We start from the raw sequence: 60,000 nt of genomic DNA on the forward strand, positions 1-60,000 counted from the left end.
ACACACATGCAGTCAAACACGAAGGCATACAATATCTGCGCGCACACACACACACACACACACACATACCTGCACATACATACACACGTGCAACCAAAGAAAGACAGTTAGAAGATTTGATAGACACACATACACACAGGTGAGAGAGAGACAGATGTAACACTAACGCACACATTTGTCAGTTAAACACCAGCTTATAATATACTGTAGCCATCCCCACTGGCATGAATACTGCAACCATTAAAGACATACTGTACACCTTCTCCTTTGGCACCATCTCTCTGGAACCATAAGTTTTACTGAAGGGCGGTTATGCACCCTGACCTCAGACTCAGACATTATTGCAGTATAGTGCATTTTAAAACCATTTCGAGGCACAACCCACACAGGGGTCAGAGACTGGCCAGACAGGTTTTAAAGTATACAGTTGCAAAGCTGGCATATGTGTCACTGTGTCCAATGCAAACGGCATGGACTTATAAACGGGTGCTTCAGACAGAACTGCATTACATTATGATACTTGTTTAGACGACAATGGATGGTTTACATTACAACTTACTTATCATGTTTTGTCTAGTAAGACATTAAAGATAATCAGTTATAATCAAATGATGTGCAGGTCGTATGGGCTTTGAAATGTTCTTTTTTTTTCCCCCTCACGTTTGGTGTCAGATGTTACAAATGGTTTTAACAGCTCTTTACAGAGTCACACACTTGAGGAGTTTGTTTCCAAACCATTTGCATTCAAAAGCTGTGAACTCTTTTTCTGAGCTTATAAAAGCTGAGAAGGGGGGTCTCTCGTCCCTGACCCCGTAGGTGGGGTGGGGGTACCCAGGACTGCCCTTCCCTCCACAGATAAGCCCCATCCTGAGCGGGGAGCACCGCTCATCTGGTTCACATTTTCTCTGCTTTGTCTAATGAAACCTGACCATTTTTAAAAGATCCTGAGTTATGGGGCCATCAATAAGGACCATATTCCCTTTGAAGTGGTGCGGGGCTGGTGGAAAGTGGTAAGATGTCACGTGTTAGAGTTATTACCTGATTCCTTAAAGCTAATCTACTGTGCTTGACATGGCCAGGTTTTTAAGGGCTTCTGCCGCTTTATTAAGTCTGACAGCCAGCCAAGCGGCCGGGCCTTTTTTGGTTTCGTCCGAGTGTCAGTTCCCTTTTGCGTCTTGCTTAGTTTCACTGCATTTCTCCCCCCACGAGACATCCCACCCTTCCAACACCTTGCTGCCAGTGAAAAATGCCCCCCCCCCCCTTTCACCCCCCCCCACTCCCCCCCCACACACACACCAAAAAGGAAAAAAAAAAAAAACGTTCCACGGTACTTGTGTATAATCTTACCGGCTGTTTGAATAGACTGTTGTTGAGTCATTTACAGGTGCCCGTAAAAGAGTGGGAGTGTGGTCTTCCGCTCCAAGCTAGTAATCCTTCCTTTAGCATAACAAGTCCCTATGGCTTTTTTGTTTTTGGGAATAATTGCCGTGAGTCTTCCGCATGGCATCGCAGCAGGTTGGAGGAGCTCAACAGGAGACAGGAGTTGAAGACATCTGTTCCGCTGGGCGAGCAGAGTTCTCTTTCCATGAGCTCACCCACCCCTCATTGCATCCATAGACAACGTGTTGTTTTTGCATTAGTCCAAGAGACAACAATCTTGATTGCGTATGATCTCAATAGAAGTGACGCTAAACGAAATAACCGTTTGAAGACAACACAAATCGTTGAACAAATAGAAATACCTTGAACCAGAATCCATTCCTCTCTTTCACTGAACCTGTAAGAAACATGATTAGGCTGTTGCTTGTTTACTTACGGATTAGATTGTGTATTAAAGTGTACGGATTTCTAATTTCACGTTTCTGCACAAATCATGATGTGTTGTGGCATGAGTGAATGTTGTGAACCCTGCAACACCTGACCTGCCTTTCACCTGGGGCTGGGTCGACCCGATTAAGATCTGCACTAGACATCACCTTCCTGACAGTTCAACATGACGAAGGGAAGAGGCCTCTCTCTCCATGGCTACGGCACCTCCCAGCTGTTTTGGATAATGAACAGACTGTAGTCATGCAATGGTGAGCATCGAAAATGCCAACATTTCCATTATGGCACACCAGGGGAGACAGGAAGAACTCTCTCAGGCACTCTTCTATCACGGCATATGCCTAGTCACATGACCTGAAGGACCAACAGCTCACTGACATTCAGATGAAGATTACATGCTGGTGAGACAAGTTATGAGTGATGTTGTCTGTGCAGTGAGCTTTGTAAACAGGGCTTGCCCATGGCATATTTGCAGTTGTCTAGGGAGCAATATGCCGGAGGGATGCAGTAGGAGGTTTTTTTTTCCAGATGTGCACCCTTTCACAACAGCTATTGGCTGTTAGTGTGACTTCTCCTCCGCTGCAGATGTGCTGTGTGCAGCCTCTCTGCTGTTCTACCTCTTCTCTGAAGGGTGTAACAATCAGACTTATATATAAATATGACTATTACTTAAAATTGGGTATTTCTTTGATCTGGCTGTATATTGATATGTCCCGGTCAGAATAATAAGAGAAAGCAAGGCAAGCAGAAAACGTCAGTCGAGTTTCAACATATATTTTGCACACACTCATTCAAACACTTTTGTACAACTCATAGTCCAAAAAGTTCTTAATTGTTCTTAATTCCATACGCGACACGTCACCTCGGATCTGCACACTCCCAGCGCGCACGCCTGTTCAGCCGGTAGGCCGAATATGCGCATCCGTGACGCAACTTTAGATGCTCCCAAACGAAAAAGGTAATCCACAAATCCCAAGAGTGAAAGCAGATGAATCCAGACACCCGTCTTAATTATCCATCCGAAGAAATAGCAAACATAACTCACGACGAGCCTTTAGAAGGAAACAGAAAAGATGACTCCGGGTCACGAACTGATCAGTCTCACCGGCGCAACGTAGACTAGCGACAGCAGTTGTTGTTCAGCTTCCAAATAGTCCTCGAGTCCGGTGAACGTTGGTCTTTAGCTACTTCCACCACTAGCTTTCTGTGCACATACCGACGCGAAATCGTCAGGTCTCCAATGGTCTCCCTGTACGTGATAAGCGCCCCGTTTCTCCCTCGCTTCTGGCATTTTAAAGTCTTTCAAATTTGGCGCATCAGCTGATTGGAACGTCAGCTGACAGCTTTGGCAATCAGCTGACTAGTTTGCCCAGCTGATCAATTTCCCCGCCCACATACCATAATGAAAACGTGCATACACATAAATAAGATACAATACAGGTCAACAGGGACATAAACAGAATGGAAACAAAAAAGATAGGAAATGCACTTAGGCTACCAGTATTTATTTTCACTGTATAACCGAACCTAGTGACTCCTATATGCTAAATTATGTGGCAGTGTCACATAGACCCCCCCTCCAGCCGGAGGCTACTAAATTAAGACACCATTAAATATATTCACTTTAACCACATTTCTCTGTCCGTGGGGTGCTCCATCCTACCCTGTAGTTAGTACCCTGATATTTCTTTAATTGCTGGTCCTTCCCACTTGTAGGCACTAGCTTAATGTACACTGTTTTTGATATTGGAGATAGGAATGACCTGACACAGCCTAAGTTACCCTTGTGAAAGGACGTCTCTTTCCTGCGGGAAATTCAAAACTTAGCACGTCTGGCCTGGTGCACTCCCACCTACCATTAGACATCCTTCACCCATTTCTCTTTGCTCTCCACTGGTTTGAAGGCATGTGGCTCTGAGGATAGTCTGTAGATGAGCCTCTCCTGGTGACGTTTGAGGTATCTGCCCCCACCAAATACACCGGGATCTGGCCAGGTGTCCACCTGGGCCTTTTACCTCTCATGAAGTCCCCATCCCTCATCTTCACTGGAGTTTTGCCACCTGAGCTCTGAAGTAACCGGGACGGCACGATGTTGTTGGCCTTCTGGTCATGGCAGGTTCTGCAGGTCCTTGTGTATTCCGCAACATCGTGACGGATGTCTGGCCACCAGGCAACCTTTAAGACCCGCAACAGCGTCTTCAGCCGCCCAAGATGTCCACCGCACGGCTTGGTGTGAAAGTAACACAGGAATTTTTGGACCAATGACTGCGGGACAACCACCTGGGACCTCTCACCTCCGTCTCGAGCCGGGACTATTCGGAACAAGACCCCCTGTTGCACCTCAAAACTGATGTAGTTGTGAGTAGACGATGACTGCAGGCTGGACCCTCTCAGTTCACCCACTCTTGGATCCTCGTCTTGAGCCTGGGCCACTTCAGCCAAGGTGGTGGGCATGTCAGGCGGTTCTTTGGAGATCACAGCCTGGCCTGCCTTGACCCTGGTTGGAACTTCACCTTGGGGCATGTGTTTCTTCCCCTCTGTTTCCCCCAATTCCCTGGAGGTGATAGAGGGCAGATCTCTCTGGAGAGGTTGAAGATATTCAGGGCAGTCTGTATTAAAGATGGCCACAGGGTCTGATGGGCCATTCGAGCAGCAGGGAGGTGCACCAGCTAGACTCAGGTTAACTAAAGCTGTTGGGCTTATCTCAGGGGTGACAGATGTTATTTTTTGTGCTATGGGAGAGCTCAGAGTTAGCTTGTGAACTTGCTTTTGCCATTGCTCATCTCTTCTTAGGAGGCAGTTAAATATCTCCCTGTTTAGTTCTTCTATGTTTGCCATTAAATCTTTTTCTAGCTTGACTAACCTCATATCGACATACTCCCTGAAGAACACTTCTCTATTCACAGAACTCACAACAGAGTCTCTAAAATCAGTCTCTATGTTGAGCACTTGTTCTTTCATAGCAGCCACACCTTCTATTAACTCATTATAGTCTGTTTGTGTAGCCTGGTTTACATTCTCCCCTTGGTTCCTTAAAGACTTAGACTGACCCCCACCATCATCATCATCATAATTATTGTAAGTGGCACTCTTGTCTTCCGTGGCCACTATAACGTGGTTCAGGCGACTAGCAAATAAGTTTGACTCGACGTTCCAAAAAATATCCAAACTCAAAAATCCTTTTCACTGTTTAATAAATAATGATTCAAAATACAAAACGAAATCTTCACAATCTTGCTGCAATAAACTAATAAACTCAGTCTCTTTCTTCGTCGGTCAGAAAACTGTATTGCCTCTTGGCCTGACCGCATTACACTGAACTAAGCACACGTTTGCGTGCGTCACATGACCCACATGGCAGAACGCATCGCTCCTCCCCCATACAGATCAACACATACGCATGGCAAACCAAAAAACAAATAATAATAATTTGCAACATACATTAAACTCAAATTGGCTCTTACATATCCAGCCCCTAATTGTTTATGCTGTGGGCGGAACAATTACCAAATTATTACTTACTAAGAGCCATCAAATCATACAATCTTTCATGTACACTAACATTGTACATATTACACACACATCAACACTATGAGAGTCCAGTTCAACAGTCCTTGAGTCCTTTTATCCTGACTCTTGTATCAGGCACAGCTTACTCACAGGTCTGTCCAGTTGGTTGGTCTTCGTTTGTACAACAGCTCGCCTTACCGCACCTTTGGCATCTGGGTGAGTCTTCGTGATGCGTCCCATTATCCACGAATTACGCGGAGCGGTCTGGTCTGCTATTAAGACGACGTCTCCCACTTGAAAGTTCCTTCTCGGTCTTGACCACTTCTGCCGACTTTGAAGCAACGGTAGGTACTCCTTGAGCCACCTGGCCCAAAACAGGTCTGCAATATATTGCACCTGCCGCCATCGTCGTCGAGCATATTGGTCATTCTTTGAGAAGAGTCCAGGCGGGATACTTGGTTGCGCCTTTAACAACAGCAGATGATTGGGTGTTAAGACATCTAAATCATTGGGATCGTCCGATGCCGGTGTGAGAGGCCTGTTGTTAATGATGGACTCCACCTCACACATGACAGTTAGCAGTCCTTCATCATCCAAAGTCTGCAGTCTGACAATTGAGTTCAAGATCTTCCGGACTGTACGGATCTGTCTTTCCCATACACCGCCGTGATGAGAGGCTGCAGGGGCATTGAAGATCCATTTCACTCCTTTCTCCATCATTGCATTAGTGATTCTTGTCTGATTCAATTCTTCCAGTGCCTCACGTAACTCCCTTTCTGCACCAACGAAATTTGTCCCATTGTCTGAGCGCATGATTTTGGCTTGTCCTCTTCTGCATGTAAACCGTCGGAGCGCATTTATGCAGGAGTCGGTGTCCAGACTATGGGCAATCTCAATGTGGACGGCTCTTATGTTAAGGCAGGTAAAAAGCACGCCATACCTTTTAACACGGCCTCGCCCTCTCTTGACCTCGAAAGGCCCAAAGAAGTCAACTCCTGTGTTTGTAAAAGGAGGCTGATCTGACGTGATACGATCCAATGGCAGATCAGCCATCTTTTGTTCTCCCAACCTGCTTTTGAGTCTTCTGCAGACTGTGCACTTAGAAATGATGCCTCTGATTGCTGAGCTTACTTGAGGTATCCAATACTTAGTGCGCAGCCTGGATAGCATGTAGTTGCGTCCACAATGACCTATTTCCTTATGGATGTGTTGCAAGATAAGAGCAGCAACAGTTGACCCCTTAAAAAGAATTGCAGGGTGTTTCGTCTCCTCTGGCATGGACAATCTGGAGAGTCGTCCACCAACCCTGACAATTCCATCCTTGAGAAATGGATCCAATTTGTAGATGGAGCTGGTCTTTCGAACATTTCCACCTGTTTGAAGAGCCAAGATCTCCTCTGGGTAAGTCTGTAGCTGACTAACACAAATTATCTCCATTTCAGCCTCTTCCAGATCTTCTATGGTGAGCACTGTAGGTTTCAGAGTCGTCTTAAACTTATCCATGTGTGCTGTTGTCAGCAACTCCTGTTGTTTAGAACAGCTTTCCAACACTCTGATTTCGTCCTTAAACACTCTTCTTTCCTTTCTCAATAGAAGCAGCATTTCTTTCAGCTTCAAAAGCCAAGCCACTGCTCTTTTCAGCCGCGTCCAATCTGAGTAGTGGGATATGAGCGTATCCAAGGACCACGTCTTTTCCTGAACAACCTCTTCAACTCTTACTGCACAAGACTTGACCTCAGGATCCTCTAAGGCTATGTCTGTTAAGTAAGGTACTTTGGGCCAATCCTCTTCAGACTTCAGAAGGAAGCTCGGGCCTTGCAACCAAGTCTCGCTTTCCACAAACTCCCTCACCTTCAGTCCCCTTGAGGCTTGATCCGCCGGATTTTCTGCTGACTTCACATAGCGCCATTGAGAATGACAACAGTGATCCCTTATCGCATTGACTCTGTTTGCGACAAAAGTCTTGAAGCGACTGTGTTCATTTCCAATATATCTCAAAACTGTGGTGCTGTCCGTCCAAAAGATGGAGTCTTGGAGGGACACCTGCAGTTCTCGTTGTAACATTTGATCCATTCTTACAGCCACCACGGCGGCTGTTAGCTCCAGCCGTGGGATTGTAACATGTTTCAAAGGTGCTACTCTGGCCTTTCCTAGCAACAGAGTGCAGCTCTTCTCTCCCTTTTCGTTCGTCAGGAGCAAGTAGGTGGCAGTACCATAGCCATTTTCCGATGCATCAGCAAAGTGGTGCAATTGTGCTGAATGCAAAGGTCCAAATTTCATCGGCTTCACACACCTGCTTACTGTGTATCCCTCTAGCAGCTTTAGCTCTGACAACCATTCTTGCCATCTCCGTGCATGTTGATCGCTGATTTCTTGATCCCAGCCATACTTCTGATCACACAGAGCCCTCAGAATTTGCTTCGCTGGCAGAATAGCTGGCGCCAAAAATCCAAGTGGGTCGTATAGTGCATTAACAACGGACAGGATCCCACGCCTTGTCATGGGCTTCTCAGGAATGTTCAGCTGGAACTTGAAACTGTCTGTGTTTGTGCACCATTGTACACCCAGGGCACGCTCTAGGGGAAGAATGTCGTGACTTAAGTCCAAGTCTTTGACCTCTGTGGCTCGCTCTTCTTCTGGGATGGTCAACAGAACAGCCTTGCTTGAGCTAACCCATTTCGTCAGTTGGAAGCCTCCCTTAGCACAAAGTGCTTTTAGATCCCGCACAAGATTGACTGCCTGAGTCTCCGATGAGACGGACTTTAGACAGTCATCCACATAAAAATTGTGGAGAACTGTGTTCACTGCTTCCTGGTTAGCTGTTTCCCTATTATCTTCGGCTGTTTTCCTCAAGGCATAGGACGAGCAACTTGGTGAAGACGTAGCACCAAAAAGGTGAACAGTCATTCTGAATTCCTTAATCTCTTCATCCAGGTTGCCCTCCGGCCACCACAAGAAGCGAAGAAGATCTGCATCTTCCTCTGGGACTTTGACTTGATAAAACATGGCCTTGACATCTGCCATCAACGCCACTGGTTCTTGCCTAAACCTAGTCAAGACACCAACAAGCGTGTTGGTAAGGTTTGGACCCTGCAACAGCTGTTCATTTAGAGAGACTCCTCTGTAAGAAGCTGTGCAGTCAAAGACTACGCGAATCTTCTTTTTCTTGGGGTGGTACACTCCATGGTGAGGAATGTACCACACCCTACCATCCTCACGCAATAGTTGCTCCGTGGGGACCTTGACTGCATAACCGTTCTCAATTACATCATCCATAAACGCCTTGTAGTCCTCACAGAAGCTTGCATGTCTTTTCAATTTCCTTTTCAGGCTGGTGACTCGCTGTTCTGCGATACAGCGATTGTTCGGCATCTTCATTGTCTCATCTTTCAATGGCAAACTAATGCAGTAATGGCCATTCAACAATTTAGCTGAATTGGCCACCATAGACATGAATTTGAGATCCTCCTGTGACATTTCTTCTTTTTCTTCACAGTCACGCTCCGGGAAGTCTGCATTGTACTGTTGTCGTAACAGTTCCTCTATCTCCATGACTGACAGACGGTTGACTGTGTGGCTTTGACAGTCACCTTGTTTTAGTGGTCCATTTACCACCCAACCCAAGGCAGTTCTCACCGCATAGGGTCCATCCCCTTCGCTGTGTATCACTTGCCAAGGCTCCATCGCCCTTGGGACATTGGTGCCTATAAGCAGCCCAACTTCAGCGTCAATGCAAGGTAAGGACACATCTTTCAGGTAAGGCCATATTGCTATGTCCTCCTGTTTGGGAATGTTCTCCTTCTGTACTGGAATAAAGCTATGGGTGAATACTCTGGGCAAGTCAATGTAGGTATCCTCATCCACACCACAGACTTCCAAGTCTGTCAGGACAGATGTCTTCAAAACTTTACTATCATCTGCTCTACTACAGCCCATGGTGTTAAGAAGAATCTGAGTTCGCCTGCCCTTAATGTTCAGCTTTGCTACGAGGTCATTAGTGCAAAAGCTTGCTGTGCTGCCTGGATCTATAAACGCATATGTTTCCACATATCGATCACTCCTCTTTGATTTAATTTTGACAGGTAAGACAGCCAGTGCACATTTTCCTCCGGCCCCAATGTAAGCACATGCTTCCTGCTTCAGAGCAACACAGGCGCTGGAGGTTTCTTTGACATCAGAGTTATCTCCTTTCTTGTCACCAGCAGCCACACTGCCTTTTCTGTCAAAGTGCAAAATATCTGGATGTCTCAGAGAACATGTTTGACACTTTGCTCTCTTTTTGCAGTCCTTGCTGAGGTGTCCCGGCGAAAGACATCCGAAACACAAGCCTTTAGATTTCAAGAAATCCAGTCTTTCTTTGTGAGGTAGTTCTTTAATCTTTCTACACTCAAGGAAAGTGTGTGCGTTTTGACAGTAAGCACAAGGTTTCTGCAAAGTGACAGCAGGAGCTTTCTTGATTGTCACGTCTTGTTCCTTTTCTTCTTGTGTAGCCACAACACCTGTGGCAAAGCTGCTGCTTCTCTTTTGGCTGCTTCTCATAGCTTTCTTGTCCCTTGTAAACTTGTCCTTTCCTTCTTTGCTCCCGTGAGACTCTGACATGCTTCCAAACAAGGGGTCCATTACAATTCTGGCCTGTCGCTCAATGTACTCGACCAGTTCAGAGAACCTTGCACGCCCTCTCCCCTTCTCTTGTATTTCAAAAGCAGTCACTCTCCATTTCTCACGCAGTCTATAAGGAAGCTTTGAAAGAACAGTCCGCATATTAGTAGGGTTGTCCATTTCTTCCATGAAATCTAAATCACCCATGGTGTTCTTGCAGCCAGTAAGGAACAACGCATACGCATTAAGAGCTTTGCCATCCTCCATTTTGATGTTGGGCCAATTCAAAGCCTTTTCCATGTAAGCGTTTGCAATCTTTAGTTCATTGCCATAATGCTTCTGCAATAACCTTCTAGCTTCTTTGTAGCCTCTTTCAGACGGCATATGCTCACAACTCCGGACCAGTTCCTGCGATTCACCACTGGTATACTGCTCCAGATAGTAAAACATATCCTGGTAAGTATCAGCCTTGCTAACTACAGCATGTTCAAATGCTCTGATGAACGATTTGTAGGTGAGAGGATCACCTTTGAACACTGGAACCTCTTTACGTGGCAGACTAGTTAAATTATGCTGCTTAACCAGCATCTCTGTGATGACACTTTGTTTCTGCAACACTTGATGGAGGTCTCTCTCATCATTGTCTTTTTGTTTTGCAGGTTGTCTCTGCTTGTTCCACGTCGGCTGATGTGACTCAAGTCTGGAACTCTGCAATCCTTGTCCTATCAATGAGTGCATGGTGTTTGTTTGGCCCTTTAACTTTTCCCTAGCAGACCACTTTGACGCGTAACTGTTCATTCCATTCTCCTCATACATCTCTAACACCTTCAATTTCGCAGTGGATTCTGCTAGTGCTGCATCAACTTCCAACTTCTCTCTTTTAGCCTTGAACTTAGCTTCTTCAAGATCAAGAGCTTGTCTTTGTTCTAATGCAGCTGCTCGAGCAATGAGTGCTGCACGTTCAGCTTCCTCTTTAGCGCGCACAGTGGATAGAGAGCTTCGGGAGGATCTTCCTGACCTCACTGAAACAGCAGATCCATTTCTAATTTTAGGTCTACAATCCACCAAATTAACTTGTGAAACGCTATCACCTACATCGACATCCTCTGGTTCTTGCAGGACATCTGAATGCGTACTTGGAGCTTCTTCATTACTTTCAAGCTGACGACTGATCCATTCTGAATAATTTTCCCCAAATTCTTTTGCTGATGTTATTTTAGTAGTAAACCATTCTTGATCTAATTTTCTTTCCTCTTCATCCATCAACGGTATTATGGAGCCATTAAGTTCCAAAATATCTTTATGTAGATTCCACATGTCACTCTGCAAAAGTGCACTCTTTGTTCTACCAACTGCACCTTTTATCACTCGGTCATCATTTTTCATATGCTCCTCGATTTCTTTCATTTTAACAGTGAGCTGGGCGAATTTCCCTTTCCTTGTTCCCATTAGCCTATGCAGTTTTTCTTGTAATGCCTTTTCAGTGGGCTTTGGCGCCCTCTTGAGGCTACCATCGTCGGGTGTTAATTCGTTTCCAGAAAGTTCTTCCATCTTCATTAATCAATGCACTCAATTCACTAGCAAATGTCCAAAATCGTTTTTCTTCAACAACAACTGCTAATGTCCTTACACTTCTTTACAGTGCAGAGATTCCCAAAACGTGTGATGGTTCAAAACAGACTTCAATTAAACACCGCGATCTTTACTGCATGACTCTGCATTTTCCTTTAGGTAGCTAGCATGGAACAGTTTCGTTTTTAGCTCACCGTTTCTGCCGACGTCTTTCAAGCTTTCACGGCAAGCACACTCGTCGGGCTTCCACATCCTATCCACACTCGTAACATAGGTTTACTTCGTGTCTTCTTAAATCCAAGCAAAGTTTTCTGACTAATGTAAGTGGCACTCTTGTCTTCCGTGGCCACTATAACGTGGTTCAGGCGACTAGCAAATAAGTTTGACTCGACGTTCCAAAAAATATCCAAACTCAAAAATCCTTTTCACTGTTTAATAAATAATGATTCAAAATACAAAACGAAATCTTCACAATCTTGCTGCAATAAACTAATAAACTCAGTCTCTTTCTTCGTCGGTCAGAAAACTGTATTGCCTCTTGGCCTGACCGCATTACACTGAACTAAGCACACGTTTGCGTGCGTCACATGACCCACATGGCAGAACGCATCGCTCCTCCCCCATACAGATCAACACATACGCATGGCAAACCAAAAAACAAATAATAATAATTTGCAACATACATTAAACTCAAATTGGCTCTTACAATTATCATCATCACCAGCACCAACAACATAGCCTTCATTAGCGTTATTGTCATCATTGTCATCATAACTGTATAATGTATACAATAAAGATGTTGTCATTGACTGTTGCTTTGCCATACTCTCAGTAGTTATTTTTTCACAGTGACAAAATCAATACAGATCAATCCCCGTACTGGCCACCATCTGTAACAATCAGACTTATATATAAATATGACTATTACTTAAAATTGGGTATTTCTTTGATCTGGCTGTATATTGATATGTCCCGGTCAGAATAATAAGAGAAAGCAAGGCAAGCAGAAAACGTCAGTCGAGTTTCAACATATATTTTGCACACACTCATTCAAACACTTTTGTACAACTCATAGTCCAAAAAGTTCTTAATTGTTCTTAATTCCATACGCGACACGTCACCTCGGATCTGCACACTCCCAGCGCGCACGCCTGTTCAGCCGGTAGGCCGAATATGCGCATCCGTGACGCAACTTTAGATGCTCCCAAACGAAAAAGGTAATCCACAAATCCCAAGAGTGAAAGCAGATGAATCCAGACACCCGTCTTAATTATCCATCCGAAGAAATAGCAAACATAACTCACGACGAGCCTTTAGAAGGAAACAGAAAAGATGACTCCGGGTCACGAACTGATCAGTCTCACCGGCGCAACGTAGACTAGCGACAGCAGTTGTTGTTCAGCTTCCAAATAGTCCTCGAGTCCGGTGAACGGTGGTCTTTAGCTACTTCCACCACTAGCTTTCTGTGCACATACCGACGCGAAATCGTCAGGTCTCCAATGGTCTCCCTGTACGTGATAAGCGCCCCGTTTCTCCCTCGCTTCTGGCATTTTAAAGTCTTTCAAATTTGGCGCATCAGCTGATTGGAACGTCAGCTGACAGCTTTGGCAATCAGCTGACTAGTTTGCCCAGCTGATCAATTTCCCCGCCCACATACCATAATGAAAACGTGCATACACATAAATAAGATACAATACAGGTCAACAGGGACATAAACAGAATGGAAACAAAAAAGATAGGAAATGCACTTAGGCTACCAGTATTTATTTTCACTGTATAACCGAACCTAGTGACTCCTATATGCTAAATTATGTGGCAGTGTCACAAGGGTATTCTAGCAAGTGACAGTGAATGTCTAACTAATCAGGGCCACGTTTCCCAGATTCGTTAAGAACTAAGAACTTCTTACAAGCGCTCTAAGAACGTTCTAAGAAGAAGTTCCTAGCACTTAAGAGCTTCTTAACGAATCTGGGAAATGTGGCCCTGATCTATTCTATGCAGTGTAGAGGTTGATCTGGGAGGAGTGGCCTGCATCTTCATTAAAAGAATATTTCGGTATTTTACACTTTAAGCCAATTTTCTGTATTGCCTAGCATGCAAACGATTGTTTGACACCAACATTTCGACGATTGAGCCTGTGTCTGCAATTTGGCAGCTTTAGAATCTTCTCTGCATGGCTTTAACATTGCTCCCTATGTGCATAAACTATTCTGTCCTTAAAACACCCCTAAACGTTCGTTTTTAAACATGTGCAACTCACCGAATGGTTACTGGTCTTCAACGATATTCTGTAGCAAGTTTAGCAGCGAAATTCAACTTCTGTTGTGTTATATTAGGCATTTTGTAAATCCCATTGGTTTCTGTAGTAAGACTCATTGCTCGTTGATATTACTCCGCCACCGTCTAGTGGTCTGGAGTGTGTAATCTTCAGATTCAAATACAGAGCGGAAGTTTATACACGGTTGTAGGGTGATCTGAAAAAGTAGTTCCAGGATTTACAAAATGCCTAATATAACACAACAGAAATTGAATTTCGCTGCGAAACTTGCTACAGAATATCGTTGAAGACCAGTAACCATTCGGTGAGTTGCACATTTTTTAAAACGAACGTTTAGGGGTGTTTTAAGGACAGAATAGTTTATGCACATAGGGAGCAATGTTAAAGCCATGCAGAGAAGATTCTAAAGCTGCCAAATTGCAGACACAGGCTCGATCGTCGAAATGTTGGTGTCAAACAATCGTTTGCATGCTAGGCAATACAGAAAACGGGCTTAAAGTGTAAAATACCGAAATATTCCTTTAACAAGTAGGGTAGGGGTAACATACACTTGTCATCAGACCATTGCACATAGGATGTGGCTATTAAGTTTCTTTCAAATCAACCATGACAATGATGACCGGTTTGATATTTAATATTCTTCTGCTCACTTGTGGAAAGTGGAAAGTTTACAGCAAAAATGATGATGCCTGTTGTTGTAGCTAACATTATATTACATTAAGTTCCTATCAGACTAACAATGCTTGTTGTTTGTGAAAGATGGTGACTAATAATATGACTTCATCCAATATACGGCAATAAAAAAAGATTTATGAGTCCGTGCTCACGTTGTGCAAGTTGGGATCGTGAATCAAACAGTGTTATCCATTTTGTTTAGCAGCATTAGCGCTTAATGCGTCTCAACTAATTGTTGATTTCTTTCTATATCAGTGACATCATGACTCTTAAAATATATTTTTTTCTTTTTTGGTGGGGAGGATCAGCAAAGCAAAATCTTGCCAAGGGCTCTGACACACTCTGGGCTAGCCCTGCACACAACCCAAACACACACACACACACACACACACACACACACACACACACACACACACCCACACACATTATCTTCACGGTTCCTGTGCTCCTTTTGCTTCCTATATGCACTCAGTCACTGAAAGCACCAACATCCATCAACATCAGTGAGACCCAGCTACAGCTACTACACAGTTCACAGTCCACATATGAAGCCATATGTAACTGTCAGTTCTGTGAACCATGCACCCACACACACACATACACCCACACACACACACACACACACACCTGTCTCCCATGCTCCATGAAAGAGGTGTTGTGATGTAACCATCACACCTTGGAAGACGGTTGGTTATCAAAGCATGCTTTGTGTGGCGGATTAGCGGCCGGGCTAGCTCGCTGCACGGGACTGATCCCGGTTGGCTTCGGGGGGCCTCCGTTGCCAAACACAACCCCCGCTCGGCCCCGTCACCTCTTCACCCCCGGCCGCCGACACCGACACCCAACCCCGGCGGAGACGCGAGACACAAACCGGGCCTTGGCAGGATCTCGCCGTCGCGCCGCTCTCTTCCTCCGGGAGGAAGAACGGTGTTTCGTGACCGAGCACAAAAGGCGACTGTGGGATATGATCTCCCGCTTGTCTGAATGTTCGCCTCTATCGCCGACGCTCGTCACGGCTAAACCGAGAGGGCTCGGGGCGGTGGGGGGGGGGTTCGGGTAAGCTGCTCTACCGACTGAAGTGACATAGGATACAAATCGCTCCCGCAGGAGATGCTGGCGTGATCATCATCCAGCATTGCTTACCAGCTTCAGCCCAGCCAGCATTGAGGGACACGACGGCAGACCTTCAGAAAACACGTCAGCCGCAAGTGTTCATGTTTCACAAGATCGACACGAGTGCCAGAATATCTCCTCTCTCCTATTCTCCCAGACTCTTGTCTCCAGTCCTTCCCATCAATGGCGTGACATTCAGGAACAATGCACTCCACAAATCAAACCTTTCGAGACGTAATCAGCTTTCTTGTTGGCTTGTTGGTTGTTTTGGGATGGGTCCATATAATCTACTCGACTGGAAAACACCATCTGATGCTATTTCAGATTTTTTTTGTAGCCGCAGCAACATGGGTATTCTGAAATCATTTTCTCTCTAAAAGACTGCACTTCAAAGTGTAATTGATTTATAGCTTTAAGTAGAAGGTCTCTCCAGTCAAATGGCTCCAGCTGTGGTATCAGTCAGTATGTTTCCACAACATTAACACATGTTTCTTTGTATTCATACACGGGTGAAGGTAAAGGCTTGAAGCATGTCTTTGACAATGACTGCGCTTAATGGTATTGTTACAAATTCATAATGTGGCTGTATAACAAGTGACACTATCTGCAAAGGGTATTAGCCTGATGCTATCTCATGTGCTGTCATGAGGCTGTGCATTGCAAGCCGCCTGCTTTAGCGCTGATGGTGTGACTCCTGGACAGTCCCCTGCAGAATGGTGTCATGGTGCCTCCCCCACCTCTGCTTCAGATTCCACCCCTGCAGGGTCTTTGGTATTATTTGCCCTAAAATGGTGCCTTCCAGGCAGCGCTGCCTTCAAGGCACTGCTCCCCTCAGTTTAGGGGTAGGATGAGCATTGAGGGGGTTAGGGTTAGGAATAGGGTAAAGGTAGTGCCTTTTAGGCTGTGCTGCCTGGAAGGTGCCGTTGGGGGCAAAAAACACCATTGAGCAGGCTGATGTCTGGGAGGAGGAGGAGGAGGAGGAGAGGTGAGTGTGCAGTGAAGGCTGATTACAAGGCAGGGTGCAAGGCTCGCAGCAACCAGTTCACACCGAACAGACGTGCCGGAGCCGGCCAGGGATGAATGGGATGTCAGCGGGTTCCCTCCCCTCTCCGCCTTCCCCTCCACCCTCCTTCTTCACCCCCCACCACCCCCAATCCTCAGCCTGCTCTCCCTGCCACCTTGGCTGCCTGATGAAGGATGGTGCTGGAGGCAACCGGCAGAGTGGAGAGGTCCTTTATCAATGGCTTCATCCAGCAGTGGCAGCTGTTGGGTATAGCTTTGGCCCCAGCGGTTTTTAACAGACAGCGGCTCACCTGACACGAGCAAAGGTTAACGCGGGGCCATGTGTCAGGGCCTGTGACGCTGGCGAGGTGATGACTGACAGTGGAGAGGTCTGGCCTCGTGGAGCGTCTGATGTGGCGGTGGGCGGGGGGGCCGAGGGGATGGGTCAGATTACGGAGCGAGAGACGCCCTTCTCTTAATTCGAAGGTCATTTGTCTTCACTGCTCCTATCAAAGCGTTAGTCTCTCGCCTCTCTTGTCACCCTCTCGTCTCTCCTCACATTTTATTGTGACACATGTTGAGAGGCAGTCACTCCGATCCCAAACATCTTTGTTTTATACAGTGCCTCATTTTTTTTGATCGCACAACATATTGTAACATAAATTTAATATTTATTACCTGTTGCTTGAAAAGATGTGAAAAGATTTGACACATTTGGGATGATTGGACTCTTGTTGTGACCACCCTGTAGCACGCAACCTCAAAAACAAAGCCTCAAAAACATGTCCGCCCACTCGCACAAAGAAAAGAAAAAAAAAACAATTCTCATACAACATCAACTCCGTGCTCTTAAATCTCACAATGGATGTCTCGTGTTATTGCCAGTTTTGTATGCACAACAGCATGCTCTTTTGATTTAAACCTGAAGCAGATGTGTGCTGAGCTGCGTTCCTGTTCCTGCAGGAGGAGGAGGAGTGTAGAGGGAGGTGGTGTGTGTGTGTGTGTGTGTGTGTGTGTGTGTGTGTGGAGAGGGGATGCTGACATGCAAGCTAGACACGAGGGCCAAGTCTGTCCGATCCCCTCCCAACCATTCAGAGGGCTCTCCTGGCCCCCTCGGAGTTGCTCACGGGCTGTTTGCTTATGTTAGATCCACGGCATTAGCATGGTGTTTCCTTGTTTATGTTTGCAATTGAACCATTAGATTTCTTCCTCTCACTCAAAACAAATGCTGGAAAGAGGAGGCCGTGGACTGGGGAAACTGCATTAGGGATGCTGCGGTCTTTCTCACTCGCCATGATTTTAGGACATGTATGAGCTGAGAGGTTGAATGAGTTCAACATATTGACTTGCGCACACGCCAACAACAAAAAAATTAAAAAAAACAACCAACCAGAAAAGCCCACAGCCGCAAGGGAGAAGAAGGAAATGACTTTTAGTGTGCTACCTTTGCCCCGACGCCATAACTCACAGCATTTGCGTCCATTATGACTTTTTCATACGTCCCTTTAAAAAAAAAAAAAAAAAAAAAAACGTTGCTGTTTCCAATTAGTGATTCAGCTAATGCCGTCGTTAATAACTTGAGCCCAGCCCTGCGGACATATCTTCCTGCTGACTGAGCCAGCCCAGATTAATGGTGCCGGCACCACGCTAAATGATGGGAAGTGGGCTTGTGAGGCAAACGCTTGCTGACTCTAATCTAAGGAATGCTGACTCCCTCCAAGGTCAGTAATTGGGCTCCCCCCCCCTCCTCCGCCCTCTCCGCCCACTACCCCTCTCTATCTGCCCCGAGAAGCAGGCCCGAACCTGCGCTGGAGCCTTTGAAATCCATCTCCCTCCGGGCTAGCCGAAAACATGCCGTCTTCACCAACCAAAAAGGGCTGTTTCCTTGCTGCCCCAGAGACATAGCCATCTTGTGTGCTAGTTCTGTTGTCAGTGTTGTTGGTGCATAACTGATTTATGTCTTCATTTTTCAAGCAGAAATATTATGACATTCAAACGTGATGTGAATGTGTTTGTTTGAGCCTCTGCAAGATGATACGGCCTGTAGAGCTGTAGTTCTGCTTTGTGAGAGCACACTGCTAGATCTCAAAGAAATGTCATGCATTTTCAACAGTGTAACGTTAGTGATTGACGGCTTGCATTGTGGTGAAACAGTACAAAGCTAACCCAGTTCATCGTAACCTAGGTTAAAATGCTTTGGCTTATATAATATCCCTGGTTGAAAGGCTTTGGCTTATCATATCTCAGGTTAAAATGTTTTGGGTTATCATAGCCCAGTTTAAAATGCTTTGGCATAACTAGAGTGTCAGCTGTGTTGAGTATGAAGTGCTCTCCAGTGCTGTGATTCCTTATTGATAACCACTTCCACACAGAAGAGGAACAACATTAGCAGTAAAGACACTAAAAACCCCATGATGAAGCAAGCTTACCAGATGAAACACTGCTTCTCTGGTGGTCTGCCTGTACAGGTTGGATTCAGCAAGATCACTTCTGGCAGCTGAACAGCATCAATGCTTCTACTGTGCACGAGAGATTGACGACCATAGCGATGGCATATATTTCCAGATATCCACATATCAAACTACCAAAGACGTCAAAATGGCTCAACGCAGAATTATTCTTAAATATGAAAAACAAAGGAACAAAGGGAAGACTCCAAACACATAAATTCCACGACATGACAAGACAAGACTCCGGTGAATGTCATTTCGCTAAAGGCTACATCAGGGAAAAGTATATTTCACAAAACCCATCAATCTGTTATTACATGTCTATAGCTTGGGCTATATGTTATATCTGAACCTGGTTGCTACAAGTCATTGTCAAATGCCTATAAATTATCTATCTATAATTCATGTCTATAAATTATCTTTGTTTTTGTTACAGAGCGAGGCTCTGTAATAGTATTGCATACTTTCTGGAGAGAAAGTGCCTAACTGCTGGTAATGAATAACAAACGAACTACAGCCATTAAGGGTGGACCTTAGGATGATAGAGGACCCCAAGCCGGACGTAACTGCATGTATAGCAAACCATTCCCAGATCTATTCTGCTCCTTATTATGGAAAATGTGCATTAGTGGGCTTTTCCGCTGACAGCTGTGTCCAGAATGCAAACCTGACGCGCGGTAATGAGCAGAGCACTGTGTGACTCTGACTGGAGCCATACTGTGTCCCAAGCCTTTCCCAAATGTCTCCAACTCCCCATTCCTAATCCCCTCAAAGTTCCCAGCTGAAAGGAGGAAAGTGGAGAGGAGGGGTGGGAGGAGGAGGAGGAGGAGGAGGGCGTTAGAGAGGACAAGAGAGGAGAAAAAGCTTGGCGTGTTAAACAGCTTACTGCAATTAAAATTTATTTAGGGCTTATAAGGAATCCTTTCACTGGCGAATGCATCAGACATAAATGACATGGTCTCAGGTGGAAGTGGCGTTTTTCGGCACGTCTCTCTCCCTGGTGAAAGGGCTCTCCTCCTCCCTATAATTACCTGCACCCACCTCTGGCCGCGCTGCACTACACCACACCGCACCGTGCCACCGAGAGAGAGACCCACCCCATGTTGGGCATGCACGGAAACTCGGCTGCACTTGTAATCATGCCATTAAAACAAGTGCCGGCGGCGGGGCCGGGTGATGCAATGTTCTGTTGGCATACCTGGCTTCAGCCCGGGGGACCAAACTTGGCAGCCGCTCAGGAAGTGATGCAGGGGTGTGAATTAGAATAATTTGCACGTAGGTAATCAGATGTTCCCACAGTGATGTTTACAGATGCGCGAGGGCGTCAGTCGCATTTTGGATTTTACCATGATGTGCTTGGAAATGTTATTTCAAATTGAATATCACCTGCAGTGCAGGTGAAAGTACACTGGGCCTGGATGTGAATGAATAAACGCCAACAGTGAAAAGTGATTTCTTGATGATAGAACAGTTAATCACAGTGGTACACTCTTAGAAAAAACAAATGCTATATAGAACCCAAAAATGGTTCTATTGCATGCTTCATATATGGCACCACTAAATGGTTCTTTAAACCATTTTGAAGGATTCGTCAAAGGAACCCTAAGGGTACTTTAAAGCCTGCATGGTTCCATATAGCACCCCAAGAACCCTTTTCTGTAGCAAACTCAATGAGAGCCCTTATTGCCCCAGTTCCTTTCAAAACAGTCCAGGACTCAGGCAGGCCAGACTCGTCTATGAACTTCTCTTGCCTCAAACCTTTGGGGAAAACACAGGTGAGCTTGAGCTAATGCTTCCACGGTGAACTCCTGTTTTATGAGTTCCCTTGTGAAAATGCCATTTTGCATCATGCCATTGTTCCTGGCTGGGAGAGCGGAATTCCACACGGCCGAGACAAAAGGTGCCTTTCTCCTCTGTCCACATCTGTCCACGGTCACCTCCGTAATTGCCGGGGTTAGTCTCTGGTAATTGACAGCATAAATATTAAACTGTCAAAACCCAATCGCTGGTGACACGTCCTGGCATGAGTCACTGCCAGCGGAGCTCGGAGAGAAAGAGACGAAGAAGAAAAAAAAATAACCTCCCTCCTGTCTCGCTCCGCTCCGTCAGCAGGGTTATAGGCTGTGAGCGCACACAGCGCTGTGTGTGTGTGTGTGTGTGATTCAGACCAGCAACACCACCATCTCGCTCTCTCTCTCTCTCTCTCTCTCTCTCTCTCTCTCTCTCTCTCTTGCATGTGCAATTTGTTTTCTGCGGTCAAGCGACGTGTTCTTTTTTGTGTCGTTTTCATTTATAGTTTTGTTTTATTGTTTTGCTACGTGGTTCATCTGTCTCTTCTCCGCAAACGGGCGCTCAGTTGTGGTACGCTGGGACATATCCGCGTCCAAAAAAAAAAAGGGTTCCCTCAGCCTTCATCAAGGACAAGCTCGAGAGCGGCCCGAACCCAAAGCGCTTGTTTCAGACAATAAAGGGAGGTTTTGCTCTCCTTGTCATTTTCCCCCTGGGTTTTTTTGGAAACCGAAACTGAGTCCCCGAACCCAAAAAAACTGGGTGACTGAGCGCAGAACGCACCCCGGCAGCTTCCCCCGCCGCGGCTAACTTTCAGCGTGCCTTTGTTCTTTCAATCGCTTGAGCCAAGTGTTGAAAAGCAGAGGGCATGAGCAGCCTTTCTAGTCACACAGAAGCATTTTCTTTTCCCCTCACTTCAGCGTACACACACACACACACACACTTTAGGGAGGAAAAAAAGAGACGCGAGGTAGATGAGGACAGAAAAAAAGGGCTTCTCCATCCTTAATCGTTTTCCACAAAGCAAATACAAAATGTCCAGAGAAAAAAAGGGGCGCAAATCTCTCATCGACGAGCTTTTAGGGGGTGGTAATACTTACAGCAGGGAGAATGGTTACAGTTGCGATTGGCAAAGAACCTAAATAAACTGCGCCGGGATGACTGAGAGCTACGCAAACAAAGGATTAGGTGGGAAGATGAAAAGAAAGGAGGTGGTGTGTGTGTGTGTGTGTGTGTGTGTGTGTGTGTGTGTGTGTGTGTATGTTGGGGGGGGGGGCTGACGAAGGGGAAACTCATTCATCTGTGACACGAAAGCTCCTGTACGCGGCGCGCGTTCCGCCGGGCCCCGTGACACGGGCCACTCTGGGTGCTTGGCCTGGTGTAACCTATATCATTAGCCTCCGCGTGAACGCCGCCGCGGGACCGCCCGCCCGCCGCCGTCACATGATCGCATGTGATGTTTTTGGCCCACCAGTACACTGGAGGTGGGAACAGTTGTCATGTATTTTTTTTCGGGGGGGGGGGGGGGGGGGGGATTGGGGTTTATTGTACCACAGGGCAGGAGTAGAAGTGATATTCCTGCTAAAGGAGAGAGACCTGATGAATGTCCCACTGGGAGTGGACGAGGGAAGGGGGAGAGGTGATATCACGAAATGTAGACAAACAAGTGCCCATTCTTGGTGAATAATAGTGTTTGGAAGTGTAAGGCAGGCTTACCTACTGTATGTTTGTAAACAAACACAACGCTGTGTCTCGGCGCGCGAGAGTTACCGTGACATAGCAAGCGTCTCAACCGAGCAACCCTCTTGTCCGACTGAAAAAAAGAGGGGCATCGCACACACAAAAACACAGCGGACCCCCGACGGCGTCTGTTGCTACTCAACGGAGGGTTGGCATCCTGGGATCCGAGTCAGCGGTGCGCTGGCTTTAGGACCCCTGGCTGTTCTCTGGGCTGCCCGTGCCCTGCCTGCTGGGTCCTGTGACAGTGAGACCTGACAGCTCGGGGGCCAGGTCCGGGACGCGCTGTCATGGCGACACAATGGGGGCCCCCGCTGGTGCACCCGGGCCATCAACAACACCCAACTCCCCGCTGGCGGATTAGAAGGGCCCACATAACAAAGGGTCGTCCTACAAAGAGCCCGTGTTAAATTGGGCATTAAATTTAACATTCGGTCACAGGGTCATAAGTATTCAACGGGAGTTCATGAAAAATATATATGCGAGGGGTACACGGACAAAGAGGCGTGTGTGGGGTGGGGAGGGGGGTGAGGAATATTCCTTTGGGCCGCTGGAGTGGAAACTTGAGATTGACTGGGCCGCTCTCACCCCAAAATATCCGTAACAGTGCTTGTGGTTTGGTGCATTCCAGTGGCGAGGTCTCTGTGTCAAACCATTTCATCAGTGTATTCACAGAAAAGAGACAGAGGGAGAAGAAGACAAAATACAGAGCAGTCTTAATGAACTAACTGCTTTTTAAATTGTTTTAAAAAAAAAAAGAAAAAAGAGAAAAAAAAGCTCTCTCTTCATTAGAAGAGCAGATTACTTGAGTTAATTTGGCCCCTCGCCCACTATACAAGGGTCTAATTAAACCTGCGCAAATGGCAGACATATCCAGGGACAAGTGCCTTACTGAACACAGACATTCTCTGATCAAGTGCGGGCTTGGCTGGAGCTGCCATTGGAAGACCCCCAGACAGACTCCCTTTCACCCTCTCTCTGTTCACACTGAATGCTGGACAGGCCCCTCCGATCAAGGCCTGGACAGCAGGTAGATGGAGGAGACAAAAATGCAAATATAATCCGTTAGCCGCCCAAATTTGGGACTCATTACGGCACATCGTATTTCAGTTGTGGTCAGTCTGGTCAGCCCCCGGCAGGCATCGCTGCCTCTGCCTTCCGTATTCCTCGAGAGCTCCCTGACCGCTCCGCGGACAAGTTGTTTTCGCTCGCTGTCAAGCCCAGGGTCCGCAACCACATTAGAATAACACCGCAAGCTGGCGCTGACGCGGCGGAGCGGTTCGTCAGGTTGGGAGCGCGCGTCCAAAGACAATCTGACAATCCGCACGAGGCTCAGTAGCGCTGAGCTTTGGGCAAGGACTCAAGCCCGTGAACAAGTGGCAAGCACAAAGATGAAGAGGAAGCACCACAAAACGATTCACACAAAGAGGAGCAGCAGCTGATGGTGTTAACGGTACATTCATGCCAACAACAACCCCCCCTTAAAGAGAAAGTCTCCCGAATAGAGCAATGTGGTCTTGATTTGCTCGCGATACATTGCTGGTGATGACTGATTTACTGGTGATGCAATACCACATCTTACACTCAGCACACAGCTTAGGTGGTCCCTCTAACTTTAAGACTGCCGCTGAAAGAATGTATATACATTAAGAGTGTCTAGCCACCTGCGTGTATTCCCAAACAGCATGCTGTTCCATGCTGTTTCTCCTCACGAGCGTTTTTTTTTTCAACTCAATGTGTCTCTCCCATACACAATGTTTTCAAACATAATTCAAATGATGACGCAAGTCGTGTAAATACATTACATCATATAAGGTCTACAGTGACTCAGTCGACGTTTCAATCAGTTCTTTATGTCGCTTTTGGGAGGGCCGAGATAAATGTGTGGTGGAAATGTTGAAGTTTAAGGGGACGTTTGTGTTTTTCATGTCAAAAAGCACTAGTGTAGACTCACCCCGGGACCCACAAGCACTCCCACACGCCTTCAGTGCTAATTTGCCCGTGTCGTATGATTATATTCAAGCCAACGAGACAATGGGAGGCAACATATATTTTCTGTAAAAAACGCTCGTCATGACAGTGGAGCAAACCATGCAACAACAGCACTTCTCTCCAGAATGACGCGCACATAACTCAACTTATAAATACCGCAAAAACCCATTCATCCATTCAAACAGAGACTCTTCAAGTAGATTTGTGTGATCTGTCCGCCCCAGTGTAAACACATGTCATTGGCTCTCTTCCTAACAATGGAGTACTTGTTGTGGCCTCCCGCATCTCTATCCTGTAGTTTCCTCTCCCCTGACTCACCCTCAGTTCATCTCACCTCTGCTGAAAAGTCAGGAAAATTATAATGTCTGCATCAGTCACCTCAGACACACACTTTTGTCCCGCCATGACTAAATACCTCACTACATAGGCATAAGAACACTATATGTGTGTATGTGTGTACTGTATGTTGGGGTATGCTTGTGAGGATGTGTGTGTGTGTGTGTGTGTGCACATGCACTTGTGAGTGTGTGTGTGTGTGTGTGTGTGTGTGATGGTGTAGGCTTGTGTGTGTGTGTGTGTGTCTGTGTGCGTCTGTGTGTGTGAGAGTGAGTGAGTGTGTGTGTCTTGAGGCATTTCCCTACACAAAAAAGTAAGAAAAGTACACCAGCCCTGCGAGCATGTCTGATGGTGAAATTAGGTGTGCCGCCACTTCGAAATGCTCAAAAACACGCACATTTGTTTCGGACACGCCTAAACGAAACAGCGGCGCCAAGTTTTGCCAGTGTTTTGACAACGGCATCATGTCAGTGATAATTGGGCCTTAAGGATATTTTTGACAGCATTACACAAACGCATAAAATGAGAAAATATGGTTGAAGAATGAGGTATTATGAAGAATGAGGTATTATGAGCAAAATTAATAGTGAAAGTAATGACAGGCACTGAGTGAGCGAGGCGAGCACAGATTTAGTCATATTTTTTTGTGTGTGCCCATGTAGTGTTAGTATTTAACATCTTGTTTGGATATGTGAGGGGATGGAATAAGTTATTCACACTTCGACTGGCAGCACTTGAAATAGTCTTGGGGTTCTGCAGCGCTCGATATCCAAATGCAGTGGGTTGTTGGAAAGTAAAAGAGCTCTCCCTTGAGGCTGTTTGCTTATGCATGAGGCGGTTGAACGAGACAGAGAACACAGGAGGAATACAGGGTGCCTATGAATGATGTATGTCGATTGTGAAGCGGAATAATGTTGAGCAAACACTGTGAAAAACAAGTTGTGTCAGCTGATATCATACTATAGACCTTTTAAATTGAACGTCCACCCTTTGCATCTACAAAGCACTTCTACCAGTACAGTACATGTGCTGGTTCTCTGGACGGGATCTGAGAGGGGAAACTCTTTGGGAAACCATGTTCAAATAAAAGTCCTCATAAAACCCAGACACCCAAAAGTACCCAAAAATGAGGCAAAAAGGCCAATCTCACACAATTGTGCAGTTAATTTCATTACTCTTAACCAAAGGTCATGTCATGAAGACGAGCAATGGGTTCAGATCTAAAACCTATTGTGCCCTGGGATACCATCCCATAATGAACTAAACATTGATGGGCAGTCTATGTTTCACACGACCAGATGCCCAGGACAGCCTTGCTTAATGATTGACCCAATCTATTTCTTTATCTTTCCAGTCCGTGTGTACAGCACCTTCTGTCAGCTGGAGTGGAGGTCTGATAGAGAAGCACCTGTCTCCTTCCCAGCGATTGCTTCTGAAATGTGTTTATTGTGCCTGTGTGTGAGTGTGTGGGGGGCGAATGGGGAGGGGGGGGGCTAAGCAGTTTCTAGGAATCAAGTTGGCAGCGCTGTGTGTGTTTGTGGGAAGGCCGTCAGCACTCCGGGCTTCCTCAGCAGAATCGCAGGCTTAATCTGACACTTTTACCACTAACGGGCAATACCTGCAACTGTGTTTACATCACACAGTTACACGACTGGTGGCCTGGCTCTCGGCATCGGCAACTGGCTCAGAATCATCAACACATGGGTTGGTGTGTGTGTGTGGGGGGGGGGGGGGGGTGAGGGGGTGTTGAGTGTGTGTGTGTGTGTGTGGGGGCGGGGGTGGTACGAGTACAAGTAGTTCGCTTGTCGAGGTGAATAATGGCTGATAGTTGCCTAGTAGCGTTTGTTTACATCGCTCAGTGTCAGTGCTAGAGGTTTGTTGATGTTTTAAAGGCCCAAGTGTCAAAATTAGATTTAGGGTGAGGAGACGCTGTAAGGCGAGACGTAAACCTCACTGTGCGTAATGAACAGAAAAATTGTTTGTTTAAAGTTACATTCCAGCATTCGTGATCAGGGCTGAACAAAAACACATGGCAGTAAAGGAGGAAATACTATCACAACTAGCGTCAGAAGGCAAACGATCCTATGGGCCTTAAGGTTTGAATTTGAAGGATGTTTTGATGACTCTTGCAATTCTCTGTTCTTTTCTTTCGCTAAGATAATGAACTATGAAACAACCTGTAAAGTTTGACTTCTTGTGTTTTTATTATTTCACTGCTTTTATAGATTCCAATTTCTTACATTATTTTATGGCAAGTATTGCTGAAATTATGAGGGTGTGTGTGAAGTGTGATTTATTTTTCCATGGAAGGCTTTAACATTCCTCTTCGATTTCTTGTATCCCCTCCAAAAAAACCCTGGCCATACTTTAAGTGCAAAGGGTTGCGAGTTTACTCTCTCCCCAGGGGGTCGTGTTTGGGATTAACAATGTTTGTTTTCATGTTGTTGTGTTTTCATTCCCCGCCATTATGTCCGAGCGAGCGCCTCACCTGACTGTGAACGCGAGCCGAGCCGTCGCCGTAAACGCTCGGGCTTTATCAGCGCCGTCCGAGCGCTTGCCAGTGGTGATTTCATCACAAATAGCCTTTAATGAGCTATGACCTCAGGCCATTTATAGGCCGTAAAGAACACGTCGAATGAGCTTTTAGTGCGCCAGAGAGAGAGGTCACTCCAGAAATGACAGAAAAGCCTGGTCATTAGGCTTGTTTTCAGACTGCGCTCTCCTCCTGCCTCTCGCACACAAGGGGCGCATTCAGCAGGGCCCAGGGTGGGGACGCGTCACTGTAATCAAGGCTGAAGTAGCCGAGCCCTCCAGGGACCCCGAGGTCTGACGGCACACACAAACACACACACACACACACACACACACACACACACACACATGCATGCATGCACGCCTGCAGCACACACACACACACACATATATATATATATATGTATGCAGGCAAAGGCACACACATGAACACACACACGTGCACACACATACACATACTGTATGTATGCAGGCAAAAAGCACACACACACAAGTACACACACCCAGACGTGCTCACTCTCACCTTCTCCCTAATTCTAATGCCCTTCACCTCCGTCAACATGCTTTGACATGCTCTGGCTTTCCACCCCTATGCATTGGGAAAATGCGCCACAAACATATTCTGGATCCGACCTACTGAAAAAAGGCAAACGTGATTTAAACAATCCTATGGCCTTGTCAGTCTCTAGCGCTGTATGTGAATTTAGAAACAGGAATCGTATTTCTTCGTGGCTCATGTGGTGGAGGTCACTATTTTAGCTGTCAAGGGGAAGAGCTAAGGAGTTAATTTGTATATTTATCAGATGCCTGTGCTGTCAGCTCGAGGGTATTATCTTATTGCTGTGCTTTCAGCCACTGTGAAACGGCACAAATACCAGCTCATCCAAAAGCAAATCACTCTATGTACTGTATTGTTGAGGCATTTGACATACTTCTCTGGAATTGCCCGTAAGGTAAAAAGCATTTGTCTGACCCGGACAGTTTGTATGTTTTTTCCCCCTTCTAATGTTGGTTAACCATCACTCATGTGACGCTGTCGGGGATGTGCAATGTAATAAGCTGATCTGGCATGAGTCAGGAGAACAGTCGTCATGCCACAGCAGAGGGACTCAGCCCTGTGGGGAAAGGCTGATTTGCATTTCACATTGTATTATTCAAACGCCAATACTGGTTGTGCTCTTCAGTTTCCCATGGGAAAATATAAGGGAAGATAATCATTCAAAAGCCAACCACAAAATGCTATAATGCCTCAACAATAGCAGTAATTTGATAGGAGTTAATATGAGTGATTGTGCAATCTTAACGCTAAAGGAAAGAGATTATTATGCAAATGTGGTTATGAGCATGATAATAAAACCAGAAAATACCAAAAACCCATATCGTGTTACACTGCACTCTGTGAGGCCATTAAATCACCTGCAAGTCAATACCTGACTCGAGACTTCTGATTGTGTCAGCAGACCTGATCATCCCGTCTTAGAAAACGAAAACTCCCACCATATCTGTTTCAACGAGTCACTACACCAGCTGATCCTAATTAGCCCAACACTTCAGCCAGGTAGACCGCCCCAATATCACCCATGGTAAGTGCACAGGCAGGCTTTTTTTCTGTGGTGTGACAGCAACCCTGTTTATGTTGTGGTGTTTCATAGCTGCAGTGAGGGGTGGTCTATGATGAGGTGGATATGAAAGAACCCAACCCTATAGTGGGCTATGATGAGGTGGATATGAAGGAACCCAACCCTGTAGTGGGCTATGAAGGAATAGATTTGAAGGAACCCAACCCTACAGTGGGCTATGACGAGGTGGATATGAAGGAACCCAACCCTGGTGGACTATGAAGGAATGGATATGAATGAACCCAACCCTGGTAGACTATGACGAGATGGATATGAAGGAACCCAACCCTGGTGGACTATGAAGGAATGGATATGAAGGAACCCAACCCTGGTGGACTATGACGAGATGGATATGAAGGAACCCAACCCTGTAGTGGGCTATGACGAGATGGATATGAAAGAATCTAACCCTGAAATGGATGGAGGAGGGTGGAGGGAGGGTGGCTGTATAGTGAGAAGGTGTAGAAGGTCTGTCACTGCCTGATGTGACTTGAACATAGATTTGCGTCGTGCATGGGTCGTACATGAGATGTGCATCATATATTTTTTCTCTTAGTATGTATGGACACCGTCTTCCTGTACCCGCATGTTTACATTGTGACACTTTGACATTTGACTGACATCAGGCGGTGACGAGGGCAGGTGAGGCTTGTGTTGTGGCTCTGATTCTTGGCTCTGCAGCAGCTTTGGTGGTCCCCTCGTAGAGCCCCATTCCAGCTATGGACTGAGGCTAGGCATCCTCAGTCAGGCGTGCACAAACAAAACAGAAACATAAAATGTGCTCCTGCCTCAGAGCCAAACGACACTTTCACGGTGCACAACGAGTCAAGGTACAAACAAAAGCCCTTCGAATCCCCCCTAACCCGATTTGTGGAGTCCCTAGAGTGCAGGATAGTGGGAGGTGCACCCCCCCTCTCCTCCTTCCAACTCTATCTCTCCTCGACCCGGTGTAGGGGAAAACAGGCAGTAATGACTCTTGTTTGGTTACAGGCCTTGAGATGTTTATAGGTTTTTCCGCGGGGGCTGGAGGAGAGAATGCGCCACAATGGGCTTGAGAGTCGAAGCAGCCTCGACCCAAGGAAAAAAAAAAAAAGGCCTTTATGGATGTGCCAAATATGAATCACTGTAGAGCCGGATGCCAGACTGCTCTTTCCTGTGTTGCTAGGAGAGCCCCTCACAGTACTGCAGCAGAGGAGGAGGAGGAGGAGAAGGAGAAGGAGGAGGAGGAGGAGGAAGAGGGGGAGGCAGAAGGGGGTTAAGTGCTGCGGAGAAGGAGAGGCTGTAAAGGCCCCCACGTTAGATATGACTCGATGCACCCATTCCCGTGTACGGCCTGGGTGGTCCGCTGCACTCCTGATTTTTATACAGCCACCTATTAGCGCCATTGGCCAGTGATTTATGCAGCTGTCAACTTGGACTTCATCAGCTCCATCCACCCCAGTGAATTGTGGGTACCCAGGCCCTGCGCCTGAACAGTGTGTGTGTGTGTGTGTGTGTGTGTTTTCTGTGTGTATCTGTGTGTGTGTGTGTGTGTGTGTGTGTGCAGTGGGTTGTGTGGAGGGTAAAATAAACTGTCCTCGGAGGAAGGGGTGGGGGGGTGGGTTGGAGAGAGACGAGACAGAAAAAAAAATATAACAGTAGAAGGAAAACACTCCATGCATACCACCCGTCTCGCAAAGACTCCCCCCAATGAATTATTTCCTACCCCCAAGTGTCTGGTTTGCTGGACATAAAGCCAAGTGGAGAGAGGGGTTTATACAAGGTGCTTTTGGAGGGAGGAAGAAGAATTTGAAACTGAAAAGGGTTTGTTTTTTTGTGTGTGGAGAAGAGGGAAGTTGTGTGTGTGTGTGTGTGTGTGTGTGTGTGTGGCGTGGGGTGCAAAGGACCTGAGATCCAGAGGGATGCAGATTGTTTACCCGAAGTGAAACAGCTGAGGTGCTTTCTCTCTCTTTTCTCTCTCTCTCTCTCTCTCTCTCTCTCTCTCTCTCTCATGGCTAGACTCTCGGGGTTAAAGAATTTCCACCTGCACTAAATTTAGCTCATCAGAAGGAAAAAAGTGAAAGTATTTCATCTCCTTTAAGACAAAAAAAAAAAAAGAAAGTTTAACAGGACAGCCCACTTTGCTGAAACCCGGGCAAGATTTATGTGCTCAAAAAGTGCTATAAATATCACACTTTTATAGTTGCCACATTGTTCCTTGGACAATGCTATGCCCAGATGTAGAGAAAGGCCAAGGGGTCATGCTTATTAACTTGCTCATTTTCCCAGCCTTGCTCATGCATGGCAGCAGGAATAGTGGTCCTGCAAATATGGTCAATTGTCTCCAAATTTCGGAGCAATTTTCCATACGCTTCATTTGGACTGTTGTTGTTGCAGCGCAACCCCTTTGACGCGGAGGGCGCTGCAAAATGCTTCTCACACACACACACACACACACACACACACACACACACACACACACACTCCCTCGCTCTCTCTCTCCTCTCTCTCTCTCCCTCTCTCTCTCTCACACACACACCCACACACACACAACACAAACTCCCTCTCTCTCTCTCACACAGACACACACACTCCCTCACTCTCTCTCTCTCTCCCTCTTCTCTCACACACACATACACACACACACACACACACACACACACACACACACACACAACACACACAGCAATCATTTCCCCCAACGAGCGTGTGGTTAGAGCGTTAACTTTGTGATCTGACTACGCTCGACGCTGCCTCATTACAGTAACGGGAACGTCTACAGCTCATAAACGTAACGGGGGTGAGGATGGGGGGGGAGGGTTAGACTTTGGACTTATGAATGATGCCGTTCCGGGGCTTCCATACAGAGCCCCCTCTCCCACACACTTAGGGCTCAATTAAAACATGCAAACATTACAGGAAGCCTAAGTGGCCCTCCAGTGCTCATTAAGGGGGAAGGTGTCGTGAGCGGTACGGGGCTGCGAGCTAATTGGCTGGCGGCTGGAGCAGAGGATCAGCAGGTCACGGTGGCACACCTGGAGAGAGTGCTGATTAGGAGAGAGAGAGAGAGAGAGCGAGAGAGAGAGAGAGAGAGAGTAGGAGAGAGTGGAAGTAAATGACATAGAAAAAGCAAAGATGAAGGGGAGGAAAGGAGGCAGAGAGGGAAGAAATGAGAAGAAAAAAGGGGAGAAAAAAGAAGGAAAGAAAGAAAGAAAGTGAGTGGGAGAGAGAGAGAGAGAGAAAGGGAGAGAGCAAGGGGGAGACGTCCAAATGTTGATTAATGTGCGTCCCGTCAGAAGTGCGAGCCCTCCTGCCAGTGGGCTGCAGTGAAAACCTCAGCTTTCTCAAGGCTGCTGCCCATAAATGTGGCGCTCATTTGCACCAGGCAATGTGGCCCTTTGAACGGGAGGCCCCTGCCTCTATTTATGTCCATATACATGTGAGCCAATACTGGGGTGATGTAACGGCCAGCAGTTTACACTGGGCTTTAGTGTGTATGTGTTTGGTAGTGTGTATGCGCTTGTGTGTTTGTGCGTGTGTGTGTGTGTGTGTGTGTGTGTGTGTTTGTGTGTGTATGTACATGTACTGTATGTGCACATTTGTATGTGTGTGTGTGTGTGTGTGTGTGTGTACAGTGCATGCAAGTTTGTGTGTGTGTGTGTCTTGTGTGTGTATGTATGCAACCGATTTACAAACTGACGCATCTGACATAAACCATTGTTGCACACCATGGGAAAACCCCCTTTTCCGCGCCGGCCAAATGCATCAAAATGATGTCAGGGTTTTACGTCTACGCCGGTGTGCGTCTGTTCGGCACCCACGTCTTGTGCACAACGTTTCCCCAATTACCCTCGGGGTCTGTGATGTGGCCTGGAGCAGCGCAAACGTTTGGTAAACGTTCTGTGTGGGGTTTCGAGTCCGTGTGGCGGCCGTGCCGCCAGGCCTGAAAACGCTGGCGTGTGTGCAGGGTGTGACGAATAGGGGAGCCGCTCTCGAGAAAGTAATGCGGCGCGGTTAATTTACGGCGGGTCGCGAGCAAAGGTCACACTTTTTGATTTGGAAAAAAAAGGAGAAGAAGAGAAGGAGGAGGAGGAGGAGGAGGAGGAAGAAGGGAAAAAAACAACGCATCATTGAGGTCACAGTCGAGCTTTCCAGATGCTAGCGAGTGTGATCAAAAAGTTCATAATTAGAACCATATAATTTGGAGACATTATGATATTAAAGATGGCAGCTTGGTTTCCCAAGCAAAACTAACTTCATGAGTGGCTGACCATAATTTAAGGTTGTGTTGTGTGCTTGCCCGGGGAAGGGGGAGTCTGGAAGGCCGAAAAATGAAGTGCGCGCACACACACACACACACACACGCACATACATACACACACACACACACACACACTCACACACACACACACACACACACACACACACACAGATTTAACGAAGAAATTGTTGGTAGCTGTTAGAGCTTCAGTTTCAAAAAGGCTTTGAACACCAGTGCGAGGAGATGAGAGGCCCAGAGAGGAGTGTCAAAATCAGTTTGTCACAAGCAAGAGGTTCCGGAGACACAAGTAAAGGCACTGCTATAGGCGGCACCAGGAATGCCACTGTATGCTCAGAGAGAGGGGGGGTGAGGTTATAGCAGCCTACACGTTAGTTTAGCAAAATTGCATGTCGGTGTCGTTCTAAAATAGACAAGAAAGACGAATAGAACCCGAAAGTCTGTGGGTAACAAGATCCTTAGAAATTGCCACCCTATTTTCTTGTAGGTTTTGTCTCTTTGCTGTGTATGAAGTTAACCCATGGCCCAGATAAACGAATCCAGAATCCGATAGAAAATTCTTCCAATGGAGTATATTATTCATCGTACATACATTCAGTATTTCGTCTGATTTATGACCTTGGGTTTCATTTGGTACTGTGCTGTCGTATTTGCTAATATAGAGTTGAGCCAGGACATCTCATTCTGAAGGAATGATAGTTGAGTATGGCCTAATTACTAAATTGGTAAAAGCATCGACTATTAGTGGGAAACATATTTGGCATTTATAACACATCTCTTGGCGATACGTATCACTGAAGTCACTGCCACTGAGGCTAGTCTAATGAAGTACATATTTAATTGATGAACAATAAATCACTTTTTGGTTTGAGCCTTCTCTTTTCTAATATCCGTTGATTAAAAATCAAAATCCCAGAGAAACAGATAAACAAACATAGGATACTCATTTGGGGCATTACTGAGTAGTACTGAAAGGCCATATGGCTATTCAACTGCTCCCAGTGATGGCGGGGTGAAGTTGACTATTGGGTGTGATGCTGCCTTTCCATTACTACTTGTGTGTATCTTTATATTCGGTTGTCGGACTGCTGGGACTGTCAGTTACTGTCTAGGGGAAACTGTATGTTAGACCTTATGCATAAGTTTGCATTTTGCATTTTCATAATACACTTATCTTCAATTTGTATAACTATTCTTGCACTGCTCATCACCTTATATCTTCTATCTATCTAACTATCTATCTGTCTGTCTGTCGGTCTGTCTATCTATTTCTCTATCTGTGATGAATATGTTCTCTATATTCTGATTGTATTAGAATATCAATACGGAAGTGAATGGTTCAGTTGAATAGCCCTTGTGTGGTGTGTGTGTGTAAGCTCCCAACAGTTTCTATATAAAAGTTAAACTAAAACTCCAGCGTTGCTCCATGTCATGACAGTATCCATCTGTCTATCTATCTGAAGTACATGTACTGTAACAGTCTGACACCCCGGCAGTACTGTCCTTTGTGGTGCGTTTGTCTGTGCACGAGGCAAAGTTTGTTTAGTTCACCGGCCCATTTTGACCCCTGATGGCCCGGTGCCCAGTCAGACATATGGAGAGGACCCATCCAGCCGGGGGAGATTCCTGCACGGCAGATTCATAGAGCTCTCTCCAGCTCTCTGGTACATTTCAAGGCCGGGGGTCGTCGGAAAAAGTGGTCTCCCCGCGGTATGTGCACTGTCTCTCTCCTCAGTTTGCACTCTCTTACTCCATTGACTTATTTAATAACCCCTTGTGTAAATATGTTTTTCTTTCCCACACTTCTGAGCTTCTGTGCTCCCCGCGCCCTCTTGTGGTCACACTATAGGACACATTGGATTATAGCTGTACTAGCTCTGTGTGAATGGAAATTCCTTCACTTTTAAAATTGTAAATGCTCAAATCGTCAAATGAGACATATTACGCATGTATACTGGATTTTAAATCTCAAATTGGATCATGTTACACATGTGAATATACAAAGACAAACTAGCATTCATCTTCAGCATACATTGTGATGTAAAACGGAACACACAAATAATTATATACCATAACGACAAGTGTTGAAGATCATTTTTGTATGTTGTGTTACCTATATAAATAAAGTTAACAAGACTGGAAAATTCCTCCAAAAGGTTCGTGCGCGCAAGGAAAACTAATTTCACAGAGAAGAGCATTACAGGTTACCTGAGGTGCACTGCCCTCTAGTGTTTGTAAATGAAAATGTCCTTTTCCCTGTGCCCTAAACAAACATGTTGAGCCCCTAGAAACTGAACCGTACTCTCCTCATGAAAGACATGCGGTTATAGAAAGCGTAAATTATTACAGCACCTCATTTTCGCAGCAGTGGCGTGAGCTATACCGGTCCTACACACGGAAGAGAAAGAAAACCTCAGTTCGTTTTTTTAATTGGTGCTGAAAATTCCACTTCTACCGAGAAACTGATGGCCTCTCTCTCACTTTAATTACCAGCCATCTATAGCGGAGCCAAATGTTAAGTTTTTATTGGCTAGCACTCAGATTCTGGGCAGGCGGCCCACTCTGCATTTGGGAGGCAGAAAATCCACTTAATTGTCCTCAGTTAGTCAAGCAAATTGCATTTTCTATCAGGAGACAAAGGCCTTTATTATGCTGCATAAGTGACAGAGAAAATATTGCTTCAGGGCATGAGATAAATGGGTGAGACTTCATGTCCAAGTCAAGAAAGACCCATTTTCCATCTTAAAACCCAATTTAGGCTTTGGATTCGAAACCTCACTCCAACGATCCGTGGACATGTGCCACCACATCCCCTACAACAGTTAATTCAAGTTGGATTGTTGTGCATAACCCAAAAAACATTTCATGAACATAAGGTTTCAGTGGTATTTTGAGTAGGCCTATAACCCATATTTCACAAGCACCTAAGGAGTGTCTTCAGGAAAATTCAGGTCAACAGAAAACAATGCTTTACCATTCCCAAAATCATTGACTAACTGAAAAGATCAGTAAACGAGAACTCTCTTCACACACGCATGCGTTAGGCTACCTTAATAATGTATGCAAATAATTAACACAATAGTGGTTATGAGATGCATTTCTCAGCTACAATCAAGAATGAAGAACATCGAGGTGATAATGCTACCTGCAAGGCCTACATAGGCTACTTCGTGCGGGAGCCAGTCAATGTCATGTGCAATGCAGTCTGAACTCAGTCCCGTTACTGTTCAATCTACCGGCAGAATGAGATTCGCAAATGGTGTGAAACCAGCTGACCTGCTAGAATGCGTTGGGTAGACCAATGAGAAACGACCTCAGTTATTGACAATGTTGTATGAACAAGCTGAGCATCACACCTCAGTGGGTTGTGAAAAGGATCGACGGTCAAAGCTGAATAGTCAGTTTCTGTTATCTCAATTAGTTGTCAGTTGGACATGAACTTGAAGTGGCAGTCACTGACTGTCAGTGATCTAAGCTTCAGAGAAAAACGTATACTGAGATCAGCTTAGGCCTAGGCCTACTGTAAAATCTTGTATGCTTTGGGCAGAATCTGATAAGGATTTGATAAGGATTTTCTTTGTCTTCTTACACTCCGAGGAAGTCGTAGCTAAACTACATTTCTTTATACCTCCAACCTACAAATGTTCTTTTTAAAAAAAAAAATAAAAAAAAATCTATATTATTTTTTAAATGACATTGATGATTGGTTTGGTGATTGAGGCATAAACAGACCTCATTAAGCAGGAAGTTAATGAGTAAGCATACCTTCACAACAGACAATCAGTAAGTTAATCATGTGATACACTGTGTCTGCCCATGTGTTCTCATACGTATGTGTCCACAATACAGCACTACATGACAGGGGGTGCCTCTCATAATGCCTCCTCGATCCTCGATGCTCGATCCTCGAGGGGCGTTCCCACTGATCTATAACTAACACTGGATAGACTATCCCATTGTTTCCCCCCCATCATTCTTTATGTAGATCAGTGAGGATCGAGGCATCGAGGAGCGAGGGAGGACGTATAAACGCTGCATGAGAGGCACCCATAGAAACATTTTCTTTTCCCTCACACAACACAACCACATAGTTGTAGTTATCCTGATCCTGATCCTCAGGCTGTATTGCCTTCCATCCTCATCTAGCTAGAGCTGATTCGGTAGATTCAATATGACTGACTTTAAAGGTCTAGCTTTTTTCCTTCTTCCACTGATCACGTGTTCAGCAGACTTTCTCTGAAATGTCACTGGGACCAGATGTGCTTACCAGAGCCTGATCTAAGAAGAGACAAGAAAAGGCCAAACCACAACCACTATGACACCATAACGAGTGCCGTCATCCCAAGCAGTGAGGCAGCGAAAGTGCGTAAACACACTCGCTTAATTTGCAACGTCAGCCACCAAGCACCCAAATTATTAATTATACATTATGTGGTGCCTGGGAATTATTCTGTGAAATGAACTCTGCAAGTGACCCTCTAAATGAGCTCGTGTGTTGTGTGTAAGTCACCAATTTGAGAACAGTGTCAGTTACATGAAGCATGTCACATTAGGGCAAAAACCAGAACATAACCATAATGACGTTTGACCTCCCACAGAGTTAGTAATTCATCAGTAGAATTGATGAATAACCAAAATAATAGCTCCCCTTTGACAAACAGGCTAACACAAACTATATGGGACAAATAATCTATCTTTAAATAATCAGCATTTAGCATTAGTATCAGTATTAGTCTTCTTGGAAGAGTGAGCGACGACACATATGGGAAAAAGGAGGTGAAGTGTACTTCTCTGCTCAATGCCATGTGAAAATCCAGCTATGCAGCTAATACATCAATCAAAATACATGATAAAAACACATTAGAATATGTATGCTATATTTTAGTTATTGTTTAGTCATTTAGATTGTGCACTAATCATGATATGAGCTGTACTATGGGAAACCAGTCAGAGGGGCAACACCGATGCAAGAATAGTCTTTTATTTTGAATTTTATCCCTTGACAATTCCTTTTGCTTGCTTTTTAACTGTATTCATCTGGAGCCATTGTAGAGAGATGTAGTACTTTGTACTAATATTTCAACCACATTCCCACTTGAAGTCTCTTTCCTTGAAGCTTTATACAATGAATTCCTACGAGTAGAAAGAACCATGAAAAAGAGTACATTTCATCTAAGCAATCTATACACAAGCCCCTGTGAGTCAACACGTGTGGTGTAATGTCAGGTTCCTTGGTGACGTCCCCGGTGTGTAGCACCAAACCAAAGACAAAGCTTGGAAGACAACTTAGAATCACAGACTAAGACTTTAAAATTACTTTTACAGTATGGCGCGGGAAAAAGGGGGCAAAAAAACCGAAAACAACAATTTGAAATGAACAATTTCAATTCCAGTCTGAAAGACAGACAGAGCACAAATGGTTTTGTTCACTTTCCTACACCTGATAGTGTCAACAAGCCTATCTGGTACAGGCTCCCTAATGGAAACAGGTGAGTTTGAGGCTGATTTGGCAGGGGTGGCTGGGAGCGATGTGGGGGATGCTATGGCTCAGAACTCCTCCTCTGCGTTGCGAGAGCGCGTGTCCTTCAGCTGCTTGAGCCGCTCGATGCAGTCGGTCACGCTGCGTTCTCCGTGGACCTTGTTGTCACGCGTGCGCACGTTGACGGTGTCGCTGGTCTTCTCCTTCTCTCCCACCACTGGACACAGAACAGGGAAAAGTCAAGGTCAAAGGTTAAAAGGGCACAGCTACTTTAGTGCTTTGAAAAAAGAAAGACACTTTAAATAGGGTACCTATGAACCACCACTGGCTCAAAAACGGTCTAGTCGATTTAAACAACACAATTTCCATCTTGACCAAGGAAGCATTAGCTGGTGCAGTCCCTTTTTTAATTCCTCTTCAAGTCATAAAACACTAAGATGGTGTTCTCTAGCCCATCACTGTACTACACCACCTTCCAAGGGGTGTGATGTACAGAGCGGAGGCAGTAGAGATGGCAGGGTCCAGCGCCACTCACCCAGGATGAAGTTGTACTGGGCCAGCTGGGCGTTCCTGATCTTCTTGTTGAGGGTGCAGCCCGGGTCCACATCCACGTCCGTCATCAAGCCCGCCATGTGGAACTGCTGCCGAACCTGGATGTGTGTGTGAGGGAAAAAAGTGAACTGAGCACACATACACACACATATAGCATACACACACGTGACCCTGCAAGGCGAAACCAGTCGTTTTGTGCATGGTGCTATTTTGAGAAAATCCACGATAAACAAATGAACGGGTTAAAATGTCGAATTTCACGTTTTCGCATAATTTGACAGCAAGCAGTCTATACTTTCATATTGTGAACAAATTTCACGGAAAAAACATACATTTTGAGTGTTAAACCCTGACTCTATTTAGGTGAAGATTCAACACATTACTAAATCATACCCATTATAGTCCAGCCGCTTAAAAAGGTGATTTTCTCCTCTTCTGGCGTATCGTGACAGGAGAACCATGGCAACTTTGGATCTTAAGAATACTTTTTGCAATATACATTTCGATACATCATTGGAAAGCTTGTTAAATGTTACTGGTTATGCCTTGCAGGGTCCCATATGACAGTGAGTCAGGGAAAGTTGTCAAAATGACAACCTTGTGTAGTAGCAAATAAAAAAAAATTGTACAGGACAGGTGTTATAATATTGTACAGGTGCTTTAAAATGACAAAGGTTAAAGTTGCCAAAAGTCACACCTTTTCTGCGTATTCCTCACAAGTAGGTCCGACAGGTACAACCATCACCTGCCGTGGAGACAGCCAGAGAGGCCTGAAAGGAGGAAAGATCGTTAGTCACTATTATTATTCTTGAAGCCGTTTCCCTGTGACTGATAGGACAGTGAAGATGCGGACAGGAAGCCAGCGGGAGAAAGATGGGGTGTGATCGGGCAATGACCCGGGTCGGACACAAACTTGTGTCTCCACGGGCAGTCGGGCACCCAGCCCCACATGCAGCATAGGTGCTGTAGCCAGCTGCGCCACAGCGCCCTGCCATTATGTAAGGGATAACGGCCGACGAGGTGACCGGTTCGATGGAAATAATGGCTAGGTGGAGGTCTAGAACTCCGGCGACGTGCGAAGCACGGAGACGGAGTTACCTCCGCCGTGCCATTATTTCCATCGAACCGGTCACCTCGTCGGCCGTTATCCCGCTTATCTCCCGTTTGTATTCATAACCTGTATTTTTAGAACATAGTTTTATTCCACCGTTGCGTCCGTTAACATCGCTAAAACTGTCTTGATTGTGGAACTACTTTCCGCTACATATCAACTTTCTACCTGCAGGACAAAACTGCCGTTACTAGTTCTAAATGGATGGTTGCTATGGCCAAAGGCCAGTCGTTAGTTCTAAATGGCTGGTTGCTACGGCCAAAAGCCAGTCGTTAGTTCTATCTCTCCCGTTGTCAAGCGGGCATATCCCAGGATTCTGATTAACTTTGAAAGATCGCTACTTTTATAGCCTACATGGCATCCAACTAGCTACAATCCACCTCCGTCATATGCTACAATGTTACTATGGTTCTGCACGTCTGTATTTCAGCTTGGATGCAACGTCACAGTTCATTTAAACTTCGCAACGAGTTTGGCGAATTAATATTCAAGTGTGATACGGGAACTACTTCAAAGGTAGCAGGTTATACGAAGTTAATGGCCACCCCATCAGCCAATCAGAGAAGAGAATTCCATTGTTGAGGGAGATAATCATTATTAACAATGATTATGGCCCATTGCCTCTCCTCTCCCATTCCCCACACACACACACACACACACACACACACACACACACACACACACACACACACACACACACACACACACACACACACACACACACACACACACACACACACACACACACACACACACACACACACACACACACACACACACACACACACACACACACACACACACACACACACACACACACACACACACACACACACACACACACACACACAATGAGGTGTAGCACAGAGATGTACCAGAGGTAAAATTCTTCTGTAACAATATCTGGTATTGACCTTAAATCATTTACACCTACCATTTCCCGCCGTAGTTTTCTGTCAGGATGGCGATCATTCTCTCCACTGATCCCAGAATGGCTCTGTGGATGATCACTGGCCTCTTCTTGTCATCACCATCATGGCTACAAGAGAAACCACACGTCAAGTCTACTGCTTTTTAAAAACACGCAAACATCTGTTTCCAATAACGACCACATGGTGTCACCAAAACGTCACCATCACCACACTCAAGATGCCTGTGGCCAGTGACTTTGGCTACTGACTGATATGATTCACAGGGCCAAATATGTGTGTGGCATTAACCTTGGAATCTTTTTTTTTTTTTTTTTGGAAATAAATAAATGTTAAAAAAATAAAATCTTTCAGTTGTGGAAATAAACACACAAACAAAAAAGATGTAGCCCTGGGAATTAACAGGCCGAGATCCAAAAGCAGCAGAGTGTGTGTGTGTGTGTGTGTGTGTGTGTGTGTGTGTGTGTGTGTGTGTGTGTACGGATGGACAAGCAGACCTTTGAGAACACACACAAACATGAGCATTTCAACTTGACTCCATCCCAACAAAATATTTGAGAAATGAACCTGTCCAAACAACAGCAACAGCAACAGCTGGGGGCCTGTCAGCTTCAGACAGCCATCTCAAACGGCCATTTCAAATGCCATGCTCTTACTCCCCAGGCCCGAAAACACGACGTTACCTGACAAAGGTGAGATTGAAGCGGATGGGCAACTGGAAGTCCAGCTGGATGGTGGCACACTGGTGGTAGCGGCCGATGGCATCCTTGATCTGAATGTCAATCTGCGGGGAGACAAATTGACGCCCCAGGGAGAAAGACAGAGATTAATCGCTCCGTCTGGTTGGTAGAGGTAAAAAAAAAAAAAAAAAAAACAGTACAAAGTCTGTGTTCATTAGCAGATGCCGAGGCTCCCTTCTTACCTTTGGTCCATAGAAAGCTCCGTCCCCTGGGTTCAAGACCCACTTCTCTCCAAATTCGTTCAGACTGTTTTCCAGTTGCTGCAAAAAATAAATAAATAAATAAATAAAAACCCAGACAGGGCAAATAAATAAAAAAATAATTTTGAAAAGGGGAAAAAAAAAAAAAAAAGACTTTCATCTGTGAAATGGCTTTTCAAGTGCTTGGGATTAGTAGATCTTTATTCAGCTTCTTTTTTTACGGGCTCTGACAGGCCTGTGACTAAATCTGTGAACTATGTTACCTGTCACCTTTAAGAGGATTTGCTGTTAAATGTCACCTGGACTTTTCTCCCCCAAAGTGACATCTGATTTAAGGTAAAGGAGGCATTCGAGAGAGTGACTGAGGAGAGAGAGGCGGAGGGGGGAGACGGAGGAAGAAGAGGAGGAGGAGGAGGAGGAAGAAGAGAGAAAACATGACAGGTGCTGGAGAGCTGACAGACAGACTGACAGCCGTGTTCTACCTTTTCGGCCTGGTCCCAGACCGCCACCTCTCCCAGGAACTTCTCCGGTCGGGTGGAGAGGTTCAGCTTGAACGTGAAGCCGAACACGTTGTAGACAGTGCGCAGGAAGTCGAGGCACCCTTTGATCTCGCTCTCAATCTGAGGAGGGAAGAAGTAACATACCATTAGAAACACTGAAGTACAGACGCCAACAAGCAATACTACATTCACATCAAGAATCACTTATTTATTCATTTTGGATCAGAGTTTCCTTTCAACTGCATGGTTCTCAGACAACTGAAGTCTGGATGCAACATAATATGCATTTTTTATACCTCCTGCTATTCTTTTAAAAACAAAGAATGTTAAAATAGCTGACTGCAACATCAAAAGAAAGTATTCACATGTGGTCACTCTTGTCACACATGTGCCTCACAATCTCTACTAAACTGTACAGTTAGACTCTAAGGAGCTTCCTCGAGATGGATGCATTGCGAGCGTAGGTCCGTGGTCCACTCACCTGGTCCATGGTGCAGAAGATGTGGGCGTCGTCCTGCTGGAAGCGCCGCACGCGGGTCAGTCCCGTCAGCGCCCCCGACAGCTCGTTGCGGTGCAGCACGCCAAAGTCCGCCATGCGCAGGGGCAGCTCTCTCCAGGAGCGCGGCCGGTGGTCAAACATCAGACTGCGGGGGGAGCAGGAGAAGCTCAATGTAACCACTTCACAGTGAATAAAGATATGCAGCCGGTGTGGCACTTCATAGAATAGTTTCCCAGACAAAGTGACAGACAGCCTAAAGTGCTCGACAGATAGAGTGCCTCTCATTCGTCTTTTTATCTATCCTCCATTCCTTCCTTCCTTCCTTCCTCGGTCCTCCGGCTCGTTCCCACTGATCTAGAAAACGCTGGATAGACTATCCCATTGTTGCCGTCCCATCATTCTTTATCTAGATCAGTGGGAACGAGGACCGAGGAAGGAAGGGAGGATATATAAAAAGACTAATGAGAGGCACCCATGGGTGCCGACATGAGCACAGCGCCCTCTGCTTTTTAACACTTCACTACATTACATTCAATTGTTTTCAATACAACGCTGCACACCAGCATTAAACTGTATTGCTGCACCGGCGTCGATGACAATTCAGTTCTATTTTGGTCAGCGCTTCTCAATAAAATCCAAAGCTTGTTTATCGAATGCTTTTCGGTTAAACATTTCCGTGTGTGAGTGTGAGTGAGTGCCTATGTGCAGAATGCTTAGAGCCTTACACACTGGTGCTCTCAATATGCTCTCTAGTCTAAGGGCCTGTCCATGCCCAGTTGAAATGAAAATGTATGTCACTTGAACCCCTAGCGGACCCTCCTGGACGCACAGGGCATCACACTGGCTACTCTACAGCAAGCAGTCACTCTGGGGTGGACGGAGCGGACAGGCCTTGGGTCAGTGCCAACGGCAAGATTTTCAGGACAAACTTGTCAATTAGCTAATTAGCCCGGGTTGGCAGCAGCCAAGAGAGAGCACTAACAAATGACTTAATTACCAAATGAGCTCAAGCAGGCTCAGAGATGTTGGTTAAGGGCCGTTAATAGCAGATGTTGCTTTTCGCTGCTGCTGCTGCCGCCGAGTGCGTGTCGAAGAGTCGGGAGAGTCTTACCAGTGGCCTGGGCAGTTCATGGGCTTCAGGGCGAACGTCTCCTTCTCCGACTCGAAGGAGAACATGTTCTCGCTGTAGTGCTGCCAGTGGCCGGAGGTCTGCCACAGCTTGCTGTTGTAGATGTTGGGGGTGACCACTTCCTGGAAGCCCCGCTTCCTGTACTCACTCTGGTGGGCAAGATCAGAGAGAAATCAGACCCCAGATTTTCTTTTATTCAACCAGTCTTGGGCCGGGTTTCCCAGATTCGTTAAGAAGCTCTTAAGTGCTAAGGACTTCTTAGGAGCGCTCTAAGAACGTTCTAAGAACGCTCCTATGAAGTTCGTAGCACTTAAGAGCTTCTTAATGAATCTGGGAAACCCGGCCCTGATCTTAACACCATGACAAACAACAACAGCAAATGCATTCTAATTCTACATTTTAATAAATAGAAGTACACTAATTCACTTAAACCAAGAGCTAGCTAACTGCGCGGCCCTTTCAAAACTCGGACTTGAGAAGGGACTCACCCGGATGAACTGGACGAGGGAGTTGTAGATGTACGCCCCCTTGGGCAGGAAGAAACAGCTGCCGGGGCTCAAGTCGTGGAAGAAGAACAGGTCCTGCTCCTGCAGGGATACAAACGAGTGTGAGACAGAAGACAAAAAGGAGTGAGAGAGCGAGAGAAAGAGAGAGAGGGGGGGTGAGAGAGAGAGAGAGAGTGAGAAAGGGGGTGAGAGATAGAGAAGGGGTGAGAGAGAGAGAGAGAGAGAGAGACAGAGAGAGAGGTGAGTGAGGAGGGCGAGAGGAGCGGCATGTCAGATTAGCGGCACCCGCGTCTCCGTGGTGACAAAGCGCTCCCCGGGCGCCCATCAGTGCCGCGGCCTGGCAGATGGCACATTAAGGCGGCAGACATCTGCATGCTTTATGGCGGCACTGGCACGCCTCTGCATCAACGCGCCACCCGCCGCCGCATCTCACCGACAAACCGGACGGACGGGGTGGGGTGGGGCGGCCGGGATCGCCCGTCGTCGCATTGCCGACAGCTGGCGCGCCGAGCCATTATCACACCTACGAGTCCTCGCGTCCTCTGCGCTCTTTCTCGATCCATGTGTTAGCCCTGCCTTGACACCTAGGTCATATCCTCCATTACCAACACACACCACATCTATTTAGCCCTTACTTAGGCTTACAGATTGGTCTCTCTCACACACACACACACACACACACACACACACACACACACACACACACACACACACACACACACACACACACACACACACACACACACACACACACACACACACACACACACACACACACACACACACACACACACACACACACACACACACACACACACACACACACACACACACACACACACACACACACACACACACACACACACACACACACGATGCTATTATAAGTGCCCCATCAATCAGTCGATAAATTATGTCTGGAATAAGTGTTCCTTTTTTTGTGGCCCTCCTCTCATTAGCGTTAAGCTTTTAATGCGCGCTTCTTTACGAGAGTGTGTCCAGATGTTCGCCTCGCTAATAAAAGAGTGGAGCAGAGAGAAAAACACATTCTGGATGTTTCTGGATAACGACACCGCGCACTAAAAACCACGACACCGAACCTGGCCCTGCTTTTATAGTGATGGCACCGCGGCCCCTAAAAAAATTGCTTGCCGTGCAAACCGAAGTTTACGACGCTCTTGCGCTCACATCCATCACGAGGGGCCGGGATGACAAGGGGTCAGATAACGCCATCGATCGTGCCGCGCTGCTTTGGGGCTTTGGGTACGTACCCGTCCGAGTTTGCGGTGGTCGCGGTTCTTGGCCTCCTCCTGGAACTTCTCCCACTCCTTCAGCATCTTGGGGTCGGGGAAGGAGATGCCGTAGATCCGCTGCAGGCTCTCCATGTCTGCCTTCCCCTCCCAGTAGGTGGAGGAGTTCTGCAATGGTTACACAAAAGTGTGCTCCTTTACAGACAAAACCAAACATCAATAATGTGTGTGTGTGTGTGTGTGTGTGTGTGTGTGTGTGTGTGTGTATGTGTGTATATGTGTCTGTGACTGTGTGCGTGTGTGTATGTGTGTCTGTGACTGTGTGTCTGTGTCTGTGACTGTGTGTGTGTGTGTGTGTGTGTGTGTGTGTGTGTGTGTGTGTGTGTGTGTGTGTGTGTGTGTGTGTGTGTGTGTGTGTGTGTGTGTGTGTGTGTGTGTCTGGACATATGTGTATCCTTGTAGGTCTTCTCCAGATGATTTTAAGCAATCGACCAACTGACAGCCAATTCTTATCATTGCTGTCTTCAGGAACTCTGCCCAGTATAAATTTAAATGTGCCTTTTGTGCTTTAAAATAAGTCTTTGTTGTGTGAGGAGTGTGTAGTGAGGACACGCGTTCTATACCTTGTGGATCTTTAGGGCCTTGATCTTTCCAGTGTGCCTCACGTGGGGACCTCTGCAGAGGTCAATTAAAGGACCACACCTAAAGAAGGACATGATAAAACCAGACGCAGAGCTGGCTTAGACCTGCTCCTGTCTTCAGAAAATGGAAAGTCCACTTGTGTTGAGCAGCTAACAGGACAAGAGAAAAGAATGTGGATGTGCGTCAAACCTGTAAACAGTGGTGGTTGGAGTGGTCACTTTCTCGTTCAAGATCCTGCACTTAAACTTGTTGTACTGCAGGGAGAAAAAGAGAGGTGGGTTGAAGAGATGGGGAGGGTAGTGGAAAAATAAAAAATAAAGCAAATTTCAATTTCTCTGCTATGGAAGTCTTCCGAGTATGTCGTCTTTTCAGGGCGAGATAGACATGGTATTTTTTCCCCCCCGGAGTGCGAGCGGTGGGAGAGCTACCTTGAACATTTCCAGGAGAGTCTCCTTCTTTATCTCCAGCCTCTCAAAGGGCTGCTTCTCCTTGATGATTTTCTTACACAGGTTCTCCAGACCGGGGAAGTCATTACTCGAAACCCCTCTGCCAGACGGAGGGGAAAAAAGCAAGAGAGCGAGACAGAGAGCAGAGATGCACAGAGAGGGTGAGAGATGGAAGGCAAAATGGGACAAACTTTATTAACTTCAAACCTCAGAAAAGGTAAACCTTTTCATTAATAAACATGAGTTCTCTGAGCCCAAAGTGCATAGTTGAACACCGAAGTGAGAGTCTGGGAAATGTCGGGAGAGGGTATCGCTAATTAAAAAGCGCTCAAGCACGGCCTCGACCCTGTATGTCACACAAGTCCCACCGAATGCACGTATGCAATAAGCCGGGCAACCTGTTCCGATGCCGACAGATGGAAACCACAAACAAGGTGCCGCCTGTCAGTAGAGTTATCTCTCAGAACATAATTACCATAAAAAGACTATCATCGGGAAAGAGCTGCCCTTGCTAATAGTCATCTACACTAATTTGCGCGAGATTAGGTCAGAGGAAATGTACGAGTCGCACAGAAGGTCAAGCTAAATTGTTTACCGGCCATTTTTTTTCTTTCTTTCTTTTTATATGCCCTTGTTCTCTTGAAAGTGCGAACAGTGAAGTCTTTGTTATGGTAATTAGCTAGAAGACATTCATTTCTGACCATGGATTCATTTAGCCTTCAAAACGTGACCTTTTCCTCAAGGCTCTCTGAACACGATTTGGCACTTATTTACTTTTCATGTGCTGCCAAATTAAGGTTAATATAAAAAGAACAAAAATGAAATACTACACAACCTGCCAGTTGAAATAAAAAGCTGAAAGCTCTTCTCATCAGCTGCAGGTTCTGACCATGAATCTGCTTTTCACTTATTGCTCAGTACAGTTTCAAGGCCTTTTCTTTGTCTTGGTCCAGCAATTAGCCAAGCATACGTGGTGGGCATCTGCACAAACCCACTGCACATAGAAAATAAGAAATACTCGACTCACTCGCTATCCAGAAACATGTCGTAGTAGAAGCCGCTCTCGATGGGGGGTCCGTAGCACAGGCAGCCACCGTATACTCGCTCCATGGCCTCGCCCATGATGTGGGCACTGGAGTGCCAATACACCTGCGAAGGCAAACACCTGAGTTCAACAAACGGGCAAAGTTCACCGCAGAGTCTGTGAATACACAGACTGGGAGAGCTGGGTCATTCTTGTAGGTGCTATTCTCATCACCTCTGCCAAGAAGGTTATGATTTCAGTTTAGCCAGTCTGTCTGTGTGTGTGTCTGTGTGCCTGTCTCTCTGTCTGTCTGTCTGTCTGTCTATGAGGCCAATTTTCACATGCAACTTACATGCATGGCACATGCCAGAATCTACTAAATTTTGCAGCCATTTTGGGAGTATTTTGAGCACATTTAAGAGCTTTCGGATTAATTTATTTTTGGTCATATTTTGTCATTACGAGATTGGCCATTTGGCCTTGGTTGGGGGGTCTGTGCTCTCCGAGTCCCCTTAATCAGGTCCTGATTTCAGGTATTGATCCCTTGGTAAAACTGGTATGCACAGCTTGTGCCTATCCAACAGAATGGTAAAAATGTTTGGTTGACAGATTAAAATGGATTGCCATCATCTCCATCTCCTTCATACCCCTCAGAACACAGATTTGTTTTCCAAGTTCTGAGCTGATTTCATATTAAAATTTCACAAGAGTAAGCAGAATGTTTTACATATATTAGTATGCTGTGTTTTTTTATATATTAACATTTTCCACTGACACACTGTAGTTCAAAGGCACCTTTGATTACAATATAAATGTCTAAATATGCCAAGTCTGTGAATACTCTATTTGGGTCTAAATTGCTGTTAAAAGCACAAAATAATAAATGATTCAACTGAGAGATGAAGAGTTCATCTAAAAGCATTTCATCAACATTAGGTATAAAAGTGCTCTTAACACTCTTCTGTAAATTATCCTTAAGTGGTAGGACAACATTTTGGGCAACATCCAAATAGGCCACAACTGCTACAGTACGTATCTCTTAACAAATGTGTGCATAGAAACATCTGACTCACTCTGCACTTTCAGCACTAAGACAACATGAGGAGTGTAGAAGATAAGGAGGGCGCAAACCAACCCTGCATACATTTAACAGGAAACATTGGAATCCATATTCTCCAAACAATGAAAGTGGGCCTTCTGGTATAGCAGCAACATCTCTCCATTAAGTATTTAATTAGTTAAGTTTCCTTAACTTACCGTAATTTCTCAACTATTAGCTGTGGCTTATGTATCGATTTTGCTAAATTTCTTCAGCTATTCCAGCTCAATTTTAAGATATATTTTTTAATGATTTTATTACATGGGGGCATATGAGGTTAACACACAGGGGCAGTTAATATGGTTTTGTTCATTTTTAACTTGCATGATGAAACACTGTCCTGTGGCTTATACACAATGTGGCTGATGCACGGCAAATTACTGTAAATTTTGCATTCTTTACCCTTAATATTCAGATGCTGGTAGTGAATGAGCAACTTACAGCTTGAGCTTCTTCATCATCAAACTTGAGGAGCTGCAGGCTGCAGTCCTGTTCTAAGGGTCTGTCCAGGTCCCACACAGCATTGTTCACTTTAGCAATCACAGTATTATCAGCAAGGCCTTGGCTGTTGAAGGGGAGAGCCAAGACAAAACAAGGTCAGACATTAAACATCTGAGGTTTTGCAATACAGCAAGCAAATGTTGACCAGCTTTTTACCATAACTTCAGATTTAAGACTTAGAGGAACATCGTCTTTCTGAAAAATCAACTAACTCATGACTACTCTCAAGTCACATGTGCGAAAGTCATCACATGCATCTATCATCAGACAGGAAGAAGTCACATTTTCAACGTTGTTTTCAATACCGTCCCATCTTTTAACTTGGGTTAGCACAAGTGCTATATAAATAAAGATTATTGAAATAAGTAGTATTATCATCATCTTGGCCCTAATAGTCATTGTAGACTTTTAACCACCTGTGCCAGGCAAACAGATTAGCAATGACCACCACGTCCGCAAACACACTTTGCTGTGCACACTTTGACCCTTCTTTCCGGTGATAACATGCAAGTGCTCAGCAGTAAATGTGGTAAAGCTTGCGGGATAGTAACCTGCTTCTTCATAAAGAGGGGGCTGACTACCACCGTACCTGATGCCACAGGCCACTGTGTACGGGGTGGTCTTCCAGGACTCCCCATCCACCACCTTCCCGTCGGGCAGGGTGATCTTGATGGGCTTGCTGTCCTTCTCTGCCCGCTCAGCCAAGAGGGCATCATTCTCTGCTTTCAGCTTGTTGTAGAGGGCCAGACGATCCTCGATGTACTGGGGAGGGGGGTTGAGCTGTGGAGTGGTAGAGAGGGGGTGAAGTCAGAGTAGTGCATGTGCCTGACGAAGGCCCTGTTGGATTGAAACGTTGCTTTTTTTTCCACTTTTGATAAAACTCTCGAAGCTACTCCAGTGTGCAGACATTCTCTTTTGCTTTTACCACGTGGTAGAGAGGGGTCCTAATGAATGGGTGAATATTTTGGTGTAACAGGTTGCGTCATTGCCGCCCAAATTTGGCTAGCGTGAAGCACTTGGCCGTGTTGATTTAATACAGTCATATAAAAGATGTGTATCACACTTTTAATACTGAACTATGTTCAAAAATCAAACATATTAATACTATAACATACTGTGACTACCCTCCTCACTGCTACTGGAAACGGCTGTGTGATTGAAAAACACACCAGCCAATACTCTGCGCAAACATACTGTGTACATACTGTGTGAGTGTTTTAAGCCAGTGTTAGTAAATGCCTACTAGACCACTGCTGAACGTAGACAATGTCAGGGCAGGAATGCCTGCCTGATGTATTGCTGGTGATTTCTGGCACCCATGCATCACTCACCTCTGTTTTTCCTGCAGCATCCCCTGTAGCACCTTTGCTCTTTTTCTTTGATGCTTTATCTCCAGGAGCTCCGTCCTGACAAAACATTGCACCACATTAATAAAGCAACCACACCTGTTTATTTTTTTTTAGTACGACGTTGCAGACGTGTTCCTTGTGTGTGTGTGTGTGTGTGTGTGTGTGTGTGTGTGTGTGTGTGTGTGTGTGTGTGTGTGTGTGTGTGTGTGTGTGTGTGTGTGTGTGTGTGTATGTGTGTGTGTGTGTGCTGCTCCACCCAGCTAATCCCAGTCCACGTTAACGTCAAATAGGAACAAAACCTGGCACCTGGCAGCATATACCTTGTGTGACAAGTTTGACAGCTAGAGTAGTCTAAGTGTGACTAGTGATGAGAGCAGCTAGACGTCATGAAGTTATTAACATCGGAAAAACAGGTAGGTAAACAATAAAGGTCTGCTAAAATGTGTGGTTTCGTGGCATGTTCTGCCAAGGATACTTCATATACATCACACCACAACTGCCCATCTAAGCATCAGCCGTTACATCCTAAACCTTTCTAAACCAGCCTAAACTATCGAAAGCCATCAGAGAGTGGGTCTTATCTAGGTAACAATGCAGCACCCCGACACATGCATTGGCAGCATGTTTTCAATGAGAACCCAAGTTGACGGCTAGCATTCTAGCTAGCAGCTAACCTCGCCGGCTAGATTATCAAATGGACGGAACGTTACCTTCTTCCCTTCCTCAACTTGCAGCGCCTTCATCTGCTGAGCAACTTTCTCCTCCTCCATACTGAAATTACTGCTGCTAGATAGAAATGTACAGAGAGAAACAAACTTCTGATGAAATTACAATACAAGACACGACTCCTGTCTCACCGGCATGTACATTTCCCGGATATGATGGTGTCTTCGTTTCATCGCCAATGCTGATGCAACACTTGCAGTGAGAGGCGGTAATTTTCTGATTGACAGGATCTGTAGCGAATCAGGACTGAATGAGTGGTCTTACCGACAGTCGCAGACAGATGATGCAAGGATTTCTTACTACTGCAATTTTTTTAATGAGCTGCAACGCTGAGTTGTTATAATGATGATAATATAATAGTAATAATAATAATAATAATAATAATAATAATGATAATAATTCTGCTCTTATTATTATTATTATTATTATTAGTAGTAGTAGTAGTAGTAATACTAGACCTAGTATTAGTATTACCTAGTATTATTAATGATAAGAAGAATAATAATAAGCAAGGCATCATCAATAAACACAATATATAGCCTATCTACATATGTTGTATATCTGTATCTGTATATGTTGTATTGAGGACATAGGCTTATGCATACAAAGCAATTCACTTGTAGCGTAAACTATTTACTCTCATACAATTTCCATATTGGAAAAAACAATACTCTGGGTTTGTGACACTGAAAAAACACGCGTAGTTCTTGTGCTGCTTCAATATATCATAGTGATTTCTAGCAAGCCCTTTCCAAGAAGATGTGTCATTACTGATCTTTGAAAAATCTGTTCAGACCCACCAATGACCCCTCATCCCTCTCCAGCTGGTAAGAGATGAGAAAAGACAGGAAGCTGAGTTACGCCTCAGGCGTCTGGGCATCCTCCCTGTCATATTTCTTCCCTTTTCAATTTATATTAATGAATGAGGTCTGCAAGGTCATCTGCCTGATAGCTTATACAGTAATGAACAGGATGAAAGGGCAGCAAACACCCACAGAGTTTTATGTCATCTGTCAGGAAATTAGTTGTCTCCGGCGCAACTTTTTCATATCTCTCCAGCAGGACCTCTGACAGCATTGTCTGGGATGGATGATGGTGTTCTGATGATGAGAAAAAATCTGTCCTGGGGAGCACAGTGTGTTCTGCGAGAGGAAGCGAGCTCAATCTCCTCTTCCCTGACCCCAATAACTTCTACAACGTCAGGTGAGAGGGACCAGGGCACCTGGGCTGACATGCCAAATGGGTAGCAGTTACAGCAGGATATATCGCAACCTTAAATTGCTTTTATATCAGCGTCGTTTGGCAGACGCTTAGGGTGTGCCGTGTGCCAATTAAAAGGATGTCATGCAAGAGCCGTAAAGAAGATGTGGAGAAGAAATACTTGTTTCAAAACATTGCTCATTGTGCTAAATATCAAGTGTGTGTGACCTTTATTGTTGTTCTCAAGATGTGCAGACAAACATAGCTGTTGACCTTGTAAAATCCTCTCAACTGACCTTTTGTTTGTTTTATACAATAAGGATTCGATTAGTTGGAGAATCAACAGCTATTGTTAGTTGTCAGAGTGGTATTATAGCTTTCTGATTGAATAGAGACAAATCAGTGTTTGGGTCGTGAAAATGTCTGTGTGTGTTTGAGAGTGTGTGTGTGTGTGTGTGTGGGGGGGGGGGGGGTCTGAACAGTTGCTGCTGACATTGTGTTTTCTGTGCATGTTGACTGGGGTGTTTATTTGTTGACAAAAGGACTGAAACAGAAACATTGTTGCCAACAGTATGGAGGAGCACTGTTTATGTCGGCCCTCAGAGTTATAATAATTGTAAGTCCAAAAGCATCTTCATTTTCTCATACTTGATTGACTGATTAATTGCTTGAGGTTAAAATTTTCTGAAAGACTTGAGAGACGAAGAAGAAAGTAATAGGTCCGATACAATACGTGCTGCTGTGATGAACAGGTCAAGAGCATCTAGGTATAAGTGTGAACAGAATATTGTATTTTCCATTATGTTATCTATCACCACACTAAACATTATTTGTTGTACCTGGACCTGGACTCTGTTATCTTTTTCCCATGTGGGTGTGTTTGATATTTACATCAAGGTACACAATGATATAGACATGTCATGGAAAAATTGTCATTTGAAATGGAAAGCCACAGTCTTAGATTATGAAACTCAAAGACCAAAACATCAAGTAACCTACACTGACAGTAGAATATGCAAAGCATCAGGTGACTATGTAATCATCTTCAAACACCATGGGGCAGAACTGTATCTATGTATTACCCAAGGTATTGCTCTTTTGAAATTAAACTACACAAACACAAAAAAGTATCACCCAACAGTATAGGGAAATGGGATTTCTCATCGCACCGGGAGTTCTACTCGGACTTCAGTTAAGCCCCTCAATTCCCACTGCTCGGCTTTGAACTTCCTCCCACAAAAGTGGGATTCTTCCACAGGAGGCAGGAAAGCTCCCTTGCCTTATGTGGCTTGTTTGTTTAATTCCGGCGTTTAAATGACTTTGGGGGAGATTAACCCAGGCAGGTGACTGTGGCGTGAGCAGGAGTGGGACAGGGGGGGCCATGTCTGCTTTTTAAAATAGCCCCATTCAAAGGACGGTCTGACGGCTTATGCAAATCGCTGCTGTGCTGCATGGCGGTAATTTATTCTTAGGAAGTTGTCCCAGCCTTCAACCTTGCCATGGCCTGCAGAGAGGAAGACTCTGAGACATAAGGGCAAATTTTGTTCAGAGGATTATTTGTGTGTGTGTGTGTGTGTGTGTGTGTGTGTGTGTGTGTGTGTGTGTGTGTGTGTGTGTGTGTGTGTGTGTGTGTGCGTGTGCAACGTTGTGCGTCTGTGCATGTGTCTGATGTTCTTATGCTAATTACACGACCACTTGCCATGTCACTTCCAAATTGATTTTTAGGCCACAAGGGCTTAATGGCAGGAAACTATTATGCTAATCCCGCCTCTTCAGGAAAAAAAAAATCAGTTGACAGTAGATCTTAGAAACTCCACATAATGCATCTTCGTCCACTTTCGACCAAACAAGAGGGTCAAAATTAATGAACTCTTTTGCATATCCAGTCCCACAGTTCACATTGGCACACAGGCACATTGACAGTGTACATGTTATGAACGCAGGCATCCTCCATCAGCGCCAGTACGCTGTATTCGGAAGAGGTGCTGGTAGTTTGTGGTATTGATCCAAAGCCACATCTTCGACCTTGAATGTACTGTATCTAGAATCTCTATGATCCATCTTCAAGGCTGTTAAGAGTGATGATGCTTTGGTAAAGAGCCTTTCAGGGGCAGTATATGTTCAGTGCATTCAAGTAGGATGTAGTCTAGAGTAGCATTAGCATGGTACATGACTGAGAAGGACTGGGAAGAGCACAGGTGTTAGGAGGACAGCTTCTCTTGTCTCTATCTTCCAGTGAGTTGCTTGTGTGGGTGTAGTGGGGCTTGTGTGGGGAGTTAGTGCAGTTTGTGTATGTGTGTTTATGTGTGTGTGTGTGTGTGTGTGTGTGTGTGTGTGTGTGTGTGTGTGTGTGTGTGTGTGTGCGCGCGCGCATGCGCGTGCTTGTGCATGTGCCCACACAAGTATGTTATCAGTTGCCAAAGGCCATTTCTGCACACCAGTGATCCCGCACACAAGATATCTGGATGTATTCGTTCATTTTTTTTTTTGCCATCAGTTGTAAACGATTGATGCCATTGGGGAGAAAAAATAATTCATGAATTTTTATCAGAACAAAAATGAATGTATTCCATTTAGTGTCGATTTGGGTACACACATTAAGTCTATTGTCATAGAAAATGTAACATGTGAATTATCAATCTGTGGGCCCTCACACTCCACACTCCCCCCATCTCGGTGGAGGCAATGAGTTCACTCAATGGAACTTGGGAGGACGGGAAACCAAGGCAATGAGATTTTGCCAGAATTAATGATAACTTCTGACCGTCTGCAATGACTTTTGAGCACATTTTGTGTTTTAAAAAAAAGGGTAACACTTTATAATAATGGTACATGAATTCTCATGAACTAATGCATGAATTAATGCATGAATTACGCATTAGTTAATCCATTAATATATCATGAATCATTATGACTTAACATGAATTCACTGATTGCCATTAATGAATTAATACATAAATAACTCATCATCTTAAGCATTAAGTACGGTTGGCACATCATCATGAATAATGATTAATTAAGCATGATCATGATGACTTTTTGTCAGACAAAATTTTGGACATCACGGTCATGGAGAAAAAGGAAAAGCAATTACACATGAATTCATGTTAACTAAATGACATGAATTATCATGAGTTAATTCATTAACTCATGCATTAATTACACATGAAAATCTCATTAATAAACATGAATTAATAGTATGTCATTAATGACATCAGGTATGGACAACAATTCATCTTGAGCATTAGTTACAGTGGGTAAATCATTATGAATATGATCAATTACACATGATCATGGTGATTTCTAGGTTTTTGAAATCTGCTCAAGGGGTATGTAAACTATACATTAACTCATCATGAACTAATTAAGACCATTTTCAGAGAATATCGAAGAATCCACATCGTTCAAATATAGGCATGTCCTCATTAGCTAAGCATTATCTTTTCATTAGTTAATCATGTCTGTGGCCCCTCAGATAAAGTGATGAACACGTGGTGCTTTAAATGCATGAAGTTTGAAGTCATGCAAAAATGGTCAATTTACATTAATTAATGATGAATTACTCATGAGTTCATCATGTTTGTGGCCCCTCACCTAAAGTGGTAAATGGACCCTTCTTTATCACTGGCCAAAGAAGTGATTTTAAAAAGAAATAAATTGTTATATTACATGAATCAAAGATTAAGTGCTCATGAGTTCATCATGTGTGTGGCCCCTTAACTGAAGTGGTAAACAGGTGTTTATTTAACATTGATGAATAGTGTTGTTAACAATGAAGAAACTGATATTTAATTTGTTATTTTTAATTCCTGCCAACAGGCGCATCAGTGCATGAATCCTACACACATCAAAACACTACTTTTCATACAAAGTTGTAGCACACGAACAATGAAAGAAACAATCCAAGGTTCAAATCAAAGGTTTAAACCTATAAACTTATTTAAAGTTCAACCCAGTCTCATTCTCAAAACGTTTCCCTGGGAAAATTTTTGCAGACCCAGCAAAACGTACCTCTAGGTACATTTCCAAAACGTACCTCCAGGTACATTTCCAAAACGTACCTCCAGGTACGTTTCTGATGCCAGCAGGGGGTGCTAAAGAGCGACGTTTACACATTGTTTACTACAGTTAGGTCTGGTCAAATATTCAAATGTAAACATGACAAATAAAGTATCACAGTATCAAATCCCTCACAATACAAAAACAATGTCATGGTGAGAGCAAATTCAGTTCCGTTGGATTCAAATAATAAGCAAAGTCCCTTTTGGTATAAAAGAAAAAGTAGAAAGTCTCGTTTGGTATAAAAGTAAAATTCAAACGTCCCTTATGGTATAAAAGCAAAATTCAAAAATAGTTTCCGATTTGCTCCTTCCTGCGTGGGAAAATAACTGCTTATCCGTAATCCACGTGCGATGCTGGAAGTTCACGCAGACGGGGAAGAAACCTTGCAGCAGTTGGCCACACATTCCAAAACGTACCTCCAGGTACATTTCCAAAACGTACCTCCATGTACATTTCCAAAACGTACCTCCAGGTACGTTTCTGATGCCAGCAGGGGGTGCTGCTGGGTGGGTGGTCGACACGCGTAATCTCTTGGGACAGGCTCGCCATCGTAGTTGGTCTGAAATCCACTGAATCTCTATCCCGTAATAAGAACCAATCTACACAGAAAAGAGTAACAGTTACCATCAGACATTTATTTTCTATGAGATCTCATTTAAACTTTCTTTTCTTATAGCATCAAACTCTCAACAGGCATAACGCCGTAATACTGCCATAAAAGGAGACAACATCTCAGCTGCAGCGTACTGATAACTAGCACAATTGAATAGAATAGAATAGAATAGAATAGAAGAATATATACTTTCTTGATCCCGTGAGCCGTGAGGAAAATTTGTTTCCTTGCATTTAACCCAATTTAACACACACACACACACACACACACACACACACACACACACACACACACACACACACACACACACACACACACACACACACACACACACACACACACACACACACACACACACACACACACACACACACACACACACACAGTGAGGAATCACACACTAACCCAGAGCAGTGAGCTGCCTGCCCAACCAGCAGCGCTCGGGGAGCGGAGAGGGGTTAGGTGCCTTGCACAAGGGCACTGATTTCAGCCGTGGTGGACTGCTCGGGGATCGAACCGGCAACCCGGTTACAAGTCCGATGCCCTAACCAGTACACCACGGCTGCCCCAATAGTTAGCCAGCACGGCTAACAAACCTTGAGCAGACAGTATGTAGGCTACATATAAATAGTTCGGAAACACACCCGTAATTCACAAGGAAAATGTACAACAAGACATGTTTCACTTTAAAGTAGCCTATCAACTAACTGTCGAACTTGCATCAATTGCTGCAAGCTAATATCACAACGGGAGTTCAATGAACACATTAGCTATGCAGATTTACGTGAGTTACATTAAAAGTTTAAACCAAAACAACCAAAGAAAATGTGGAACTACCACTCAATTTCAGCAAATACAAGTGTCTAGTGTTGCTGTAAATGCTTCAACTGGTTTTGTGAGCTTTCTAAGTCTCCAATTCACCGTAAGATTGACTATTCACATGTAATCCACTAACGTGATAAACAATAAACTTACCGAAGCTCTTCTCTCGTTAAAACAAAATTGAAAGATCCTCTTGGCGCGATATATAACGAAGTAAAGTTAAGAGGTAGTAAAAACGATTACTGCACTTCTCTCAAGTTCGAAACCGTGGCGTCCGTTCATTCATTCCAGAATCTACCTAGAGAGGGAAATTCAAATTTCCGCGCATGCGCGGTGCATACTGGCACTGAATCTACAGGGCAGGTTCGAATCCGGCCGTGTGCAGGGCTGAGCCCTGAGCCTAGGAGCGGAAGTCGAGCGTGATAACTATTGAGCTCAAATCTCCTGCTACTTGATATTTATGTATATAGGCCCAGCTTTTCACAGGTCCGAAGCCGACTGCGTGCCGAGTCTGGGATTCATGATGACTTGCGAGGCTCAGGGCTCAGCCCTGCACACGGCCGGATTCGAACCTGCCCTGTAGATTCAGTGCCAGTATGCACCGCGCATGCGCGGAAATTTGAATTTCCCTCTCTAGGTAGATTCTGGAATGAATGAACGGACGCTACGGTTTCGAACTTGAGAGAAGTGCTTGCATTATAACTAAACATTTGAGTAATCGTTTTTACTACCTCTTAACTTTACTTCGTTATATATCGCGCCAAGAGGATCTTTCCATTTTGTTTTAACAAGAGAAGAGCTTCGGTAAGTTTATTGTTTATCACGTTAGTGGATTACATGTGAATAGTCAATCTTACGGTGAATTGGAGACTTAGAAAGCTCACAAAACCAGTTGAAGCATTTACAGCAACACTAGACACTTGTATTTGCTGAAATTGAGTGGTAGTTCCACATTTTCTTTGGTTGTTTTGGTTTAAACTATTAATGTAACTCACGTAAATCTGCATAGCTAATGTGTTCATTGAACTCCCGTTGTGATATTAGCTTGCAGCAATTGATGCAAGTTCGACAGTTAGTTGATAGGCTACTTTAAAGTGAAACATGTCTTGTTGTACATTCTCCTTGTGAATTACGGGTGTGTTTCCGAACTATTTATATGTAGCCTACATACTGTCTGCTCAAGGTTTGTTAGCCGTGCTGGCTAACTATTGGGGCAGCCGTGGTGTACTGGTTAGGGCTTCGTACTTGTAACCGGGTTGCCGGTTCGATCCCCGAGCAGTCCACCACGGCTGAAATCAGTGCCCTTGTGCAAGGCACCTAACCCCTCTCCGCT

The 60,000-nt window shown here is 45.1% G+C and overlaps 1 protein-coding gene across 1 annotated transcript; it reads right to left on the reverse strand.

The window, feature by feature from the left end:
• Positions 1–38,253: 38,253 nt before the first annotated feature.
• Positions 38,254–52,123, reverse strand: tars1 (threonyl-tRNA synthetase 1). The gene is made up of 19 exons (XM_062543310.1): positions 51,955–52,123; positions 51,227–51,301; positions 50,485–50,675; positions 49,836–49,959; positions 48,299–48,420; positions 47,254–47,371; positions 47,015–47,079; positions 46,807–46,885; positions 46,205–46,351; positions 44,916–45,014; positions 44,410–44,576; positions 43,281–43,443; positions 42,782–42,919; positions 42,282–42,359; positions 42,043–42,143; positions 41,365–41,469; positions 40,017–40,089; positions 39,303–39,417; positions 38,254–38,984 (listed from the first exon to the last, which is right to left on the reverse strand). Exons 1-19 carry the CDS (start codon positions 52,012–52,014, stop codon positions 38,836–38,838), a joined length of 2,169 nt encoding a protein of 722 aa, XP_062399294.1. The 5' UTR covers positions 52,015–52,123; the 3' UTR covers positions 38,254–38,835.
• Positions 52,124–60,000: the final 7,877 nt, after the last annotated feature.

Source organism: Sardina pilchardus, chromosome 8 (genome assembly GCF_963854185.1).
Source record: "Sardina pilchardus chromosome 8, fSarPil1.1, whole genome shotgun sequence".
Taxonomy (NCBI): domain Eukaryota; kingdom Metazoa; phylum Chordata; class Actinopteri; order Clupeiformes; family Clupeidae; genus Sardina; species Sardina pilchardus.

What these genes read in the sequence shown, in the direction of transcription:
- tars1 (XM_062543310.1), bottom strand. Translation starts at nt 52,014, where the DNA reads ATGGAGGAGGAGAAAGTTGCTCAGCAGATGAAGGCGCTGCAAGTTGAG. An exon ending in ATGAACTGCCCAGGCCACTG is followed by an intron (nt 43,444 to 44,409) that starts GTAAGACTCTCC and finishes CTCCCCCCGCAG; the next exon opens with TCTGATGTTTGACCACCGGC. An exon ending in GAAAACTACGGCGGGAAATG is followed by an intron (nt 40,090 to 41,364) that starts GTAGGTGTAAAT and finishes TCCTCCTTTCAG; the next exon opens with GCCTCTCTGGCTGTCTCCAC.